The 72,089-nt window shown below is 46.6% G+C and overlaps 2 protein-coding genes across 2 annotated transcripts in view; both read left to right on the top strand.

Annotated features, from left to right (window-relative positions):
* Window positions 1–16,348: 16,348 nt before the first annotated feature.
* Window positions 16,349–47,894, top strand: VPS51 (VPS51 subunit of GARP complex). Its single transcript, XM_069739452.1, has 10 exons — window positions 16,349–16,726; window positions 18,945–19,074; window positions 19,184–19,330; window positions 20,537–20,756; window positions 39,502–40,210; window positions 41,036–41,251; window positions 41,379–41,597; window positions 46,274–46,395; window positions 46,509–46,596; window positions 47,433–47,894. The coding sequence occupies exons 1-10, from the start codon at window positions 16,577–16,579 to the stop codon at window positions 47,691–47,693; spliced, it is 2,262 nt and encodes a 753-aa protein (XP_069595553.1). The 5' UTR covers window positions 16,349–16,576; the 3' UTR covers window positions 47,694–47,894.
* A 21,005-nt stretch (window positions 47,895–68,899) lies between these two features.
* LOC138649827 (toll-like receptor 5) overlaps window positions 68,900–72,089 on the top strand; it is a 6,708-nt gene continuing 3,518 nt past the window's right edge. Inside the window, exon 1 of the mRNA XM_069740537.1 lies at window positions 68,900–68,997. The gene's annotated coding sequence lies outside the window, so the exon portion shown is untranslated. The remainder of the gene's footprint in view (window positions 68,998–72,089) is intronic.

The following is a 72,089-nucleotide window of genomic DNA, read 5'->3' as shown; positions in this document are numbered from 1 at the left end:
GGCCTGAACTCAGCGCTTATAAATACAACTGAAATGCTTTTGTGTGATGTGCAATATGTGAGCATTTTGGGCCCCATTTTAAACTTTGCCTAGGGCCCCACTTAGGCCTAAAACCGGCCCTGCCTACAAGTGTACAAAGATATTATACAGTCACCATGTGACAAGTGGGCCTGTGTAACTTAAAATGCCAGGGCTGAATTTTAGTCCCAGTCCGGCCCTGGCATGCATGCATGCATGCATACATACATACATACATACATACATACATACATACATACATACGGACACACCTTCTCATTTGAAGATTTTTCAGTATTTTCATGACTAGGAAATTTGTAAATTCGCACTGAAGGCATCAAAACTATGAATTAATACATGTGGAATTATATATTTAACAAAAAAGTGTGAAACTGAAAATATGTCTTGTATTCTAGGTTCTTCAAAGTAGCCACCTTTTTGCTTTGATGACTGCTTTGCACACTCTTGGCATTTTCTTGATGAGTTTCAAGAGGTAGTCACCGGGAATAGTCTTCCAACAATCTTGAAGGAGTTCCCAGAGATGCTTAGAACTTGTTGGCCCTTTTGCCTTCACTCTGCGGTCCAGCTCACCCCAAACCATCTCGATTGGGTTCAGGTCTGGTGACTGAGGAGGCCAGGTCATCTGGCGTAGCACCCCATCACTCTCCTTCTTGGTCAAATAGCCCTTACACAGCCTGGAGGTGTGTTTGGGGTCATTGTCCTGTTGAAAAATAAATGATGGTCCAACTAAACTCAAACTGGATGGAATAGCATGCCGCTGGAAGATGCTGTGGTAGCCATGCTGGTTCAGTATGCCTTCAATTTTGAATACGGTAAATTTCCAACAGTGTCACCAGCAAAGCACCCCCACACCATCACACCTCCTCCTCCATGCTTCACGGTGGGAACCAGGCATGTAGAGTCCATCCGCTCACCTTTTCTGCGTCGCACAAAGACACGGTGGTTGGAACCAAATATCTCAAATTTGGACTCATCAGACCAAAGCACAGATTTCCACTGGTCTAATGTCCATTCCTTGTGTTCTTTAGCCTAAACAAGTCTCTTCTGCTTGTTTCCTGTCCTTAGCAGTGGTTTCCTAGCAGCTATTTTACCATGAAGGCCTGCTGCACAAAGTCTCCTCTTCACAGTTGTTGTAGAGATGTGTCTGCTGCTAGAACTCTGTGTGGCATTGACCTGATCTCTAATCTGAGCTGCTGTTAACCTGCGATTTCTGAGGCTGGTAACTCGAATAAACTTATCCTCAGAAGCAGAGGTGACTCTTGGTCTTCCTTTCCTCATGTGAGCCAGTTTCTTTGTAGCGCTTGATGGTTTTTGTCACTGCACTTGGGGACACTTTCAAAGTTTGCCCAATTTTTCGGAGTGATTGACCTTAATTTCTTAAAGTAATGATGACCCCTCGTTTTTCTTTACTTGGCTGCTTTTTTCTTGCCATAATACAAATTCTAACAGTCTATTCAGTAGGACTATCAGCTGTGTATCCACCAGACTTCGGCACAACACAACTGATGGTCCTAACACCATTTATAAGGCAAGAAATCACTTATTAAACCTGACAGGGCACACCTGTGAATTGAAAACCATTTTCGTTGACTACCTCTTGAAGCTCATATAATCAGACATATTTTCAGTTGTTTCACACTTTTTTGTTAAGTATATAATTCCACATGTGTTAATCCATAGTTTTGATGTCTTCAGTGTGAATTTACAATTTTCATAGTCATAAAAATACAGAAAAATCTTTAAGGTGTGTCCAAACTTTCGGTTACTAGTGTGTGTGTGTCTCTCTATCTATCTATATATATGAAAAGCAGCACCAAATAATAAAAATTGTGGACTTTATTGCCTGAACGGCGTGGCAACGTTTCGGATATAAAATCCTTTCTCAAGCCTATATATATATATATATATATATATCTTCTAAGGTCCGCTTCCGTCCGTCTGTCTGTCACAGAAATCCCGCGTCGCTGATTGGTTGTGGCCGGCTGGGCGCGACCAAATCGGCAACAGGCACAGTTTAGCTGTGAATTGGCCCCTCCCTACTCCCCTCCAGTTAGCGCCCACATAGCGTTTTAGCAGTCCATTAAATGGACTGCGTTACACCGCGGCATAACGCGGTGTAACGCAGTCCGATAACGCTGCCATTAACCCTGTAAATGTGACCCAACTTTTTACTATTGATGCTGCCTATGCAGCATCAATAGTAAAAACATATAATGTTAAAAATAATAAAAAAAATCATTATATTCTCACCTCACCTTCTGGCGTCCGCGGCAGCCTTTCCCGCTCCTCGCGACGCTCCGTTCCCAAGAATGCCTTGCGGCAACGACCCATGATGACGTAACGGTCCAGCCTCAAACTGGCGCAGAATTTGAACCACGCTTCGCTAATTGGTCGCGGCCGGCCGAATCCTGTGTATTCATTGCATTATTCTCAAATCTTCATAAATAAACTACATGCATATTCTAGAATACCCGATGCGTTAGAATCGGGCCACCATGTAATATATGTGTACATACTGTGTGTATGTATATATTAATTTTTTTATGCTGTATAGTATATATTAATGCCGTATATTTGATATAGTATTAGTATATATTATATTTGATACAGTATCTAGTATATATTAATATATTTGGTATATTGTATACTCATACACCCATAATACATATAAAGTCCATCTTCTGTGAGGATTCATTTCTTAAGTAACTTAAGAACTTATTTTTTTTATATTTTGTAAATATTTTTTTTTTTTTACACATAGATTTCAGGACGAGCTTGCACCTCACCAGGAAGGACGGGCATCATGGGACGACTACTTTATGCTGAATTCACGCTTTACAGATTTTTTTTTTTTTTTTTAAACTCAAATAGATTTTTATTAAAAATACCATTGCATTTTACATATTATAGTCTTGTTTTCAATACAAAATTTTCCCCTTAACCAAACCCCAGCATTCCCAACTTATCCCTCTCCATCCCAATAAGACAGCTCACCTCTTTTAATAACACAACCATCAATAATGCTGAATGGATATTATCCCCCTTAGGACCGCATACCCCATATTTGATTCTCATCGAGTCAGGCCCTTGACTCTCCCGTCCCCTATATCTAACCTCTATCCCATTTCAAGCCACGAAGACCACAGTTTATCGAACATTTCTGTTTTCCCTCTTTTCTTACAAATCCCTTTTTTTCCAATGTCAGACCCTGTTTCATATATTGGGAGTTCTCTTCTTGTAAGCGGTTCATCATTAATCCAATTTCGTGCTATTACCTTTCGGGCCATATACAACAATCTGGCAATTGCTATCTTCAGGGTGTTATCCACTCCAATCTCATCCACATATCCCAGCAAACACACCGTCGGATCCCTTGGCACCTTGCATCTATACGCTCCTTCCACACGACTCAAAACCACCGACCAAAAAGAGGCGAGGACCCAAAAATTCCAAAAGGTATGTATGCAGTTAATTTTAGAGGGTGGAAATAACCCCCCTCGTAGTACGCACTACAGATTTTGGTTGCAGACAGTTTTGTAACTGTCCAATTTATCTGTAACCAACCTCAATCAGATGGTACTGATCTTTAGGTAAGGTTCACATGTTGCAGATTTTCATGCAGATATGTGTGCAGAAAATCCGCAGCATGATAGAGTACCAGCTAAGTTGATGACATTTCAACAAATCCTATCTGCACACAGCGGACACTTTCTGTGCAGACATTGACCTGCGGTGCTGATTTTTAAATCTGTAAGAGTATGTGCACACGTTGCAGATTTGCATGTGGAATTTTCTGTGCAGATTCTGCATCCCTTGGCAGAAACCGCAGGTAAAAATCAGTCCGGATTTTCATGTGTTTTTTTCCATGCGGATTTGTATGCATTTTTGAAAGCTAAATAAAGATCTATTATTGAACAAAAAAAAAGAAAAGAATTGTGATGTCATTCTTGTCCAACCTCTTAATTTACATACTCCATTGAAGTAAAGACACGGAAAACACAACAAGCAAAGCCGTATATACCCTCTACACATGATGTCACAGGGAAATATACATGAGAGGTGACTAATGCCTGCCTATGGAATAGTGCAGGACACCCCTTACCCCCCCGATACTGCTAAGCAAAAGAACAAAGAAAGCAGGTGCAAAAAAGTCCAAAAGTTATAACTATCTTTATTAAATATAAATATAACAATACAAGGAACCAAATAGAAATAGTGGGTTAAAAACTACAAGCATATTGCATAGAACGCATGGAGACAGAAACTGCTCCCCACATCAGCAGTCAGGCCGAGCACGCTGGGAAGTATATGGCAAATAATGGCCACCACAAATATCTAACAATCATAACACATAGAGGCCGAAGCCCGCAGATGTAAATTGCAAGATAGCAAAAAAATATATTATTGTAATCCCCAGAGAACTACCATGCCAGCTGACAATGAGGAGAGCGTGTCCGCTCCAGGAAAGTGGAGAAAGACAACACAACCCACATCAACAGTCAGGCATAGCACACTGGGAAAGTATATGGCAAAAAGTGGCCACTGCATGTTGTATGTAAATAGTTAACTATCAGCAAATTAAGACCGGAGCCCGCAGATATGGGTAGCAAGGTAGTAAAAGACTATTATAATTACCCAGAGAGCTCGTATGCCAGCTGACGATGAGGGGGGCACGTCCGCTCCAGACCCACCCCGACGCGCGTTTCGGAGATGTCCTTGGACACGCCCCCTGAGGAAGGACATCTCCGAAACGCGCACTTGGCCTCTCTCTTCCCTTTCCCCTGTAGCGGTGGTATATGGGGTAATAGGGGGTTAATTTCACTTTTGATTGTAAGGTGACGTCAAGTCGGCTTAGTAATGGAGAGGCGTCAATAAGACACCTATCCATTACTAATCCTATAGTTTTGAAAGGGTTAAATAAAGACACAGCCTGAATGAAGTATTTTACTGAAATAAAACACAGATTTGCAATCTTTATTATTTCTGCTAATCCATGCAACGCCCTCTATCTCCTGGAAAAAAAAAATAACCAACACATTCTCCCTGGTCCGACACAGTCCATTTAATAACGAGTGTCCCACGATGATCTCCCCTATAGAACAGTCACAGCAGGAGATGTGACGTCTCTACAGGGCCTCCAGTGACACACTGACAGGAGACAGTGGCTTCTGCAGTGCAACACTGAAGAAGTTACCTGAGTTCAGGCTCTCACTTTACGGCAACGCTACGTGAGAATTTTACCAAGCATCGGTGGCTTAAGTGACAGTATGAACTATATTGCACTCACGGCGGAGGGATACAGTGCAGAGGATTATCTCCTGTCATTGTATCACCAGAGCCCCTGGAGAGTGGTCACATCTGCAGATGTGGCAGCTCTCCACGGGAGATCGTCGTTGGACACTTGTTATTAAATGGATTACATCGGATCAGGAAGTATACTGTTGGTTTACTTTTATTTATTTTTTTTTTTACAGGTGATCGAGGGCTTAGCGGTCTAGGTGATTGTTGAGTATGTACTGTATGTTCTATGTACTGTATGTGTTTTCTTTTACAGTTGAACACAGCAGCCAGATGATGGGACTACTACTGTCCCATCATCCGGCTAGCTGTCACTGTAGCACTCATAGCCGGATGGGACTAGTAGTCGCATTGGACGATGCCTACCTACCTACGCACGCACTCACTCTCTTCCCCCTCCTGATCTGCAGCGTTTCTTGCAGGCACATCTGCAGCAAATCCGCAGATCTTCTTTAAACCTGCGGTTTTGCTGCGGATTTGCCTGGCACAATGGAAGCCAATGGGTGCAGAAATGCTGCAGAACCGCAAAAAGAATTGACATGTTGCGAAGAAAAAAACTAATTCCATGCGTTTTTCCACAGTGCACACCAAATGTCAATTTCACATTTACTAACATTGCTTGTGCACTACACTGGGGATTTGATGCAATTCCGCGTGTCCAAAATTGCTGCAGATCCACATCAAAATCTGCAATGTGCAATAAGGGTATGTTTCCACGTTCAGGAAAAGCTGGGTGTTTGACGCTGCTGAGACGCAGCGTCAAACATGCAGCGTCCAGATGTTACAGCATAGTGGAGAGGATTTAATGAAATCCCGTCTCCACTGTCCGTGGTAACACGCACCTGGCGTCCCTGCGATTCTGGACATGCGGCACGGCTTTTTAGATTGCAGCATGTCCGTTTACCTTGCGGCGCCGCTGCGCCGCCGCAAGGTATAACACAGGGCCCTATGTGTGGGGTGCGATGATACCAGATGTGTGCAATGAACACATCCGGCACCATTGCGTCCCCAGAAGGGGGCGGAGCCAGTTTGCCGCTCCATCCAAACCACCGGCCATCCTGAACGTGGACACGTACCCTAATGTTGTGAATTCTGCTCTTGGGCTCCCTCCGGTGGTTATGAGTGGTAGTGCTGCGGTAGTTGGATCGCAGCATTTATCAGGTGTTTCTATTTTTTGCAATTTGGGCTGGACTATTTAGTCCTGCTTTATCCTTTAGTCAGTGCCAGTTGTCCATTGTTTTTGGAGGATTCACATCCATACCTGGTCTCTTCTGTTCTGCTGTTCATTTCAACAAAGATAAGTTCTGGCTTTGCTTTTGCTGTCCACCTGCTGTGGACCTTTATAGTTCTGTGTATTTTCATGTTTGGTCTAGTCCAGCTTTGTCTGTGAAGGATTTTTTGCAGCCAAGCTGTGTCTCTGGAGATGCAGATATACCCTCCGTGTCTTTAGTCAGATGTGGTGTTTTGTATTTTCTGTGGTGGATATTTTCTAGTGTTTTAATACTGACCGCATAGTACTCTGTCCTATTCTTTCTTTTTAGTTAGTATGGCCTCCTATGCTAAATCCTGATTTCATGTCTGCGTATGTTATTTCCCTCTCCTCTCACAGTCAATATTTGTGGGGGGCTGTCTATCCTTTGGGAATTTTCTCTGAGGCAAGATAGGTTTCCTGTTTCTGTCTTTAGGGGAAGTTAGTTATTAGGCTGTGTCGAGGGTTCTAGGGAGTGTTAGGTACCCCCCACGGCTACTTCTAGTTGCGCTGCTAAGTTCAGGGTTTGCGGTCAGTACAGGGACCACCTTCTCCAGAGTACGTCTCATGCTGCTCCTAGGCCACCAGATCATAACAGTACAACTGGCCAACAATGAGTTAATTGCATCTCAGAAGAAGGGAGGAAAGGTTTTGAGCCATTTTTTTTTTTCCTTAGCCTGTTTTGTCTTTTCCTCCCTCTTAATCTCTGGGTGGCTACGGAACCTAGTAATAACATGGATGTTCAGGAGTTAGTTTCTCGGGTGGATCAGCTTGCTGCTAGGGTACAGGGTATTTCAGATTATATTATTCAGACTCCTGCCTTAGAACCTAATATTCCCACTCCTGATTTATTTTTTGGTGACAGATCCAAATTTTTGAGTTTCAAAAATAACTGTAAACTGTTTTTTGCATTGAGACCCCGGTCCTCTGGTGATCCCATTCAGCAGGTTAAAATCATCATATCCCTGCTGCGTGGTGACCCACAGGATTGGGCATTTTCCCTGGAATCTGGCAATCCTGCTTTGCTTAATGTTGATTCTTTCTTTCAAGCATTGGGGTTATTGTATGATGAGCCTAATTCTGTGGATCAAGCTGAGAAGATCTTGTTGGCCCTGTGTCAGGGTCAAGAAGCGGCAGAATCGTATTTCCAGAAATTTAGAAAATGGTCTGTACTGACTAAATGGAATGAGGATGCCTTGGCGGCAATTTTCAGAAAGGGTCTTTCTGAATCCGTTAAAGATGTTATGGTGGGGTTCCCCACGCCTGCTGGTCTGAGTGATTCTATGTCTCTGGCCATTCAGATTGATCGGCGCTTGCGCGAGCGCAGAGTTGTGCACACTGTGGCGTTGTCCTCTGAGCGGAGCCCTGAGCCTATGCAGTGTGATAGGATTTTGTCCAGAGCTGAACGACCAGGATTTAGGCGTCAGAATAGGTTGTGTTTTTTACTGCGGCGATTCAGCTCATGTTATTTCTGATTGCCCTAAGCGTACTAAGAGAATCGCTAGTTCTGTTACCATCAGTACTGTACAACCTAAATTTCTGTTATCTGTGACCTTGATCTGCTCATTATCGTCATTTTCTGTCATGGCATTTGTGGATTCAGGCGCCGCTCTGAATTTAATGGACTTAGAATTTGCCAGACGTTGTGGTTTCCCCATGCAGCCTTTGCAGAATCCTATTCCTTTAAGGGGCATTGATGCTACACCGTTGGCTAAAAATAAACCTCAGTTTTGGACACAGCTGACCATGCGCATGACGCCAGCCCATCAGGAAGATTGTCGTTTTCTGGTGTTGCATAATTTGCATGATGATATTGTGCTGGGTTTTCCATGGTTACAGCTACATAATCCGGTGTTAGATTGGAAATCTATGTCTGTGACTAGTTGGGGTTGTCAGGGGGTTCATGGTCACGTTCCTTTGATGTCAATTTCCTCTTTCCCCTCTTCTGAAATTCCTGAGTTTTTGTCAGATTTCCAGGATGTATTCGATGAGCCCAAATCCAGTTCCCTTCCACCACATAGGGACTATGATTGTGCTATTGACTTGATTCCAGGTTGTAAGTTCCCTAAGGGTCGACTTTTCAACCTGTCTGTGCCAGAACATGCCGCCATGCGGAGCTATATTAAGGAGTCTTTGGAGAAGGGGCATATTCGGCCATCTTCTTCACCATTGGGAGCAGGTTTTTTTTTTTTGTTGCCAAGAAGGATGGCTCCTTGAGACAGTGTATTGATTATCGCCTCTTGAATAAGATCACGGTCAAATTTCAATACCCTTTGCCTTTGCTTACTGATTTGTTTGCTAGGATTAAGGGGGCTAGCTGGTTTACTAAGATTGACCTTCGAGGGGCATATAATCTTATTCGTATTAAACAGGGTGACGAATGAAAAACTGCATTTAATACGCCCGAAGGCCATTTTGAATACCTTGTGATGCCATTGGGACTCTCTAATGCCCCATCTGTGTTCCAGTCCTTCATGAATGATATTTTTCGGAGTTATCTTGATAAATTCATGGTTGTATATTTGGATGATATTTTGATTTTTTTCCGATGATTGGGAGTCTCATGTGAAACAGGTCAGGATGGTATTTCAGATCCTCCGTAATAATGCTTTGTTTTTGAAGGGGTCGAAGTGCCTCTTTGGAGTGCAGAAGGTTTCTTTTTTGGGCTTCATTTTTTCTCCCTCATCTATAGAGATGGATCCGGTTAAGGTTTAGGCCATTCATGATTGGATTCAGCCCACATCTGTGAAGAGCCTTCAGAAATTCTTGGGCTTTGCTAATTTTTATCGTCGTTTCATTGCCAACTTCTCCAGTGTGGTTAAACCTCTGACCGATTTGACGAAGAAAGGCGCTGATGTGACGAATTGGTCCCCTGCGGCTGTTTCTGCCTTTCAGGAGCTTAAACGCCGATTTACTTCTGCCCCTGTGTTGCGTCAGCCGGATATTTCTCTTCCATTTCAGGTTGAGGTTGACGCGTCTGAGATTGGGGCAGGGGCCGTTTTGTCTCAGAGGAATTCTGATGGTTCCTTGATGAAACCGTGTGCCTTCTTTTCTCGGAAGTTTTCACCTGCGGAACGTAATTATGATGTCGGCAATCGGGAGTTGTTGGCTATGAAGTGGGCATTTGAGGAGTGGCGACATTGGCTTGAGGGGGCCAAGCACCGTATTGTGGTCCTGACCGATCATAAGAATCTGATTTACCTCGAGTCTGCCAAACGATTGAATCCTAGACAGGCTCGATGGTCTCTGTTTTTCTCCCGTTTTGATTTTGTGGTCTCATACCTTCCTGGTACTAAGAATGTTAAGGCGGATGCCCTCTCTAGGAGTTTTTTACCTGATTCCCCTGGGGTTCTTGAGCCGGTCGGCATTCTGAAGGAAGGGGTGGTTCTTTCTGCCATCTCCCCTGATTTACGACGGGTTCTTCAGGAATTTCAGGCTAATAAACCTGACCGTTGTCCAGTGGGGAAACTGTTTGTTCCTGATAGATGGACTAGTAAAGTGATTTCTGAGGTTCATTGTTCTGTGTTGGCTGGCCATCCTGGGATTTTTGGTACCAGAGATTTGGTTGGTAGGTCCTTTTGGTGGCCTTCTTTGTCGTGGGATGTGCGTTCTTTTGTGCAGTCCTGTGGGATTTGCGCGCGGGCTAAGCCTTGCTGTTCCCGCGCTAGTGGGTTGCTTCTGCCTTTGCCGGTCCCTGAGAGACCTTGGACGCATATTTCTATGGATTTTATTTCAGATCTTCCGGTTTCCCAGAGGATGCCGGTTATCTGGGTGGTTTGTGACCGGTTTTCTAAGATGGTTCATTTGGTACTTTTGCCTAAATTGCCTTCCTCTTCTGATTTGGTTCCGTTGTTTTTTCAGCATGTGGTTGGTTTGCATGGCATTCCGGAGAATATTGTGTCCGATAGAGGTTCCCAGTTTGTTTCTAGGTTTTGGCGGGCCTTTTGTGCTAGGCTGGGCATTGATTTGTCTTTTTCTTCCGCATTTCATCCTCAGACAAATGGCCAGACCGAGCGAACTAATCAGACTTTGGAAACTTATTTGAGATGCTTTGTGTCTGCTGATCAGGATGATTGGGTGGCTTTCTTGCCATTGGCCGAGTTTGCCCTTAATAATCGGGCTAGTTCTGCTACCTTGGTTTCGCCTTTTTTTTGTAATTTTGGTTTCCATCCTCGTTTTTCTTCAGGGCAGGTTGAGCCTTCTGATTTGTCCTGGTGTGGATTCTGTGGTTGACACTCAGGCTGCAGCAGATTTGGGCTCATGTGGTGGACAATTTGGTGTTGTCTCAGGAGGAGGCTCAGCGTTTTGCTAACCGTCGTCTGTGTGTTGGTTCCCGGCTTCGGGTTGGGGATTTGGTCTGGTTGTCTTCCCGTCATGTTCCTATGAAGGTTTCTTCCCCTAAGTTCAAGCCTCGGTTTATTGATCCTTATAGGATTTCTGAGATTATCAATCCAGTGTCTTTTCGTTTGGCCCTTCCAACCTCTTTTTCCATCCATAATGTTTTCCATAGATCTTTGTTGCGGAAGTGTGTGGTGCCCGTTGTTCCCTCTGTTGATCCTCCGGCCCCGGTGTTGATTGATGGGGAGTTGGAGTATGTGGTTGAGAAGATTTTGGATTCTCGTTTTTCGAGGCGGAAGTTTCAGTATCTGGTCAAATGGAAGGGTTATGGCAAGGAGGATAATTCTTGGGTTGTTGCCTCCGATGTTCATGCTGACAATTTGGTTCGTGCCTTTCATTTGGCTCGTCCTGATCGGCCTCGGGGCTCTGGTGAGGGTTCGGTGACCCCTCCTCAAGGGGGGGGGGGTACTGTTGTGAATTCTGCTCTTGGGCTCCCTCCGGTGGTTATGAGTAATAGTGCTGCGGTAGTTGGATCACAGCATTTATCAGGTGTTTCTATTTTTTGCAATTTGGGCTGGGCTATTTAGTCCTGCTTTATTCTTTAGTCAGTGCCAGTTGTCCATTGTTTTTGGAGGATTCACATCCATACCTGGTCTCTTCTGTTCTGCTGTTCATTTCAACAAAGATAAGTTCTGGCTTTGCTTTTGCTGTCCACCTGCTGTGGACCTTATAGTTCTGTGCATTTTCATGTTTGGTCTAGTCCAGCTTTGTCTGTGAAGGATTTTTTGCAGCCAAGCTGTGTCTCTGGAGATGCAGATATACCCTCCATGTCTTTAGTCAGATGTGGTGTTTTGTATTTTCTGTGGTGGATATTTTCTAGTGTTTTAATACTGACCGCATAGTGCTCTGTTCTATTATTTCTTTTTAGTTAGTATCGCCTCCTATGCTAAATCCTGATTTCATGTCTGCGTATGTTATATTCCTCTCCTCTCACAGTCAATATTTGTGGGGGGGCTGTCTATCCTTTGGGAATTTTCTCTGAGGCAAGATAGGTTTCCTGTTTCTGTCTTTAGGGGTAGTTAGTTCTTAGGCTGTGTCGAGGGGTCTAGGGAGTGTTAGGTACCCCCCACGGCTACTTCTATTTGCGCTGCTAAGTTCAGGGTTTGCGGTCAGTACAGGTACCACCTTCTCCAGAGTACGTCTCATGCTGCTCCTAGGCCACCAGATCATAACACCCCACACGTCAATTCTCTGAGCGGATTTTGCTTCTTGGGCTGAGTTCACAACTGAAAGTTTCTTTATGTAAAATCCGTACATGTTTTCTGTGCTTATTTACAAATGCCTTTGTGTTTTTTTTTTTTTGTTTTGTTTTTTTTTGTTATTGCAGAAATGCACCAGAAAAAATAAATGGTAGAAATAATATATCCTGTGGGTTCAGGTATTGAAATGCATGGGAAAATCAGCACCAAAAAGATGCATTTCAGCAACAGAAATGGACACGCACAGGATTTAAAAATGGAAAACTGCAATAAAAGACAATTTTTTTTTTTATTGTGATGATTCAAAATAAAATCTGGAATACGCAACATGTTAACCCAGCCTCACAATGGAAAGAGTAAAATCTGCTTGTACTACTTGCTACTTTACTGTAGGAATGCTGCAAAAAAAAAAAAAATCCACAACAATTCTGTAATGTGTGAATTCAGCTGCATGTCAATGTTTAAAGTCCCCCCCCCCCCCCTCCCTCCTCCCCGAAACAGCACTACTCTAGGGCAGATGTTGTTCTGGTATTTTTGGTTCAGGGGGGCGAAGCTTCTAAGTGGGCCCCTAACCAGGTAACCTTGATTACAACTCAGTGACGCACCCTAATAGTGGAGGAGAACCTCAGCAGATGACCGCGCTGTTACTGAAGATAATCTCTATATAATGACCAACATGGATATTACCACCATGTGCTCAGTGGTAGATACCAGTCCTACAGAACATATAACAGATCACATCACAGTTACAGATAATCTCTTCCGGCTGACGTTCTTTCTGATGGAATCGTTCACTTTTCCCATCTTTTCCATCTGGCCCAGACCGACATGACAACTTCTTCCAGCCACGACTCACCTGCAGAGAATACAACAAAGACACATTTCACTTCTCACATTCCAGCCCCATCACCATCTATTCCCAACCTGCACAAACTCCTCATCCTGCTGATACCCCAATACTGAGCCGCTGCAGCCGTATGTGTCCCTATTACTGCACCTGATACCCCAATACTGAGCCGCTGCTGCCGTATGTGTCCCTATTACTGCACCTGATACCCCAATACTGAGCCGCTGCTGCCGTATGTGTCCCTATTACTGCCCCTGATCCCCCAATACTGAGCCGCTGCTGCTGTATGTGACTCTATTACTGCACCTGATACCCCAATACTGAGCAGCTGCTGCCGTATGTGTCCCTATTACTGCACCTGATACCCCAATACTGAGCTGCTGCTGCCGTGTCAATATTACTGCACCTGATACCCCAATACTGAGCCGCTGCTGCCGTATGTGTCCCTATTACTGCACCTGATACCCCAATACTGAGCAGCTGCTGCCGTATGTGTCCCTATTACTGCACCTGATACCCCAATACTGAGCCGCTGCTGCCGTATGCGTCCCTATTACTGCACCTGATACCCCAATACTGAGCAGCTGCTGCCGTGTCAATATTACTGCACCTGATACCCCAATACTGAGCCGCTGCTGCCGTATGCGTCCCTATTACTGCACCTGATACCCCAATACTGAGCTGCTGCTGCCGTGTCAATATTACTGCACCTGATACCCCAATACTGAGCCGCTGCTGCCGTATGTGACCCTATTACTGCACCTGATACCCCAATACTGAGCAGCTGCTGCCGTATGTGTCCCTATTACTGCACCTGATACCCCAATACTGAGCCGCTGCTGCCGTATGTGTCCCTATTACTGCACCTGATACCCCAATACTGAGCCGCTGCTGCCGTATGTGTCCCTATTACTGCACCTGATACCCCAATACTGAGCAGCTGCTGCCGTATGTGTCCCTATTACTGCCCCTGATCCCCCAATACTGAGCCGCTGCTGCCGTATGTGACCCTATTACTGCACCTGATACCCCAATACTGAGCAGCTGCTGCCGTATGTGTCCCTATTACTGCCCCTGATACCCCAATACTGAGCCGCTGCTGCTGTATGTGTCCCTATTACTGCACCTGATCCCCCAATACTGAGCCGCTGCTGCCGTATGTGTCCCTATTACTGCACCTGATACCCCAATACTGAGCCGCTGCTGTCGTATGTGTCCCTATTACTGCACCTGATACCCCAATACTGAGCCGCTGCTGCCGTATGTGTCCCTATTACTGCTCCTGATACCCCAATACTGAGCCGCTGCTGCCGTATGTACCCCTATTATTGCACCTGATACCCCAATACTGAGCCGCTGCTGCCGTATGTATCCCTATTACTGCACCTGATGCCTCAATACTGAGCCGCTGCTGCCGTATGTGTCCCTATTACTGCACCTGCTGTGTGGTTCTCTGTGACTTCTAAAGCAACCCTCTATAATATAGTGATAACGGGTGCAGGTGCCCTAGAAAAGTGCCCATATTTTGCACTAGAAAGTAATATTGCCCTCTGTGTGCCCCTTTGATAGTCACAGTAACCTGAGATCTCCTATAACAAGAAGTGCCCACTTTACATTTAATAATGTCCCGAGTCTGCCCCCCTGTACAGCTCCCCTATACAGTATAATGCCCACTCGCTGTATAGTACCATCCACACAGTATACTGACCCCTTAGTAGCCCCCAAACTGTTTGATGGCTCCAACACTGTATGATGGCCCCTTCACTGTAATCTCCACACTGTGTGATGGCCTCCATATAGTATAATGCACCAGATAATCCTAAATATAGTATAATGCACTCCCCATAGGTCTCCATATAGTATAATGCACTCCCCCTAAGCCTCCATATAGTATAATGCACTCCCCATAGGACTCCATATAGTATAATGAACTCCCTAGGACTCCATATAGTATAATGCACTCCCCATAGGCAGACTCTATAGCACAAGGCAGCACCCATAGGCAGACCCTGTAGTATAAGGCAGCACCCATATAGGCATACCCTGTAGTATAAGGCAGACCCCCATATGTAGACTCTAGTAAAAGGCAGCACCCCTTAGGCAGACCCTGTAGTAAAAGGCAGCACCCTTATAGGCAGATCCTGAAGTAAAAGGCAGCCCCCCCATAGGCAGATCGTGAAGTAAAAGGCCACCCCCCCCTATAGGCAGATCCTGAAGCTTAAGGCAGCACCCTGATAGGCAGATCCTGAAGTATAAGGCAGCCCCCATAAAAAAACAATAAATACTCACCTCTAGGGTTGAGCGACTTTTACTTTTTTAGGGTCGAGTCAGGTTTCGCGAAACTCGACTATCTCTAAAGTCGAGTCGAGTGAAATCGGCCGATTATGGCGAAAAGTCGGGGATCGACCGAAACACGAAACCCAATGCAAAGTCAATGGGATTTTTTTTTTTTTTTCTCTCTCTCTCTCTCTCCAGAAAAGCTGGTGTTACACATTTCAAATCGCTACAGCGCACAAGCGACAAGATGGCGATAGGCGTCCACGCCCCTAAGACCTATGTCATCACTCTGCCCACGCTCCTTCATTGGCTGAAAAAATGGCGCCAAGCGCGTCATACGAAACGCGACTTTAGCACAAAAGTCGCGTACCGCATGGCCGACCCCACACAGGGGTCGGGTTTCATGAAACCCGACTTTGCCAAAAGTCAGCGACTTTTGAAAAATGAACGATCCGTTTCGCTCAACCCTAGTCACCTCTCTTCCTCCTTGTTCCAGCGGTGCCCCGACCTCCAGCTCATCTTCTGACAGGGGGCTGGTCAGTGCGGTGACGGGCGTGGGGGCCCAGTGCTGGCATCGGGCCCCCCGCCTGCTCAGGGGCCCCATAGCGGGTGGCAGAGCAGGGAGATCGATTCTACAGTTACAGTAGCGTAGCTTTGGGTGGGCCGTGGCCCCCAACCTCCCCCAGTAGCTACGCTACTGGAGAAATGTATTCCAGAGCGGGGCACGTGTATACCTGTACGGGGTCCAGGCTAGGGGGACATTACTATGTAATGAAGGTATGTCTTTATAGGATTTATAACGCTCCCCAACATGGGGGAGGGGCCATAGTACTTCAGTTATGCTACAGGTTAGCTGCAATACCTGATGCTGCCCATAGACAACAGGGGCGCTGTTTTTGGTAAAAAAAAAAAGTCTCATATAAACACGATCTCCCAAAGTGGCTGTAATAATTTCGGGCCATCAGCCCACAAGTGTTATGTGAGCTTATTGGTGCTAGAGGTGTCTGTACTCCTGACACGTGTCGGTATCTGTATTAGTACATTCCCTCCCAGTGCAGCAGAGCCGCCGGATGAGAGGCAGCACTAGTGCAGGGCGTCGTGTGTGTTTGTCACCGCTTCGGAAACTAGGCCGCGCGTGCGCAAGCTCGCTCACCAGCCGGGCGCTCCGCTTTCACTGCGCACGCGCAGACATCGGCTGTTTCCGCGCTTGCGTAATTCCAGTTGAGTTTTGCGTTCGTTGCTGTTTGAGATTCGGCGACTTCCGCTGCGATGGAGGAAGAGGAGGGGAAGAGACGGAAGGCTCACGGGATGCTGAAGCTGTACTATGGCATAAACGACGAAGGGAAAAGCAGCGAGAAGTCCCTGGACCCCACTGATATCGATGGCGTGCATTTCCAGCCGGAGCTGTACCTCACCAAGGTGACGTCACCTGAGCTCCGCGGATGTGTGACGTCAGCGGATGTGTGACGTCAGGTTGCTATACAGCTGGCCTCTTATGCGACTTAAAGGGGTTGTCCACTTTTGGGGACAGTTTTTTACTCAGATATATGTATTTTGGGCTACAAAATGATCGATTCCCTTCTATAACCTCTGTGTAATGTCGGCTGCAGAAAGAGTTAACTGAGAAGTGATCAGTGAGTTCATTCTTTGGCTTCTGTATCGCCACAGACCACCACGTCCTCAGGAAACAAGGAGCCTGTAATCGCAAACTGGGGCAACATTGTTATTATTATTATTATTTATTATTATAGCGCCATTTATTCCATGGCGCTTTACATGTGAGGAGGGGTATACATAATAAAACAAGTACAATAATCTTGAAAAATACAAGTCACAACTGGTACAGGAGGAGAGAGGACCCTGCCCGCGAGGGCTCACAATCTACAAGGGATGGGTGAGGATACAGTAGGTGAGGGTAGAGCTGGCCGTGCAGCGGTTTGGTCAATCGGTGGTTACTGCAGGTTGTAATGAATTACAATTGTTAATGAAATCCAAGTGCAAAAATGATTTTAAGTAAAAAATGCAATGACGCTACCTGGGGAATGTTATCGCAACGTAACCAGTGAAAAAAAAAAATATTTTCCTTTATTTTTAACATGGTAAAGGCCTGGCCGTGTGCAGAGTAGCGGTTCTGGCGTTGTACAGATCTGACTGAGGCTCAGTAATGTGCGCAGAGCGTAAAGGGGTTCTCCAACCTTAAAGGCAAAAGGACTCAAGGCCAAGATGGTGATAAAATGCTAGAAGTTATAACCTCCAGCCCAGGCGACTCCTGTGGTCTCTGGTCGAACAGGCAGTGATGACTTCCTATTCTTCAGGCTGGTGACTGGCTGCAGCGGTTAGATGACTGCAGCATAATCTTGTGTTGTTGTTGATGCTTGATGTCCTGCTGGAGACCATCAGAGTGGGCCGCACTAGAGCTGCCTTTTGAAAAGTCGGACAACCTCCTTAAAGGGAATCTGTCATCGGGTTTTTGCCCCATAATTTGAGAGTAGCATGGTGTAGGGACAGAGACCCTGATTCCAGTGTTGTCACTTACTGGGCTGCTTGCTGAAGGTATGTTATTGTTTTATCGGCAGTAGACTATCACTACAGGACTAGTAAACCTGCTGCTTGTAGTCCTCTGTATTCGTGAGCTATGTATAACTCTCTTCCCACCACTGATTAGCAGCTTTCTGCCTATGCACAGTGTACACAGAAAGCTGCCAATCAGGGCTGTGGGTGGGGTTATACAGAGCTCCGCATTCAGGGTATGTGCACACGTCAGGATTTTGTCAGGATTTTTCCTCAGGATTTGTAGCCAAAACCAGGAGTGGAACAATTAGAGGAAAAGTATAATAGAAACATATGCACCACTTCTGTATTTATCACCAACTCCTGGTTTTGGCTACAAATCCTGAGGAAAAATCCTGACGTGTGCACATACCCTCAAAGAATTGCTAGAACTGCAGCAGAGAATACTGGATTTTATCTAGACTGCAGCAAGCAGGCCAGTAAGTGACACATTGCTGGAATCAGGGTCTCTTCCCCTATTAGGTGTCAAAAAAGCTGGTGACTGATTCCCTTTAAGTTTTCACTAAGTCTATCATTTAGGCTGTATTGATTCCAATTCTCGTGCCTAATATATATATATATTATACAATTGGCTGAGTCACTTCCGTCTGTCTGTCTTTCTTTCTGTCACGGATATTCATTGGTCGCGGCCTCTGTCTGTCATGGAATCCAAGTCGCTGATTGGTCTCGCCAGCTGCCTGTCATGGCTGCCGCGATCAATCAGCGACGGCCACAGTCCGATTAGTCCCTCCCTACTCCCCTGCAATCAGTGCCCGGCGCCCGCTCCATACTCCCCGCAGTCACCGCTCACCGCGTTATGCCGCGGGTAACTCACTCCGTTACCGGCGCTATTAACCCTGTGTGACCAAGTTTTTACTATTGATGCTGCCTATGCAGTGTCAATAGTAAAAACATCTAATGTTAAAAATAATAAAAAAAATATCAAATCATTATATACTCACCTTTCGCGACGCTCCGGTGCCAAGGATGGTATGGGAGAAGGACCTGCCATGACGGCGACGTCATCACAGGTCCTACGCGCCTATATATACAATTTTTTTATGGTATTTTCATCATTTTTTTGCAGCTGAGGAAAGAAAAATCTCTGACGGAGCTGATGGACATCGAGGCTGACATGGTCCATCAGATCCGAGCTTTGGACAGTGACATGCAGACTCTGGTGTATGAGAACTATAACAAGTTCATCTCGGCTACAGGTAGGCCCCCCGGAGCAGATACGCGGCCCCTGCGCTGCTGCAGACGTATAGACCTGCTGGAACAGCACCCACGTGATAAATCGCTAACCGGCAGTTTCTAAATCCTCAGACACCATCCGGAAAATGAAAAATGACTTCAAAAAGATGGAAGATGAAATGGATGCACTGGCCACCAACATGACAGTGATCACGGACTTTAGTGCCTCTATCAGTAGCACCCTGCAGGAGAGACATCAGCACATCACAAAGCTCAGTGGTGAGTGGCGGCATTTTTATGGGACGTGTTTCCTACAATCCAGCTTTAACGCATGATTTATATCTGTTTGTAATTTTGTTATGGATTCTAGGTTGTAATATCGCCAAAACTACAATTAAGAATATGATATAAAGGACGGACAGGTCTTCAAGGGGCCTCCTCAGTAGTCCGTGGCTGCAATGAGAGGGCCCTGCGAGCCTCCTTTTACCTGTCACCATCCTCGGAGCCTCCTCTGATTAGTAGGTGGACACCATGTTTGTGTCATGCCGCAACCACGACGTGGCACCGGGGATTCCAGGCTGGCTTGCAGGGCTCCTTCTACTGAAGATGCATTTCATGAATTTGTAAAGTGTCTTCTTGAATAGCCTGTATCTGAGCATGCTCGTGTGCTAACCTAGCGTGTTTGGCGTGCTCGAGAAATACGTTGAAGTCCCCGCGGCTGCATGTCTCACGGCATATTCGACAGCCACAATACTTGCAGGGATTGTCTAACAGCCGAGGGGACTCCAACATATTTTTTGAGCACTCCAGAGACACTCGGTTAGCCCCCGAGCATGATCTGATGACTCTTTATTCGAGGTTATTTGCTCATCACTAGTCGCTATCATGGATCTCTAGCAGAAGAAAACTTTTATAATATTTGCTCGACATCTTACATGGCTAAGACGCAAAGCCACAACATATAGCAGAATTCTGCCCTGTTTTAGGCTATGTGCACACGGTGCGGATTTAGTCTGGATCCGCAGCGGATTTTTCCGCGCAGATCCGCACTGTGATTTACAGTACAATGTCAATCAATGGGGGGAAAAAAAAAGCTGTGCAGATGGTGCGCAAAAATCCGCTCGGAAACGCTGCGGATTTAAAAGAAGTGCATGTCACTTCTTTTGTGCGGATCTGCAGCGTTTCTGCACCCTTTCATTATAGAAATCCGCAGGGGTAAAAACCGCAGGAAATCCGCAGAAAATCCACATCAATTCCGCATAAAAACTGCATAAAATCCACAGCAAATCCTCACCTGCGGTTTCTGCCAGGAGATACGGATTTTGGGCAGAAAATTCTGCACCCCATTCCACAACGTGTGCACATAGCCTTATGGAGGATGCATATAATAATGCAGATGTGGTTATAATAAAAGATGGGGTAACTGTTGAGTGGAACATTAAATATAAAGAGTCTCCTCTGCCGCCACTTTGTCTACCATTCCAGGTGTCCACACTTTGCTTCGAAAGTTGCAGTTCTTGTTCGAACTTCCAGCTCGTCTGAAAAAATGCATCGAGCTCGGGGCTTACGTCCAGGCGGTGTCCTATCATGCTAAAGCCCGCAGTGTGCTCCATCAATACCAGCACATGCCCTCCTTCCATGGAATCCAGACTGACTGCCAAGCCATCATGGCAGGCTTAGCAGAAACACTTCGCCAAAGATTCAGGTATTTGCATGAGGTTGAGGATGTTGCCTAAGCCAGACACATTATCTATCTATCTATCTATCTATCTATCTATCTATCTATCTATCTATCTATCTATCTATCTATATCTTCTCTGAGAAGATTGTTGGAAGACCATTCCCGGTGACTACCTCTTGAAGCTCATCAAGAGAATGCCAAGAGTGTGCAAAGCAGTCATCAAAGCAAAAGGTGGCTACTTTGAAGAACCTAGAATATAAGACATAATTTCAGTTGTTTCACACTTTTTTGTTAAGTATATAATTCCACATGTGTTAATTCATAGTTTTGATGCCTTCAGTGTGAATTTACAATTTTCATAGTCATGAAAATACAGAAAAATCTTTAAATGAGAAGGTGTGCCCAAACTTTTGGTCTGTACTGTAGGTCCACCTTTTGCGGCGATTACAGCCTCAGTTCTCGGAGGTATGGATTCATACAAGGTGTGAATTGTTTCCAAAGAAATTTCTTTATCGCCTCTCATTGGGGGACACAGGAACCATGGGTGTATGCTGCTGCCACTAGGAGGCTGACACTATGCAAATAAAAAAATTAGCTCCTCCTCTGCAGTGTACACCCCACCGACTGGCATTAAACTCTTCAGTTTAGCTTAGTGTCAGTAGGAGGTGGACACGGGTCTTTCATTAGACCCTTATCTACCTCAATGTGCGTCGTTTTTTTTTTTTTTTCAGGTTTTCTTCCAGAGGGATACAGGGTGAGCAGTCACACCTGTAGTCCCACAATACGGACTATGAGTACGGCGTGTACTGCCACCCCGTATCCTCATAGATCCCTCTCCAGGACCAAGATCCTAGCACAGAAGCGTGCTCAGAAGTCCGGTCCTGGCTCCGTCCCCCACCCACTCGCCTACCAGAGCCTGTCGGTCGGAGGAGACGAGGACGTCCATCACAGCTCCGTGGACGTCTCATTCCCCTCAGGTTAGTAACGGCGTGGGATGTTTAGGTGAGTATTTCCCCTCCATTCCCCCGGGATCTTTTCTCCAGATGTCCCCCGGTCCTCCCTCATGGCGTTTATTTTAGAGGGATCCCAGGGACAGCCACAAGGGCTGTAACTCATTTTCCTCCTAAGCTCTCCTTCATTGGCGGCCGCACAGCCACAATGTCTCCCTTATAGAGTCTCAGCCTAGCAGGCTGCCGCGCCGCTCCCCCCTGCGGTCTCACTTCTCGGCGGCCACAATGTGTCCTGTGTCTGCACGGCGTCCTGTGTCTGCACGGCGTCCTTGGCAGGATGCCGTGCCACTTACTTTCTGCGGCGCTCCGACGCCGCCACTCTCCAGCGGCGCTCCGGCGCCGCTATTCTCAGGCGGCGCTCCGGCACCGCGATTCTCTGGCGACGCTCCGGCGCCGCGATTCTCCGGCGCCGCGATTTTCCGGCGGCGCCGGCCTCTAATTTAGGTCCCGGCTTCTGCCGGGGCCTACCTCTGGCGCCGCGACCCCGCCAGTTCCGTTCGGACAGCCTTGGCAGACTGCCGCTCTTCTCAGACTCTGCGGCGCACTGCTCCGGCGCCGCTGTTCCCTTCTCCGGCGGCGCCGGTCTCTAATTTATGTCCCGGCTTAGGCCGGGGCCTACTTCCGGTTTCTCGGCTCCTCACTTCCGGTTCTGCGGGCGGGCTTCTTTCCCGCCCGACATACTGCGCCCTGCCCACCGGCGCCTCTGCGTCTGGCTCCACCCCCTTCCTCGTGGGTCCCTCGGCCGGTGTGCACCGCTTCTCACAGCAGCAGCACTCGCATCTTCTGTGGCTCAGCATCGCAGAATCAGCACCTCAGGGAAGTTCTCCGCCGAGGACAAGTGGGACATCTTCCAGGACCGGGTCCGTGAGTAGCTGCACTGCAGACTGACACCCCCCTCTGCCCACTGTCCCCTAACCCACTGGCATCTTCAGGGTCCCTAAAAATGTCTACCTCTAAAGGGGGCCGCTCTCGTCCCCCTACCTCTTCATCCTCTGCCTTAGTCACGTACTTTGCATGTTCGTCCTGTAACAGCAAACTTCCCTCAGGTCAGTCCTCCCCGCTGTGTCAGTCCTGCAGCAACCCGATTGTTCCCACCGCCCAGGATCCCCCGGCTGTTCCGCCCGAGAGTGATCCCCCCATCCCAGGCTGGGCCGCTTCTCTGTCACAATCGGTGGCCGATTTAACACGGGTGTCTCAAACCCTGGTGTCCGCGCTGGATCGGTTACCCCTGCAGACCCCTGCAGTGGCCAGCGGGTCGCAGGAACCGCCGCCCGAGCCCTCCTTGATTAGCCACAAAAGGTCCAGACAGGAACGTCGGTCTGAGTCCTCTTCGCGTTCCATCTCGCCGCACGGCCCTCCCCCGCGGTTGGTGTCGCACCGTTCCTCCTCCCCTGAGTCAGGCGAGGCTTTATCTGATGCGCCCTCAGAGGAGATGTCGGAGTTGGATCCTAGCCAAATCGCCACCATGAGTGAGTCGGTCCAGAACCTCATTCGGGCTATAAACCAAACCTGTGGCATTAAGGATCCCTCTACGTAACCCGCAGATCAGGCGGTTTCGTTTAGACGGGCCAAACCACCTTCAAGATTTTTTGCCCCTCATCCTGAATTCGAGGAAATCCTGACCAGAGAGAGAGAGAATCCGACCAGACGTTTTCAGAGGGGAAAACGCCTGGGGGTGTTATATCCTTTTTCACCAGATCTTACCGCCAATTGGACGGTCTCTCCCTCGGTGGATCCACCTGTGTCCAGGCTGTCCACCAACACGGTGCTCCCACTGTCCGGCGGAGCGTCTCTGAAGGATTCTAACGACAGAGTTATAGAATCCTTCGCAAAATCTGCCTTCGAAGCGGCTTCAGCAGCGCTATGCCCGGCCTTTGCTTCCACTTGGGCCTCAAAATCCATCTCAAAATGGGCCAAGGATCTGCGGCGAGGTATCCTGGACGGGGCTCCTCCCGCGCAATTAGCGGAACTTGCCAACCAGATTTCCCACGCTGGTGAATACCTGGTTTCCGCCTCCCTGGATGTCGCGTCTTGTGCGGCTCAGGCTTCCAGCAATGCCGTTGCCATCCGCCGGACCGTTTGGCTCAAGGCCTGGCAGGCGGACTTGTCCTCCAAAAAGTCCCTCACTAGTCTGCCCTTCCAGGGCTCTCGTCTCTTTGGTTCCCAGCTGGACCAGATCATTAAGGACGCCACTGGGGGCACAAGTTCCCTTCTCCCCCAGGCTAAACCTCGTCGCCCTCCTCCTAGACGGCAGTTTCGCTCGTTCCGGCCTTTTCGTCGCTTCGCTGCGTCAAACTCCTTTTCCCAGCAGCAACAGAGGCCACAGGCACGTCAAGAGAAGAAGGCGGTGTCCTTCAGGCCCACTCCGTCCTGGCGTCCTCGCTATTCCCAGGGTAGATCGTCCAGGCCCAGGACTGGAAGATCCACTTCCGCATGACTCTCGGCAAGACTCCAGCCCAACTCCCAGGTTGGGGGGCCGTCTTCTCCGTTTCAGGGACGTCTGGATTTCCGCAGTAGAGGATGCATGGGTCAGGGAAGTTGTGTCTTCGGGATACAAAATAGAGTTCGCCTCCCGACCCAGAGATCGTTTCTTCCAATCTCGTCCTCCAAAAGATCCCGCTTTGGTTCCGGGCTTCTTCGCAGCCATCGCTTCTCTGCTCAAATCCGGGGTAATCGTTCCCGTCCCAGAAAAGGAACGGTACACGGGTTTCTACTCGAACCTCTTTGTGGTACCGAAAAAAGACGGCAAGGTTCGTCCCATTCTGGACCTCAAATTGTTGAACAGGAGGGTTCGCCTGAGACACTTCAGGATGGAATCCCTTCGTTCAGTAATTGCTTCCATGGAGGCTCAGGAATTTCTATGCTCTATAGATATCCAGGACGCCTACCTACATGTTCCAATATTTCCCGGACATCACCGTTTCCTGCGCTTCGCAGTGCAACAAGATCATTTTCAGTTCGTCGCCCTGCCGTTCGGTCTCGCAACCGCGCCAAGGGTGTTCACGAAAATCATGGCGGCGCTGATGGCCATTTTGAGAGTCAGAGGCTTGGTTCTGTTTCCATACCTCGACGACATCCTCATCAAGGCTCCGTCCTTTGCTCAGGCCCACGAAAGCTTGTCCATTGTTCTCGACACCTTATCCCGTTTCGGATGGCTGGTCAACCGGAAGAAGTCCTGCCTTATTCCTTCTCAGCGCATCATCTTTCTGGGCATGCTCTTCGACACTCGTCAGTCCAGAGTCTTCCTTCCCAAGGACAAGAGATCCACCCTTTGTCGGGACATTCTCTTGCTCCAGGGTCCTCGGCCTCCCTCCCTCCGATCGGCCATGAAGGTTCTGGGGAGGATGGTAGCTACCTTGGAAGCGATTCCCTTCGCCCAATTCCATTCTCGACCCCTTCAGCAAGCCATTCTGTCTCAGTGGGACAGGTCGGTCTTCTTCCTGGATCGGCCGATCAGACTCTCCTTTCGGGTCAAGCGGTCTCTCAACTGGTGGCTGACGTCTCCTCTCATCTCCCAGGGCAGGTCCTTCCTTCCGGTTCACTGGCAGGTGGTGACAACGGATGCCAGCCTGATCGGCTGGGGTGCGGTTTTTCGCCACCTGACGGTTCAGGGCCGTTGGTCGCTGCAGGAGTCCGCGCTGCCGATCAACGTCCTCGAAATTCGGGCCATCTTTCTGTCCCTCCGCCATTGGGAAAGGATTCTCAGGGGCCTTCCAGTCCGGATCCAGACGGACAATGCCACGGCTGTGGCATATGTCAACCATCAGGGGGGGACTCGGAGCTCCTTGGCCCTTGCCAAGGTGTCCAAGATCCTCCTTTGGGCAGAGGCAACGGTTCCGGTGATATCCGCGGTGCATATCCCCGGCGTAGAAAACTGGGCCGCCGACTTCCTCAGCCGCGAGGGTCTCGCGGCAGGGGAATGGTCCCTGCATCCGGAGGTCTTCCATCAGATTTGTCTTCGATGGGGAACTCCGGATGTGGATCTCACGGCGTCTCGGATCAACAGGAAGGTTCCACAATTCGTCTCCAGGTCACGCGACCCTCTCGCAGTGGGCGTCGATGCTCTGGCCATTCCTTGGTCACAGTTCGAGATGCCCTATCTGTTCCCACCCCTTCCATTACTTCCCAAACTGTTGAAGAAGATCAAAGCGGAAGGGGTGCCGGTCATCCTGATCGCCCCGGATTGGCCCAGGAGAGCTTGGTTCGCGGAGCTCGTCAACCTTCTCGCGGACGCTCCCTGGTGCCTTCCAGACAGGCCCGATCTGCTGTCCCAGGGTCCGATCTGCCACCCGAATTCTCGGTCGCTCAGTTTAACGGCGTGGCTGTTGAGACCGCGGTTCTAAGAGCGTCCGGCCTTTCGGACCGGGTCATTCACACCATGATTCAGGCTCGGAAGCCTTCGTCTTCCAGGATCTACTACCGCACCTGGAAGGCCTACTTCCGTTGGTGCGAGTCCAACCGCGTGCCGCCTATGGTTTTTTCCCTGCCTTCTCTTTTGGCCTTCCTTCAGGCAGGACTGGATTCGGGCCTGGCTCTTAGTTCCCTGAAGGGTCAGGTCTCTGCGCTTTCCATCCTCTTTCAGAAGACCTTGGCCTCTCGGCCACAGATTAAGACCTTCTTTCAGGGGGTAGCCCACGCCGTCCCGCCGTACAGGGCCCCTGTGGAGGCATGGGACCTAAACCTGGTACTGGACGTTTTGAAGGTTTCTCCCTTTGAACCTCTTAGGGAGATTCCTCTATCAGTTTTATCTTGGAAGGTGGCCTTTCTTGTGGCCATCACGTCCATTCGCCGCGTTTCCGAGCTGGCGGCACTGTCTTGCCGCCCTCCGTTTTTGGTCATTCACCAGGACAAGGTGGTCTTCCGACCTCCACCTTCTTTTCTTCCTAAGGTGGTTTCCACCTTCCACCTCAACGAGGACATCGTTCTACCTTCCTTTTGTCCAGCTCCGACTCATCCTCTGGAGCGATCGTTGAACAAGCTGGACCTAGTCAGGGCAGTGAGGATTTATCTGGATAGAACATCCTCTTTCCGGAAGACGGATTCATTTTTCGTCATTCCTGATGGCACGCGCAGAGGCCAGCCGGCTTCTAAAGCGACTATTGCTCGCTGGATCAGAACGGCAATTTTGGAGGCTTACCGGGTCAAGAACAGAGTGCCCCCTCCTGGGATTAAGGCTCACTCTACCCGGGCAGTCGGCGCCTCCTGGGCGGTGCACCACAGGGCTTCCGCCCTACAGCTTTGCAAAGCGGCAACTTGGTCTTCCATCCACACGTTCGCCAAATTTTACAAGGTCCATACCTACGCATCGGCGGACGCCAGCCTAGGCAGAAGGATCCTGCAGGCGGCAGTGGTGAGTCCTCTGACCTGATGGAAGTCTGTTTTCCCGCCCTTGGGACTGCTTTGGGACGTCCCATGGTTCCTGTGTCCCCCAATGAGAGGCGATAAAGAAAACAGGATTTTTGGTTGCTTACCGTAAAATCTGTTTCTTGAAGCCTCCATTGGGGGACACAGCACCCTCCCAATGTTTTTGTTATATGTTCTCTGACTGTTCTCACGTTTACAGTTCTCAAGTTTGTGGTTATGGTTTTTCAACCTTGTTCTTTCTCCTACTGCTTTCTCACTAACTGAAGAGTTTAATGCCAGTCGGTGGGGTGTACACTGCAGAGGAGGAGCTAATTTTTTTATTTGCATAGTGTCAGCCTCCTAGTGGCAGCAGCATACACCCATGGTTCCTGTGTCCCCCAATGGAGGCTTCAAGAAACAGATTTTACGGTAAGCAACCAAAAATCCTGTTTTTAGCCCATTCTGCAGTTAAAACACCCTCCAGTTCTTTGAGCGACGATGGCGGCGGAAATCAACGTCTAACTTGAATCTCTAAAATCGACCATAAATGCTCAATAATGTTGAGGTCTGGGGATTGTGGGGGCCAGATGAGATGCTCAACTTCATTAGAATGTTCCTCATGCCATGCTTTAACCCCTTCCCGACCTGTGACACAGCGTATGCGTCATGAAAGTCGGTGCCAATCCGACCTGTGACGCATATGCTGTGTCACAGAATGATCGCGTCCCTGAAGATCCGGTGAAAGGGTTAACTCCCATTTCACCCGATCTGCAGGGACAGGGGGAGTGGTAGTTTAGCCCAGGGGGGGTGGCTTCACCCCCTCGTGGCTACGATCGCTCTGATTGGCTGTTGAAAGTGAAACTGCCAATCAGAGCGATTTGTAATATTTCACCTAAAAAAATGGTGAAATATTACAATCCAGCCATGGCCGATGCTGCAATATCATCGGCCATGGCTGGAAATACTAATGTGCCCCCACCCCACCCCTCCGATCGCCCCCCCAGCCCCCCGATCTGTGGCCCGCTCCCCTCCGTCCTGTGCTCCGCTCCCCCGTCCTCCTGTCCGCTCCCCCCGTGCTCCAATCACACCCCCCCGTGCTCCAATCAAACCCCCCCCGCACTCCGATCCCCCCCCCGTGCTCCGATCCACCCCCCTTGCACACCGATCCACCCCCCCTGCACACAGATCCACCCGCCCGCACACCGATCACTCTCCCCCATGCTCCGATCCCTCCCCCCCCGTGCTCCGACGCCCCCCCGTGCCCTGATCTCCCCCCCTTATACTTACTGATCCTGGCGGGGTCCGTCCGTCTTCTTCCCCGGGCGCCGCCATGTTCCAAAATGGCGGGCGCATGCGCAGTGCGCCCGCCGAATCTGCCGGCCGGCAGATTCGTTCCAATGTGAATTTTGATCACTGTGATATAATCTATCACAGTGGTCAAAATAAAAAAACAGTAAATGACCCCCCCCATTTGTCCCCCATAGATAGGGACAATAATAAAATAAAGATTTTTTTTTTTTTTCACTAAGGTTGGAGTTAGAACTAGGGTTAGGGTTAGGGGTAGGGGTAGGGTTAGGGGTAGGGGTAGGGTTAGGGTTTCGGTATGTGCACACGTATTCTGGTCCTCTGCGGATTTTTCCGCAGCGGATTTGATAAATCCGCAGTGCTAAACCGCTGCGGATTTATGGCAGATTTACCGCGGTTTTTCTGCGCATTTCACTGCGATTTTACAACTGCGATTTTCTATTGGAGCAGTTGTAAAACCGCTGTGGAATCCGCAGAAAGAAGTGACATGCTGCGGAATGTAAACCGCTGCGTTTCCGTGCAGTTTTTCCGCAGCATGTGTACAGCGATTTTTGTTTCCCATAGGTTTACATTGAACTGTAAACTCATGGGAAACTGCGGCGGATCCACAGCGTTTTCCGCAGCGTGTGCACATACCTTTAGAATTAGGCTATGTGCACACGGTGCGGATTTGGCTGCGGATCCGCAGCGGATTGGCCGCTGCGGATCCGCAGCAGTGTTCCATCAGGTTTACAGTACCATGTAAACATATGGAAAACCAAATCCGCTGTGCCCATGGTGCGGAAAATACCGCGCGGAAACGCTGCATTGTATTTTCCGCAGCATGTCAATTCTTTGTGCGGATTCCGCAGCGTTTTACACCTGATCCTCAATAGGAATCCGCAGGTGAAATCCGCACAAAAAACACTGGAAATCCGCGGTAAATCCGCAGGTAAAACGCAGTGCCTTTTGCCTGCGGATTTTTCAAAAATGGTGCAGAAAAATCTCACACGAATCCGCAACGTGGGCACATAGCTTTAGGGTTAGGGGTGTGTTGGGGTTAGGGTTGTGGTTAGGGTTACGGCTACAGTTGGGATTAGGGTTAGGGGTGTTGGGGGGTTAGTGTTGGCGTTAGAATTGAGGGGTTTCCACTGTTTAGGCACATCAGGGGGTTTCCAAACGCAACATGGCGCCACCATTGATTCCAGCCAATCTTTTATTCAAAAAGTCAAATGGTGCTCCCTCCCTTCCGAGCCCCGACGTGTGCCCAAACAGTGGTTTACCCCAACATATGGGGTACCAGCATAGTCAGGACAAACTGCGCAACAATTACTGGGGTCCAATTTCTCCTGTTACCCTTGAGAAAATAAAAAATTGCTTGCTAAAACATCATTTTTGAGGAAAGAAAAATGATTTTTTATTTTCACGGCTCTGCGTTGTAAACGTCTGTGAAGCACTTGGTGGTTCAAAGTGCTCACCACATATCTAGATAAGTTCCTTGGGGGGTCTAGTTTCCAAAATGGGGTCACTTGTGGGGGGTTTCTACTGTTTAGCCACATCAGGGGCTCTCCAAACGCGACATGGCGTCCGCAGACCATTCCATCAAAGTCTGCATTTCTAAAGTCACTACTTCCCTTCTGAGCCCCGACGTGTGCCCAAACAGTGGTTTACCTCCACACATGGGGTATCAGCGTACTCAGGAGAAACTGGGCAACAATTACTGGGGTCCAATTTCTCCTGTTACCCTTGAGAAAATAAAAAAATTGCGTGCTAAAAAATCATTTTTGAGGAAAGAAAAATGATTTTTTATTTTCACGGCTCTGCGTTGTAAACGTCTGTGAAGCACTTGGGGGTTCAAAGTGCTCACCACATATCTAGATAAGTTCCTTGGGGGGTCTAGTTTCCAAAATGGGGTCACTTGTGGGGGGTTTCTACTGTTTAGGCACACCAGGGGCTCTGCAAACGCAACGTGACGCCCGCAGACCATTCCATCAAAGTCTGCATTTCAAAACGTCACTACTTGACTTCCGAGCCCCGACATGTGCCCAAACAGTGGTTTACCCCCACATATGGGGTATCAGCGTACTCAGGACAAACTGGGCAACAATTACTGGGGTCCAATTTCTCCTGTTACCCTTGAGAAAATAATAAATTGCTTGCTAAAACATCATTTTTGAGGAAAGAAAAATGATTTTTTATTTTCACGGCTCTGCGTTGTAAACGTCTGTGAAGCACTTGGGGGTTCAAAGTGCTCACCACATATCTAGATAAGTTCCTTGGGGGGTCTAGTTTCCAAAATGGGGTCACTTGTGGGGGGTTTCTACTGTTTAGGCACACCAGGGGCTCTGCAAACGCAACGTGACGCCCGCAGACCATTCCATCAAAGTCTGCATTTCAAAACGTCACTACTTGACTTCCGAGCCCCGACATGTGCCCAAACAGTGGTTTACCCCCACATATGGGGTATCAGCGTACTCAGGACAAACTGGGCAACAATTACTGGGGTCCAATTTCTCCTGTTACCCTTGAGAAAATAAAAAATTGCTTGCTAAAACATCATTTTTGAGGAAAGAAAAATGATTTTTTATTTTCACGGCTCTGCGTTGTAAACGTCTGTGAAGCACTTGGGGGTTCAAAGTGCTCACCACATATCTAGATAAGTTCCTTGGGGGGTCTAGTTTCCAAAATGGGGTCACTTGTGGGGGGTTTCTACTGATTAGGCACACCAGGGGCTCTGCAAACGCAACGTGACGCCCGCAGACCATTCCATCAAAGTCTGCATTTCAAAACGTCACTACTTGACTTCCGAGCCCCGACATGTGCCCAAACAGTGGTTTACCCCCACATATGGGGTATCAGCGTACTCAGGACAAACTGGGCAACAATTACTGGGGTCCAATTTCTCCTGTTACCCTTGAGAAAATAATAAATTGCTTGCTAAAACATCATTTTTGAGGAAAGAAAAATGATTTTTTATTTTCACGGCTCTGCGTTGTAAACGTCTGTGAAGCACTTGGGGGTTCAAAGTGCTCACCTCACATCTAGATAAGTTCCTTTCGGGGTCTAGTTTCTAAAATGGGGTCACTTGTGGGGGGTTTCTACTGTTTAGCCACATCAGGGGCTCTGCAAACGCAACGTAACGCCCGCAGAGCATTCCATCAAAGTCTGCATTTCAAAATGTCACTACTTGACTTCCGAGCCCCGACATGTGCCCAAACTGTGGTTTACCCCCACATATGGGGTATCAGCGTACTCAGGAGAAACTGTACAACAACTTTTGGGGTCAAATTTCTCCTGTTACCCTTGGGAAAATAATAAATTGCAGGCTAAAAAATCATTTTAGAGAAAATAAAATTTTTATTTTATTTTCATGGCTCTGCGTTATAAACTTCTGTGAAGCACTTGGAAGTTCAAAGTCCTCACCACACATCTAGATTAGTTCCTTTGGGGGTCTAGTTTCCAAAATGGGGTCATATGTGGGGGATCTCCAATGTTTAGGCACACAGGGGCTCTCCAAACGTGACATGGTGTCCGCTAATGATTGGAGCTAATTTTCCATTTAAAAAGCCAATTGGCGTGCCTTCCCTTCCGAGCCCTGCCGTGCGCCCAAACAGTGGTTTACCCCCACATATGGGGTATCAGCGTACTCAGGACAAACTGGACAACAACATTTGCGGTCCAATTTCTCCTATTACCCTTGGCAAAATAGGAAATTCCAGGCTAAAAATCATTTTTGAGGAAAGAAAAATTATTTTTTATTTTCATGGCTCTGCATTATAAACTTCTGTGAAGCACCTGGGGGTTTAAAGTGCTCAATATGCATCTAGATAAGTTCCTTGGGGGGTCTAGTTTCCAAAATGGGGTCACTTGTGGGGGAGCTCCAATGCATAGGCACACAGGGGCTCTCTAAACGCGACATGGTGTCCGCCAACAATTGGAGCTAATTTTCCATTCAAAAAGTCAAATGGCGCGCCTTCCCTTCCGAGCCCTGCCGTGTGCCCAAACAGTGGTTTACCCCCACATATGAGGTATCGGCGTACTCGGGAGAAATTGCCCAACAAATTTTAGGATTCATTTTATCCTATTGCCCATGTGAAAATGAAAAACTGAGGCGAAAAGAATTTTTTTGTGAATTAAAAAGTACTTTTTCATTTTTACAGATCAATTTGTGAAGCACCTGAGGGTTTAAAGTGCTCAATATGCATCTAGATAAGTTCCTTGGGGGGTCTAGTTTCCAAAATGGGGTCATTTGTGGGGGAGCTCCAATGTTTAGGCACACGGGGGCTCTCCAAACACGACATGGTGTCCGCTAACGATGGAGATAATTTTTCATTCAAAAAGTCAAATGGCGCTCCTTCCCTTCCGAACCTTACCATGTGCCCAAACAGTGGTTTACCCCCACATGTGAGGTATCGGTGTACTCATGAGAAATTGCCCAACAAATTTTAGGATCCATTTTATCCTGTTGCCCATGTGAAAATGAAAAAAATTGAGGCTAAAAGAATTTTTTTGTGAAAAAAAAGTACTTTTTCATTTTTACAGATCAATTTGTGAAGCCCCCGGGGGTTCAAAGTTCTCACTATGCATCTAGATAAGTTCCTTGGGGCGTCTAGTTTCCAAAATGGGGTCACGTGTGGGGGAGCTCCAATTTTTAGGCACACGGGGGCTCTCCAAACGTGACATGGTGTCCGCTAAAGAGTGGAGCCAATTTTTCATTCAAAAAGTCAAATGGCGCTCCTTCCCTTCCAAGCCCTGCCGTGCGCCCAAACAGTGGTTTACCCCCACATATGAGGTATCAGCGTACTCAGGACAAATTGGACAACAACTTTCGTGGTTGTTTCTCCTTGTACCATTGGGAAAATAAAAAAAATGTTGCTAAAAGATAATTTTTGTGACTAAAAAGTTAAATGTTCATTTTTTCCTTCCATGTTGCTTCTGCTGCTGTGAAGCACCTGAAGGGTTAAAAAACTTCTTGAATGTGGTTTTGAGCACCTTGAGGGGTGCATTTTTTAGAATGGTGTCACTTTTGGGTATTTTCAGCCATATAGACCCCTCAAACTGACTTCAAATGTGAGGTGGTCCCTAAAAAAAATGGTTTTGTAAATTTCGTTGTAAAAATGAGAAATCGCTGGTCAAATTTTAACTCTTATAACTTCCTAGCAAAAAAAAATTTTGTTTCCAAAATTGTGCTGGTGTAAAGTAGACATGTGGGAAATGTTATTTATTAACTATTTTGTGTCACATAACTCTCTGGTTTAACAGAATAAAAATTCAAAATGTGAAAATTGCGAAATTTTCAAAATTTTCGCCAAATTTCCGTTTTTATCACAAATAAACGCAGAATTTATTGACCTAAATTTACCACTAACATGAAGCCCAATATGTCACGAAAAAACAATCTCAGAACCGCTAGGATCCGTTGAAGCGTTCCTGAGTTATTACCTCATAAAGGGACACTGGTCAGAATTGCAAAAAACGGCCAGGTCATTAAGGTCAAAATAGGCTGGGTCATGAAGGGGTTAACAGAATAAAAATTCAAAATGTGAAAATTGCGAAATTTTCGCCAAATTTCCGTTTTTATCACAAATAAGCACAGAATATATTGACCTAAATTTACCACTAACATGAAGCCCAATATGTCACGAAAAAACAATCTCAGAACCGCTAGGATCCATTGAAGCGTTCCTGAGTTATTACCTCATAAATGGACACTGGTCAGAATTGCAAAAAACGGCAAGGTCTTTAAGGTCAAAATAGGCTGGGTCATGAAGGGGTTAACAATTCTAGCTGTATGAATTGGTGCATTATCATCCTGAAAGATGGCGTTCTCCTCCGGGAACAGTGCTTGAACCATTGGATGCACTTGTTCGCCCAAAATGCCTAAATAATCTCGGCTGTTAATTCTTCCATGAAGGGATATACTTGGCCCGGCGGATCTCCACGAAATAGCACCCCAGATTTCACAGAACCTCCGCCATGCTTTACGGTTGGGAGAAGGCAGTCTGGATGGAATGCTTATTTCAGCTGTCTCCAAACGTACACTCGGCCGGAGGTCGGAAACAGGGTAAACGATGAATCATCTGAGAATATCACAGGTTTCCACTGCTCGAGGGACCAATTCTGGAGGTTTCTACACCACTCTAAACGCTTGGAAACATTTGTCATTGAGAGCGGCGGTTTTCTAATTGCAGCTCTTCCGTGGAATCCAGATTTGTGCAGCTCCCAACGAACAGTTTTTGTGGAAACTGGGTTCTGTAGGTGTTCATTGAGCTCAGCAGTGATTTTCGGAGCAGTGGTCTTGCGATCCTCTCTCACAATTCGCTTTAGAGTCCAACACTCTTTCTCAGTCAACTTTGACTTTCGACCGGACCTCTGCTTTGCTGCGGACGTTTTTCCTTCTCTTTCAAACACAGTCAGTACTTTGGAGACAGTACCTATTGACACGCCAAACATTCAAGCACTTTCTGTTACACCAGCGCCTGCCATACGAGCACCAACAATTTGGCCACTTTGAAAATCCGAGAGGTCTGCCATTGGTATCAGGTTCTTACAATTCTGCAAAATAAACAGTTAATTTACATACACATATCACATAACACAAATAATCAACTACAAAACATCTATAATATAACGCTGGGAGCGTCACTCTGTCCGAAGCCTCTATAGACTGCGCAAGCGCAAGCGCCGGCGCAGTCTGGGCCTCACAGAGCGACGCTCCCGGGAGATCGCGGTATGCGTAAGCACTGAACGCATACCGCGATCTCCACCGGAGAGTCAGGGACCGCCAGGAGGGAGGGTAAGTATACTCACCTTTCCCGGTTCCAGCGCTGCTTGCGGCTCCGTCTCCCGGCTCTGGAGGGCGCGGACTGCGCAGGCGCCGATTCCTGCTGCCGGAATCGGCGCCTGCGCAGTCCGCGCTTTCCGGCGCCATTTTCTTGAAGACACACTCCGGCTCCACTGCAGGTGTGTCTTCAAGAAAATGGCGCCGGAAAGCGCGGACTGCGCAGGCGCCGATTCCTGCTGCCGGAATCGGCGCCTGCGCAGTCCCCGCTTTCCGGCGCCATTTTCTTGAAGACATACCTGCAGTGGAGCCGGACGATAGGTGAGTATGGTATTTTTTTTTTTTTTTTATATGGCAGCAGCATTCGGGGGCATACACACTGGAGCGGGGGGCATATAATACAATGGTGGCGCAGGATGGGAGCAGCACATGACAGAACGGGCGCAGGATGGCAGCAGCACATGACAGAACGGGCGCAGGATGGCCGCAGCACATGACAGAACGGGCGCAGGATGGCCGCAGCACATGACAGAACGGGCGCAGGATGGCCGCAGCACATGACAGAACGGGCGCAGGATGGCAGCAGCACATGACAGAACGGGCGCAGGATGGCCGCAGCACATGACAGAACGGGCGCAGGATGGCAGCAGCACATGACAGAACGGGCGCAGGATGGCAGCAGCACATGACAGAACGGGCTCAGGATGGCCGCAGCACATGACAGAACGGCCGCAGGATGGCCGCAGCACATGACAGAACGGGCGCAGGATGGAGCAGCACATGACAGAACGGGCGCAGGATGGCCGCAGCACAAGACAGAACAGGCGCAGGATGGCCTCAGCACATGACAGAACGGGCGCAGGATGGCAGCAGCACATGACAGAACGGGCGCAGGATGGCCGCAGCACATGACAGAACGGGCGCAGGATGGCAGCAGCACATGACAGAACGGGCGCAGGATGGCAGCAGCACATGACAGAACGGGCGCAGGATGGCAGCAGCACAAGACAGAACAGGCGCAGGATGGCCTCAGCACAAGACAGAACAGGCGCAGGATGGCCTCAGCACATGACAGAACGGGCGCAGGATGGCAGCAGCACATGTCAGAACAGGCGCAGGATGGCCGCAGCACATGACAGAACGGGCGCAGGATGGCAGCAGCACATGACAGAACGGGCGCAGGATGGCAGCAGCACATGACAGAACGGGCGCAGGATGGCAGCAGCACATGACAGAACGGGCGCAGGATGGCAGCAGCACATGACAGAACGGGCGCAGGATGGCAGCAGCACATGACAGAACGGGCGCAGGATGGCAGCAGCACATGACAGAACGGGCGCAGGATGGCAGCAGCACATGACAGAACGGGCGCAGGATGGCAGCAGCACATGACAGAACGGGCGCAGGATGGCAGCAGCACATGACAGAACGGGCGCAGGATGGCAGCAGCAAATGACAGAACGGGGACGCAGGATGGCCGCAGCACATGACAGAACGGGCGCAGGATGGCAGCAGCACATGACAGAACGGGCGCAGGATGGCAGCAGCACATGACAGAACGGGCGCAGGATGGCAGCAGCACATGACAGAACGGGCGCAGGATGGCAGCAGCACATGACAGAACGGGCGCAGGATGGCAGCAGCACATGACAGAACGGGCGCAGGATGGCAGCAGCAAATGACAGAACGGGGACGCAGGATGGGAGCAGCAAATGACAGAACGGGCGCAGGATGGGAGCAGCAAATGACAGGATGGGAGCAGCAAATGACAGAATGGAGGCGCAGGATGGGAGCAGCACATGACAGAATGGAGGCGCAGGATGGGAGCAGCACATGACAGAACGGGGGCGCAGGATGGGAGCAGCACATGACAGGATGGGGGCGCAGGATGGAGCAGCACATACCAGGATGGAGACCATATACCAATATAAATGCTCGCCACCCGGGCGTAGAACGGGTTCAATAGCTAGTTACCATATATCACGGCTGCATGTTTATAACATGTTCGAAGATTATGATGACAAAACGTTGTGTTTCCAATATTTAGTCCAACACACACGCACGTTGGACAAGATAATGGAAACACCTAACATTTTGTCACATGTGATAAACATGCAAGCCGTGACATATGGCAATGTTTTGTAGTTGATCATTTCATTGACAATGAAATTAGATAAAAAATTTACATATATATATATATATATATATATATATATATATATATATATATATATATATATATATATATATATATATATATATATATAATTTTTAATCTGATTTCATTGTCAATCCTTATATTTATATACGATCATGCTGCACTAAGAATAACGTCACTCTCATCAAAGCAGAAGTGTGTAATATGTGAGGAAACCATTGAATCAGTGATTCCTGACTTACATGCCCTTATCACAAAGTATATATCCGGCCTTTCCCAGAATATATTTTAGGCTATGTGCACACGTTCAGGAAAGTATGCAGAATTTTCCTGAACAAAACCGGACTTTTTCTGCAGGAAATCTGCATGCGTTTTTTTTCTCGCATTTTTATTGCATTTTTGCACTTTTTTTTGCGAATTTTTTGTGCATTTTCCGGAGCTTCCCAATGCAATAAATAGCGGCAAAAACGCAAAATGAATGAACATGGTGCACTTTTTACCGCAATGCGTTTTTTTTGTCGCGGAAAAAAAAGCAGCATGTGCACAAAAATTGCGGAATGCATTAAAAATGATGGGATGCTTATATATGCGGTTTTTATCGGAAAACGGCTGAAAAAACGCGACAAATGCAAAAAATCCTGAACGTGTTCACATAGCCTTAATTCTTCCATAGGCTGCAATCTGCTAGACGGAGGCCACAAGTTTAGTTCTTTTGGCTTCTGCCTGGCCAGTCTCCTGTTGCATACCCTTTACTTAACTGTATGGCTATGTGCACACTTTGCAGATTCCACTGCGGATTTCTCCGCAGCGGAATTGCAAAATCCGCAGTGAAAACCCATCGCGGTTTTTACTGCGGATTTATCGCGGTTTTTACTGCGTTTTCTTCTGCGGATTTTCAACTGCAGTTTTCTATTGGAGCAGCTGAAAATCCGCAGAAAAGAAGTGACATGCTGCGGAATGTAATCCGCAGCGTTTCCGCGCGGATTTTTCTGCAGCATGTGCACAGCGTTTTTTGTTTCCCATAGGTTTACATTGAAATGTAAACTCATGGGAAACTGCTGCGGATCCGCAGCGGTCAAATCCGCTGCGGATCCGCAGCAAAATCCGCAAAGTGTGAATATAGCCTATAAGTGAGCACAACAGACTGCACTCTCCTATATGGAGTGCCATAGCAAGAAAAAAAATTTCCTTACAGTATACTTATTTTTTTTCAGTGGTTTTCTATATTGGACAGATGCCTAAATATCCAGAGTGTGGCCACTATGAAGCATATAGGTCCTGGGCGTATGTGCCTGACAGTGGCCTCTAAGGCAGTCTGCACCAGGCCTTGGTTGCTTTTTCTTTCCTCATGTGAAATAATAGAAACTGAACCTATTGACCTTTTAGATGTGAGTTTAATCTGCAGGTAAATGGCATTAGAATCTTTTTAGACCGCCTTACTGGGGCAGCTGCTACAGGTAGAAAATGAACTTCTATTTTCCCTGCAGCCACTCGCTTCCAATTGTTGGGGCGATGTTGGGAGAGGTTACAGTCACCGATCACTACACAGTGAGTGTGGCTGTAATTACTCCCCGACACGTTGATTGACAGCCTGCTCTGCAAACATATGAGCAACTTGTCAATCGGACCTTGTTTCACAGGTGTCTGGACGACGCTTTAGTCTGTTAAAGCAGATCTGTCACCAGATTTCACAATACAAACTGCATATATTACTAAATGGTCTCCTAAACCTGCTAAGGTTGCTGCATTTACTGGGAAAATGATTGTCAGAATAGCTGTATAAGCCTTTATAAAAGTTTACCTCTGTGTTGCCCACTTACTCTGATTGACCCTCCTCCCTGCTGAGATCTCTCACTGCTCACTACAAGCTGCAGCGGACAGTCAGGCTGAATACACTTGGACTCTTGAATTCTCACTTTTTCAGTTGCACTCCTGAAATCACTCTAATATCTAGATTATGCAGCCATTGTGATGGTTTGCAATGTAAATACTCCAGTGTCCTTGGGTTTAATAGATCTATTTAATAATGTGTGCAACTTTGATTGTGAAATCTTGTGAGAGCCACCTGTGACGTGTAGGACTACTTGTGTGGTTGGATCATCTTCATACCTGTGCATGGTACATTACTTTATATTTTGGTTCAATTCTGTAGTATGTGATCGGTCATCTAACTTCTTGTTTTGTATTCTGTAGGGATCCCTCATCTTCCCCCCAGGACCTTTCTGAATGTGTGGAGCTCCTCTTGAGCTTGGAGGAACCAGCTCATCTCCTATGTGACGAATTTCTTGCCCACGGACGTGGACGGTTGGCTTCCCACCTCTCCGAGTTACAAGAGGCTAGTGATATTCTGGAGTTTGTTGACCGGGGCTGCGGTGGATTTATAAGTGACGCCTGTCTCCTGGCAGCTTCTTACCAAAGCCTTTTCTGCAAGGAGCCAGGAGGCACCGCTCAAATGGCTGAGGAAAAGCTGACCCGGTTCTTAGATGAACTGAGCGAGGGTTACTTTGAATTGGTAGAGAAACGCCTGCGAGAAGAGAAGAATCCTGGGGACAACTCTCTCCTAGTAAGAGCCTTGGACCGATTCCACCGACGTCTTCAGGCACCGTCTAAGTTAGTTCCAGGATGCAGCTTTAATAGAAGGGGCACTGAGATTGTAGTAAGGGCAGCACAGGAGCGCTTATCTCAATACCTGCAAGCCTTGAAAGACTTCTTCCAGGGTTGCATTACTGATGTTAGACAAGCCCTTGCTGCTCCAAGGATTCCCGGGAAAGAATCGCCAGCACTGGGTGACTTATTATCGGTGCTTTCCGGATCCGTTCTCAACCAAATTAAATCGGTTTTGGCTTCTGTACATCTCTTCACAGCTAAAGACGTGGCTTTCTCAGACAAGCAATACTTCAAGGTGAGCAGAAGATGAAATCTAGGGGTGGATGGTTGTCCTGTTTCTCACCTCTTACTCTAAGGCCATGTTCACACGTTGAGTCGGGTCCCTGCGGATTCTCCCACAGCGGATTTGATAAATCTGCAGGGCAAAACCGCTTTATCACGTTTTGTCCTGCGGTTTCCGCTGCGGGATTTCCTACTATTGATGCTGCATATGCAGCATCAATAGTAATGTTAAAAATAAAAAAAATCATGATATACTCACCCTCTGACGTCCCGATCTCCTCGGCGCTGCAGGCGGCGGTCCGGTTCCAAAGATCCTGTGCGAGAAGGACCTTCGTGACGTCACGGTCATGTGACCGCGACGTCACCGCAGGCCCTGCTCGCACAACAACCCAGACCGGACGGCCGCGTGCAGCTCTGAGAGGTGAGTATAACATTATTTTTTATTTTAATTCTTTTTTTAACCACAAATATGGTTCCCGGAGATGAGTCTCCTCTCCTCCACCCCGGGTATAACCCGCACATTATCCGCTTACTTCCCGCATGGTGGGCACAGCCCCATGCGGGAAGTAAGCGGATCAATGCATTTCTATGGGTGCAGAATCGCTGCAATTCTGCACAAAGAAGTGACATGCTGCGGGTTGTAAACCGCTGCATTTCTGTGTGTTTTTTCCCGCAGCATGTGCACAGCGGTTTGCGGTTTCCATAGGGTTTACAGGTTACTGTAAACGCAATGGAAACTGCTGCGGACCCGCAGCATCAAAATCGCCGCGGTTCCGCGGTAAAAACCGCAAAGTGTGCACATAGCCTAATAGACCTTTCATTTATATTTTCTTCCCAGGGTGAGTTCTGCAGTCAGGGCGTCAGAGAAGGATTGATCGTAGCTTTTATCAAGTCCTTGTGCCAGACAGCTCGACAGTTCTGTGATTCCCCAGGGGAGAAAGGAGCTAATACTCCTCCACTGCTCCTGTTGCTTCTTTCTCGCCTCTGCCTGGACTATGAGACATCAACCATTAGCTACATACTGACTCTAACAGATGAACAGTTTCTGGGACAGGTAAAAAAAATATGCTGAATTTCCAGCGTATATGCTCGTGTGAATAAGCCTCAGCTTTTCAATATTCCTTTTTTTTTTTTTTTTTTAAATCGTAGAAATCAACTTTGTTCATTTCTCATTTGTTTAGGACCGCTCTCCGGTTACCCCCGTCAGCACTCTCTGTTCCTTAGCTCGATCCACAGCCCAGACCCTCCTCAATCAATATGTAAAGTCTCAAGGGCTGGTCATTTCTCAGATGTTACGCAAGAGTGTCGAGACCAGGGACTGGGTGACCACCATTGAACCCCGAAATGTCCGAGCTGTCATGAAGCGAGTAGTGGAGGACATCACTGGCGTAGATGTGCAGGTGCGTTTCGGCTTTCTTGCAGATTTTTTTTACTTTTTTTTGCCTACTTTTGAACCATTCTTATTTTTCTCCTTAGCAGACTGCCAAATCTCTGCTGCCAGGTCTCTTCTTATATAATTCACTCACTTTGCAAAATAAAAAAATATGGCAAGTTATTAATTAATGGAAAGAAGGGTCGGGGTTGTGGATGATGGGCGCTGGGCACGCCTGGTTATTGTACTAGTCCATGTGATATAATACACTCAAAGAACAGAAGGAGGAAGGTCCCTTCAGCTCATTCCCAGCATAGCGGCACTCCCAGACTCCACTGTGCAGATGATTGCGCACCACCCCATTTAAGGGCCCAGGTCTGTGGTGTAGGTTTCTGCACACCGGGTGGTCAGGAGTGTTGCTGTGGAGGAAGATACTGTGAAGGAGCATTAGGATTACTGCTCCTTTATTCCGAAGATTGGTATGAACGTCGCATTTACACCTTTCTGAGGATTGGTGTGAACATGGCGTTTGCACCCTCACCATTGACCCCATGTGATGGCATATCTTAGTTCGTTATTGCTTATTTTTATGTCGAACATTCTTTTTTTTTTTTATCTTTTTTTTTTTTAACTGTAAATTTTTATTGAAGTTTTAACAATTTTGACAAAAAGAAAAAAGGAGAGTCAAGCCTTTACAGAAAAAAGCAGAGAAAATAAGGATAATGTCAATAACTCCCCAATCAGACTACAAAGTACAACCTAAACAGATTATCAAGCAATTAACCCAATTTTAAACAGACAATAAGACCGGACATACAACATACGGAGAGAGGGGGAAGGGGAGAGAGTAAGTGTCAGAGAAAGGGAGGATCCAGCAATCCCATAACAAGTTAAGGTACCTTCACACTGAACAACGATAACGATAGCGATCCGTGACATTGCAGCGTCCTGGATAGCGATATCATTGTGTTTGACACGCAGCAGCGATCAGGATCCTGCTGTGAGATCGCTGGTCGGAGCTAGAAGGCCAGAACTTTATTTCGTCGCTGGATCACCCGCTGACATCGCTGAATCGGCGTGTGTGACACCGATCCAGCGATGTGTTCACTGGTAACCAGGGTAAACATCGGGTTACTAAGCACAGGGCTGCGCTTAGTAACCCGATGTTTACCCTGGTTACCATTGTAAAAGTAAAAAAAAAAAAAACAGTACATACTTACATTCCGGTGTCTGTCCCCCCGGCGTCAGCTTCCCGCACTGACTGTGTCAGCGCCGGCCGTAAAGCAGAGCACAGCGGTGACGTCACCGCTGTGCTCTGCTTTACGGCCGGCCGGCGCTGACACAGTGCAGGGAAGCTGACGCCAAGGGACAGACACCGGAATGTAAGTATGTACTGTTTGTTTGTTTTTTTTTACTTTTACAATGGTAACCAGGGTAAACATCCGGTTACTAAGCGCGGCCCTGCGCTTAGTAACCCGATGTTTACCCTGGTTACCCGGGGACTTTGGCATCGTTGGTCGCTGGAGAGCTGTCTGTGTGACAGCTCTCCAGCGACCACACAACAACCTAAACAGCGACGCTGCAGCGATCGGCATCGTTGTCTATATCGCTGCAGCGTCGCTAAATGTGACAGTACCTTTAGTCACTTCTTTGTGCCCAAAAGTAATCGCATGGGGCCCATACCGAGTCAAAACTCTCCACACTCGCGTTCAAAATCGCCGTCATATGTTCCATCCTTCGGATGTCGTTGATTCTATAAAGCAAATGAAGGTGTGACGGCGGAGAAACCTGTCTCCAGTTGAGTGCGATCAAACATCTAGCCGTGGTAAGAATATGTAATGGCAGTTTAGCTGACTTTTTCCCATCCCCTTAAGAGTGAGACCTACTAGATATATAGATGGATCCAAATCCACATCAGTAAAGAGAACCTTGAAGATCTGCGAACCCACCTCCCTCCAAAAATTCCCAATCCCCGGACACGACCAGAAAATATGATACAGCGAGTCCACATCCGAGCCGCCAACACACATCTGGAATTGAGGGGTTCAGTCTGTGAAGTAAGTCAGGAGTGTGATACCAGAACAAAAATATCTTACACTGATTTTCCTTGTAACGGGTGCAGATGGAAGACTTAGCCGCCCTTTCCCAGATGATATGCCAATTTAGGGGCGAGAGTTCCCTTCTCAGAATTATTATTTATTATTGTAGCGCCATTTATTCCATGGCGCTTTACATGTGAGGAGGGGTATACATAATAAAAACAAGTACAATAATCTTAATATAAGTCATGACTGCTACAGGAGGAGAGAGGACCCTGCCCGCGAGGGCTCACAATCTACAAGGGATGGGTGAGGGCAGAACTGGTTGTGCAGTGGTTTGGTTGATCGGTGGTTACTGCAGGTTGTAGGCTTGTCGGAAGAGGCGGGTCTTCAGGTTCTATTTGAAGGTTTCGATGGTAGGTGAGAGTCTGATATGTTGTGGTAGAGAGTTCCAGAGTAGGGGGGATGCGTGGGAGAAATCTTGTTTCCTCTTGTGGGAAGAGGAGATGGGAGTAGAGAAGGAGATCTTGTGAGGATTAGAGGTTGCGTGTAGGTAAGTACCGGGAGACGAGGTCACAGATATATAGAGGAGACAGGTTGTGGATGGCTTTGTATGTCATGGTTAGGGTTTTGTAGTGGAGTCTCTGGGCAATGGGGAGCCAGTGAAGGGATTAACAGCGGGGAGAGGCCAGGGAATAGCGGGGGGACAGGTGGATTAGTGGGGCAGTAGAGTTTAGAATAGATTGGAGGGGTTCGAGAGTGTTCGAGGGGAGGCCACAGAGCAGGAGGTTACAGTAGTCTAGGCGAGAGATGATGAGGGCATGGACTAGGGTTTTTGCAGATTCTTGGTTTAGAAATGTACAGATCCGTGAAATATTTTTGAGTTGAAGGCGGCAGGAAGTGGAAAGGGCTTGGATATGTGGTTTGAAGGAGAGATCAATGTCAAGGATTACCCCGAGGCAGCGAGCTTGTGGGACTGGGGAGAGTGGGCAGCCATTTACTGTAATGATTAGGTTCGTTGGGGGGGTCACGTGAGATGGGGGGAAAGATGATGAATTCTGTTTTGTCCATATTACGTTTTAGATATCTAGTGGAGAAGGAGGACATTGAGGGATTCTGGTTAGTAGGGTGGTGATATCTGGTCCAGAAATGTAGATCTGTGGGTCATCAGCATAGAGGTGATACTGAAAGCCATGAGATTCTATGAGCTGTCCCAGGCCAAAAGTGTAAATGGAGAAGAGCAGGGGCCCTAGGACTGAACCTTGTGGGACTCCGACAGATAGGGGGCGAGGTGAGGAGGTGGTGTGTGAATGGGAGACACTGAATGTCCGGTCTGTTAGGTATGACGAGATCCAGGATAGGGCCAAGTCTGTGATGCCAAGGGATGAGAGGGTCTGTAATAATAGGGAATGGTCCACTGAGTCAAAGGCAGAGGACAGGTCCAGGAGGAGGAGGATAGAGAAGTGTTGCTTGCTCTTGGCGGTTAATAGGTCATTGGTGACCTTAGGGCAGTTTCGGTGGAATAGTGTGACCGGAAGCCAGATTGTAAGCGGTCGAAGAGGGAGCAGGAAGAGCGATGGGAGGACAGTTCAAGATGGACGTGTTGTTCTAGTAGTTTTGAGGCATGGGGGAGAAGTGATATAGGGCGATAGCTCGATACAGAGGAAGGGTCAAGAGAGGGCTTTTTGAGGATAGGTGTGATGGAGGCATGTTTAAACCTTAAGGGGAGAAAACGGCAGTTGTTAGTGATAGGTTGAAGAGATGGGATAGGGTTGGGATGAAGACTGTGGCGAGGTTTGGGATCAGGTGGGAAGGGATCGGGTCAAGTGAACAGGGATCGGGTCAAGTGCACAGGTGGTGAGATGCGATCTTGAGAAAATCGAACTTCTGTAATGGTGAAGAAGTTGGTTTTGGAGGTGGAGGGCTGGGCAGTTGAGAATAGATTCCCATTTGCATATGTAGGGGTGTTTTGGTTGCCGACCATCTTGGGGAGAGCTCAAAATTCTATAAATCTCTGAGATCAAATACTTGGTCGATGTCCCTCTTCTGCAAATCCTTTCAAAGTCAGTCAGCAGGGAAACTCCCGACGAGCTGAAAAGGGAAAGGGCAAAATGCCTGATCTACAGGAATTGATAAAATTATTTAATGGCAATAAAGAACTTGGATTGGACGTCATCAAATGAAAGCAGGTCCAACGTGTCCCCGTCTACTACATCTGCAAATCTAAACAAGCCCGCAGAGGACCAAGGGTGGGCCATCGCATATTTAAGACTAATTGGCAGCAGAGGTTGACATATAAATGAAACCATAGGCGAGTTGGGAGAGGCCAGACCAAACTTTCTCATACAGGAGAGCCAAATGTCTCTTGTGAAACGAACGGGGCCTAGTAGGGGCTCCGGGACTACACCGGTCCTCTTTAGCCATAGCAGCGAGTTTGGATGCACTGGCGCCAACCACAATTTCTCTATTTCTGCCCTCTTACTATATGCCCTAAAGGAAGCCCATGATGGGATTCTAAAAAAGTGAGCTGCCCAATAGTATTTAGTAATATCAGGGACCGAAAAACCTTGAACACTCGTTTTCAGTTGCATCATGACTGCTACGTGTGAACGCAGTCTTATAGTACTCCCAAAAGTACAAGCCATCCATCTGTTTATTTTCTCAGGTGGGGCTTTTATATGAGGAAGGGGTCCGGAAAGCTCACAGCAGCGATTCTAGTAAACGCACCTTCTCTGTGTATAGCAGCTCTCGGCTGCAGGGGCGATACGCTCAGAGCTACACTCCAAGGTATGTATATCGTCAGTACGAGTCTCTTACAGATTCTTATGACACGTGGGGCTTACATTTGGGTCCGCACGTCAACAAGTGGGCTATTAATTCTCTTCCGTTTCTACTACAAGTGCTCCTCTAGATACCAACCTTCTCAGCAACATCCAGAAGTTGTTCTCCGAGAGAATCGATATCTTCAGCACCGTCCAGTTTAACAAGGTAAAATTATTGTATCGCTTTTACCAATACCTACATATTAAAGGACTTTTTAGGATAGACCATCAGAATACGATTGGTGGGGATTCAACGCCATCAGAACTTATTCTTAAGGACTATTCCCACATTAAATGGTTAAAATAGTAAAAACACAACAGACGTTACAATTTACTTGATATTAAAAATACTCTCGATTCTGAAGAGTGCAGGGATTTTTTTATTATATTTTTTTGGTCATCGCTTACTTTGCCAGCCAACGCTGCAACCACTGAGTGGTGGCTGGCTTCGTAGGCATGGAGTCCAGCGCTTACAAGCTCTTTACTATAGAGCTTGTAAGTGCTGATCTAAAGTTGGCCTAAATTTCTGAATCTGACCAGCTTCAAGGCCCCGGCGCTCCTTTAATGCTGCAGAAGCAAGCCGCCTCATATAGCAGATTCAGAAGGCACACACCTCTGGTCAGCGTATCCACCGATAAACTGTCAATCAAGCAAAAGCTGCTTCAACCACCAGCAGCAAGCAAAAGGCTTGGGAGCGGTGCACTCCTGATTGATAGATAATAATTGTAGGACTCGGCAAAAGTAGCAAGCCAAGTGGCCTCTTTATAAACCCCCCTAAATTCTAATTGATCCAGTCTATTGTTGTAAGTTACTGATGAATGCTCCATAGATTATTTACAGGTCCAGCTGTTGCTTTATGTGAAAATGTGAGAATATAGATCATATACAGTATGTCAGATAATATTATGATCTGTTCTTAAGATGTTCATATTTAATTTTGATTTTCACGTTTTTCTTTCTCATTTTCTTCGTAACACTGTGGATCTGTTTCTCGCGTTTCAGGTGTCTATTCTTACAGGAATTATAAAGATCAGCCTTAAGACGTTCCTGGAGTGCGTCCGCCTGAGGACATTTGGCCGCTTCGGTCTCCAACAGATCCAGGTAGATTGTCACTACCTGCAGCTCTACCTGTGGCGCTTTGTCAGTGACGAGAATCTAGTCCATTGCCTTTTGGATGAGGTTGTCGGCAGCGCTGCTCACCGGTGTTTGGATCCGTCGCCCATGGAGCAGAGTGTGATAGAGGTGATCTGCGAGAGGGGCTGAATACCGGACACATCAAGATCTGTATATAACAAGAACGTATATAACAATAATTTAATAATAACTCGACCTGTGGCATGGCGTAAAAGCAGGAAGAGCACCCAACAAGGCGCACCACTGGGGGGCTGTATATATCTGAAACGCACATTTGTGGGAGCTATATGTACATTGCAAATAAAGTCTTGGTATGGCCAAATACTAAAAGGCAGAATGTTGCATGAAAACTTGCTGCAATATTAAAGGCACAATACTAAAGAAATGTCACAAATGCATAATGTGCTTGGCCGTACCATGGTACGTGAGGTTGCATGTTTGTGCGCTGGCCGTCCCTTGGTACGTGAGGTTATATGGTCGCGCTGTCCGTACCGTGGTACGTGGTTATATGGACGCGCTGCCCGTACCGTGGTACGTGAGGTTATATGGACGCGTTGTCTGTACCTTAGTACGTGAGGTTATATGGATGCGCTGTCCATACCGTGGTACGTGAGGTTGTATGGAAGCGTGCTGGCCGTACTATGGTACATGAAGTTTTATGGAAGTGTGCTGGCCGTACCATGGCACGTGTGGTTATATGGACGTGCGCTGGCCGTACCGTGGTACGTGAGGTTATAGGGACGAGCTGTCAGCACCGTGGTACGTGAGGTTATATGGACATGCGCTGGCCGTACCGTTGTATGTGAGGTTATATGGACGCGCTGTCAGCACCATGGTATGTGAGGTTATATGGACGTGCGCTGGCCGTACCGTGGTACGTGAGGTTATATGGACGCGCTGTCAGCACCGTGGTATGTGAGGTTATATGGAAGTGCGCTGGCCGTACCATGGTACGTGAGGTTGTATGGAAGTGTGCTGGCCATACCATGGTACGTGCCATGGAAAGCTAAACCTCCGACTCCTCAATTCCCATGACTCCGACTCCCTCATACATGGCTCATGTTTGTGATAAATTTACTGTGGTAAAATGGTAACATCAGGCTTTTAATCTTTATTATGATACAATAATCAAGCCATTTAGATAGAACATAAAATATATTTATTGGAATACAACTTTAGAACAAAATACCTGCATATTTACAATTTATTATACAGTAAGTGGGAAAAAACCAGTTTTCAACAAAAACGTACTGAACAGCATTTGTGCAGTCTATGAATTTGTTTTGAGAAATAGTATTGCCTCCATCAGATGCTCCTTTACAGATAATCTCAATTCTGAGATTGAATTCTGACCTAATTATTTTAAGGCTAGAGAACAACCTCTCTACACTAACTTGGGTTGGTGGCAAAGCAGTAACCACATGGGCGACATCTCTAACAATTTCAGGGTATAAAGGAATTGCCTCCTGCACAGTCAGTTTTGATGAACGATTGAACTCTTCTACTTCTTTGAGAGCAAGTGAAAAATTTTGCTGAAATATGGTCACTGTTTTCTATGGGAGTGGAATCTTTTTCCCTGCGGCAACGCTTTGCCTGCTTCTTGTCATCCAAATACTTGTCGAAATCAAACTCCTCATCAGATGAGGATGAAGGAACGGCAGCAGCAGCACTGGCAGGACCCGGGTCCTCTTGCTCTTGGCCGTCCTGTAGCCACTCATCCTAACTGCTACCTCAATCAGAGCTTCTTTTCCTTTAGTAAGCTGTTGATCATCCAGCAATATATGATGACTCGGGTCCACATAAACAGCTGCCAGAAGAATTTTATTTTCTAATAGCAGTGTCTCACTCCGTTTCATTGAAGCAGCAATGCCATCTGCGATTAAACCTCCTCTTTGGGACAGGCAAAACAACGAGTTCTTCCACTCCTTTATAAAAATGCCAGGAGTTAAATCCTCAGCTTGTAACTTATTAGTCACTGTAAATGGGTGATGAAGCAATTCCACAGCCCTGCTGACCGTACCGTGGTACGTGAGGTTGTATGGACGTGTGCTGACCGTACCGTGGTATGTGAGGTTGTATGGATGTGTGCTGGCCGTACCGTGGTATGTGAGGTTGTATGGACGTGTGCTGGCCGTACCGTGGTATGTGAGGTTATGCAGTTATCATTTATATAAACTTGTTTATAGACAACAATTTTGTCCAGCCCATATTTTGGGTTTTGTATGAAATTATGTCCAATTTGCTTTTTTCTTTTGTTTTTTTTCTTTTTCTGTTGTTCCAATACACACAAAGCAAAAAACCCATGACACAAACAAAATGAAAAATACCCTGCTGTCAGTAAACAAGTAAAGCAATAGTGCATATAAATAACATACGGTACTTAGTAAACACTGTTTTTTAGTGTAAAAAAAAAAAAAAAGCCATTCCACCAGCGTCAAGGTGTACTCAAATTCATGAGGGTCCTAACCTCTAGAATTAAAATGTTACCGTGCATCATAGTGATGTCCTGTGTGAATAAGGGCCGAGCAGGACAGGGGCCCGAGCATGGACACACAGCAAATGGGGAGCTATTTAAATGTAGTGTTCAGCTCAAAGGAAGGAAGGCCGCACCGTTACCTGCACTAAATACACAAAGGAAATAAAGGTGTATAACAAAACGTGTAATTGCAATAACTTTCTAGGAGAAATACCTCATTTTCTGGAACAATTTCAAGGGCACAAACACTTTCAGCCATGACTGTATGTTCACAGACAACGATTTCTGGAAGTGTTCCTTTAATGCATTGCCCCGTTAGGCCCATAAATCACGAGCCTCTGATCATCGGCCTAGTCTCTTGTGCGTATTGAATTATTCAAAGATATTCAAATCCTTGGCAATTGTATGTGGAATATTTTTCTGAAATTGTTGCACAATTTTTATATGCAGTTGTTCAGAGATCGGCGACCTCCGACCATCTTTGCTTCTGTGAGACTCTGCCTCTCATCTTCTTCGGATACAGTCATTTGACCCGCCAGCTGTTTTCTTTAGCACCATTGAATTTTCTAGCATTTTGTTAACCCTGCTTTTCCTTTCTTGAGGTGTTACTGGCATTAATTTCTAAGTGAATTAATTAAAAAAAATGGAAAATGTCCAACATTAGCTTTCAGATCTGTGTCCTATGTTCTGTTGTATATGGCTGTAAGATTTCCAGATCCTTACATTCTTGTTTTTTTCTTATGCATTTAGCACAGTATCCCAACTTTTTGGTTATTGTGGTTGTAGCTGAATACTGTCTGTATTGTGGTCTTTCCTGGCTGTAGGTTTTTCCGTTCTCATGCAGCATGTATATGACATTATTAGCTATTTTTTTTGTTTGTCCCCTAGATGGATTTTAACATTTTGATTTGTGACAGGATTTTCATCATTTTAGCAATGTATTGCCACACCTTCCCATAGTACATGATTGACAAACGCGCAGTCATCGCCAAGCTTTGTGTAGCAATATCCACATGTTCGTTTATTACATAAGGCTTTGTTCCCGTCAGTCTCATTAGCGCCCTCTATCATACATCCTGGTAAAAAGGCCAGGCAACCTATTGTTTTCCTTCAATTAATCCCTTCTCAACCTTTGACATATATTTACGTCCCTGCCTTTTAATGTGAGCTTGCACGCTACGTGAACATTTTTCCCAGCACATGATGACTGATTTAATCAGCCATCATGTGCCTTCAACAGCGGTGCTCAACCCACAGCTGTTAAACCAGTGAAATCCCGCTGTCAATCACTGATTTAACATGCGCCGTCTTGAAGCGCATCGTTCATCGCTCCCATCGTGGCCCGTCACGTGATCGTGGGGTGCTGATGGATGGTTATGACATTCGGGGGTCTGCTGATGACCCCCGTTGCCCATCATCACAATCCTGTGAATTGTGATTCCTGCTATACATAGCGGTGCTGATGCTCTGTTATGTCATATAGCACAAGTGATCAGACAGTCGTAACTTCAGTTCCCCTATGGGGACTATTAAATAAAGTAAAAAGTTAAACAATAAATAAAGTTTTTAAAAATGTGAAAGAAAAACGCAAAAGTTTGAATCGCCCCTCTTTTTCCCCATTAAAAAATAAAACAAAAAAATATACGTTTGGTATCTGTTCGTTCATGAAAGTTCGATCTATCAAAATATAAGTTAATCTGATCGGTAAACGGCGTAATGAGAAAGAAAATCAAAACACCAGAATTATGCTTATTGCAATGTTGAGGTGGCCAAATAAGAGGCGATCAAAACATCATATCTACCCCAAAATGTTATCAACAAAAATGTCAGCTCAGCCCCAGATCCCTAAAAATAGAAACTCTACGGGTTTCTGAAAATGGCGACAAGCAACTTTTTTTTTTTTATCAATTTCCGAATTTGTTGTCTCTGTTAAATAAACGAGCTGCTGTCATTTAAATAAAAACTGTCATCGGGCTTTTGCCACTGAATCTGAGTCCATGTGTCCCTTACTGGGCAGCTTGTAGATTTTATAAATCCATTGTTTTATCAGCAGGAGATTATCACCAGTGAACAAGAAAACCTGCTGCCAAGCAGTCCACAACCACCACTACTGATTGCAACTTTCTGCCTACACACAGTGTACACAGCAAAAGCTGCCAGTCAGTGGTGTGGGTGGGTTATACAGCGCTCAGCATTCAGAGCACTGCTCGATCTCTAGCAGAGAAAATGGTTTTTAACAAAAACTGCAGCAAATACCTGTAGTAAAGTAACATCACTGGAATCAGGGTCTCTGCCCCTACATCACTCTGCTCTCAGATGTGGTAGCCAAAGCCTGTTCACAGATTCCCTTTAATTTACACCCTTCTCGCCTCTACGTGACATCCATGTTGCAACCAACCAGTGATCTCAGCAGCGATTAATAGACTGGCTCATAACCCCACATACTATATTTGTAAGGCCATAGAGCATAAAGTTAGAAAAAATGTCCATGTAGGCCAGGCATCTTTATCTTAAAATAAAAAAATAACAGAGGAACATTACAAAACTGAGTTCTAAAAAGTAATATTTTATAAGTAATGTCAATATTTATTGTAACAGACAAGTCATCAAAGTTCCACTATCTATCCAGTGACTCGCAGATGACTGCTCTGATGATAGATGTTCTCTGTCTGACCCAGACCGCCATGATGACTTCTCCTGACCAATGCAACACAATGAAATTCTGACCCCAGAGACCAGACTACCCATCTGGTTGTCTCTTCTTCCTCCTATATGAGATGTTTCGGGCTGCCTGTGCTATGGGAATATTGAGAGGCAAAGTGCTAAAAGGAAAAGGCGCATCAGTCGCATATAGGCTATGACATGAGTCGCCCCGCTCGTGGTACAACTTTATGGGTCATTGCTGTAGATTGACAGTGTGTAGGGCATTATGACGAGCATGTATGAAAACCTCGCGGTGTCACGTGGCTTTTTCCATCTCTTTAATCTCCAGAATTTGCAGCCATACACTACTCAGTTTGGGTATGTGGCAGATAGTCCTAGAGTGTGTTGTTCAGTCGAGTCCATATTGCCTAAAAATGAGATATGGACATTAATTCTGCATGTGCAGCCCCCGTCTTGGCTCCAGAAGAGGACTTTGTATGTGCTGGGGCTGCCAGGCCCAGCATATTGTAAAAGAATTGAAATCGATTTGAGAATTTTAAAGTGGGCGGATGGGCGGCCCACCGGGAATCTGCCCTGCAAGTCCAGACTTGGAAGGGAGCACAGCATCTGAGGACAGTGATTGGCTGCAGTGGTTACATGACCGTAGACCACATATCAGGACTGAAGGAAACCACCAGTGCTATGGTGCTGGAGCAGAGGGGGATTCAATGAGTAAGTGATGCTGATGTCTTTTCTTTATCTTGTAACATTCCCTACTTGTTCCTGGAGAACCTAGCTAGCTGCGATCTAGGCCGTGTCCTCAGATTCCCTGTAGCAGAGCTCAGTTATGCAAACAAATTAAGTTCTACTGTGAATCTGAGATTAATTCTATTGTTCAAAACCATCACAAAGCGCAAACAAATACTTCTGTGTCTTCTGCCCTGCAGCTTCTACAATACCTTCCTGTATTTGCACAGTCCTCAGCTCTTCTGCAGGCGAGGTGGCCCAATCCTACCACCCGTATACCTGTATGGTTACACACAGCGTCGGACTGGGGTGTCTGGGGCCCTCAGGAGGAATTGACCCTAGGGGCCCACTCTACAGCTAGATCCAAATACCTATATGGTTAGAGATACAAAAAATGTCCTAGGGATCTATGACTGGCACTACCTGGTCATCACGGCAGATAACTCATCACGTATGTCGTTTTATGGGGTTGGCATCAGTTATGGAGCTGGTGTGATATCACAGCCCATTGTGGTCAGGGGAGATGCTGTGATATTTCGGGTGAGTGACATTACAAGGGGAGTCATTGAGGCAAACCGCTTCTGACAGTGCAACCTTTCCAAACATGTAAAACGCTGTATAATCACAATTATTATATTAATCATAATTATGTATCACTCAGTTGAGGAATGCCCATGGGATTGCCCATGACCAAAGCCGCCCATCAGTGCTCATAACAATGAGATCCAGCCCCAACATCACTGGAACGCTGCCAGTGCGGGAGGTGAATATATTTTTATTTTACACTAGGCACTATAGTATTTATGGAAGGGTTGTCCAAGTAGTGCTCAGCCCCTTTACGGATAGGTGATCAATATCCAACTGGCTGCGGACCCTCACTGATCAGCTGCTAGCAGCCCCCACTACCACCGGAAGTACTCCTGTACATGCTTTGTACACTGTGTATTCACCTTTTCCAGCTATTGTAGCGCTGCTCCCAATCACTTTAATAAGAGCTGAGCTACAATACTCGAGAATGGCCGCTACGTGTACGGAGCGGTGTTGTTCCCGCTCCGCAGGGACCTGGTAAAAGCTGACAGGTGGGTCATCAATATTGTAGCCTTAGAAAAATCCTTTAATCTGCTTCTGATCATGGCAGCAATCTGGTTGTCTGTGCCTTTAACCATGTCCTGGCCTTGTGCTAATGACATTTCAACTAAATACAATTCTATTTTTTTTTATTAAATGGCTACATGGCCATTTTTATGGTCACAAGACTGTAGATTTTCTTTGACATGATGAGCACCTATTTTACCAGTCTTACCGTCTATTGATGTCACAAGACCTTACATATCGCCCTCGGCATTCGTCTTCTCTGCAAACATCCTGCCCATCCCCTGTACTTAAATAAAGGAAGCCCTTCTGCAAACACCCGCGTGACATCATTACTGGGAGAACAGGACATCCAACGCGCAATCTATTTCCCTTTTTAATCATTGCATAAATTAGTCAATGCAACTATTATGAAAATAAATAACTAAGAATATGTTACTGTATACTTACATAAGTGTTATTTATTTCAGAGACTGTCTCTTTAAAGCAAAACAATAAAAAATACATAAATTACAAACTGGTATTTTCATTATCTTGATCCTATAAATATGATTATAGGAAACATACGTATGGTTACAACTCGAAGGTTTATTTAATCAAGATAGTGTAAACAGGGGAAATCCAAGGTTTGGATACAATCTGCTCTTTTTGGGTTTGGTGTGTTTTCTGGCTGTTACATTTTGTGACCATATCATAGGGTCCAAGTAGGGTCCGCAGTGTCCAGACCAACAGCTCCAGCTTCATAGATATATCCCCAAAAAATGGGAGCAGCACACCATAATAGAGGCAATTCACGCGCAGTTTAATTGCCCATCTGGTGACGTTTCGGTCCCCCAAAAATTGACCTTTTTCAAGTCCTTTTTTTTTTTTGGGTGGGGGGGAGCAAAATGTCGCCAGATGGGCAATTAAACTGCGCGCGAATTGCCTCTATTATGGTGTGCTGCTCCCATTTTTTGTGGATACATTTACTAGGATTGGTACATACCATTTGAACTCTATGACTATTATTATGTATTCATGTAAACGTAGCCTAACTGTATGGGAAATGGAATTGTAACATGGTTTTTCAATATTTTTTCTGCTTTGTACCTTTATTGCAAAATCACATATTGCTAGGCATCGCTAAAGAGATTGTTTAGGATCAGAAGAAAAAAAATATTTTTTTTTCTTCCCCAGAAATAGCACCATGTCTGTCCATGGGCTGGGAGTAGTGTTGATTAGGGTTGAGCGACCTTGAGTTTTTTAGGGTCGAGCCGGGTTTCGCGAAACCCGACTATCTCAAAAGTCGAGTCGAGTGAAATCGGCCGATTATGGCGAAAAGTCGAGGATCGACCGAAACCCAATGCAAAGCCAATGGGATTTTTTTTTTTTTTCTCTCTCTCTCTCTCTCTCCCCCTCCCTCCCTCTCCCTCCCCTCCGTCCGTCCCTGAACTGAAAAGCTGGTGTTACACATTGCAAATCGCTACAGCGCACAAGCGACAACATGGCGATAGGTCTTAGGGGCGTGGACGCCTATGTCATCACTCTGCCCACGCCCCTTCATTGGCTGAAAAAAATGGCGCCAAGCGCGTCATACGAAACGCGACTTTGGCGCGAAAGTCGCGTACCGCATGGCCGACCCCACACAGGGATCGGGTTGGGTTTCATGAAACCCGACTTTGCCAAAAGTCGGCGACTTTTGAAAATGAACGATCCGTTTCGCTCAACCCTAGTGTTGATCGAATGTGCTTGGATAAGGTGTTATCTGAGCATGCTCGGGGTCCTAACCAAGCGTGTTCAGCGTGCTCGAATACTAAGTTCGACAGCCGCAGTGATTGTTTATTAGGCTATCACTGCATGTGTTGTGGCTGTCGAACAGCAGCGAGACATGCAGCTACGGGAACTCGAACATATTAGTCGAGCACGCCGAAGATACTCTATTTGGATCCAAGCATGCTCAGATAACACCTTATCCCAGCACGATCGCTCATCACTAGCTAGGAGCTCTGAATGAGCTGTAATACCAGATCTTGTGCGGGGAGATATTTGGCACTGGAAACAGAAACAGCTCCATTTTTATTTAGAATGGTGGACACGTTTTTAGAGAGAGCTAGACTTTGTAATTGAAGGAAATAAACCAATATAAAGAAAAAAATATTGGTGCAATGAAGCACTAATTTACAGCAGACACAAAAAGTTGATACCTAAAAATTGAATAAGCAATGAAAATTGTTAATAAAAAATAAGGTAACTATTGACAGATCACCAACTGACAAACAAAGACACAATAAAAAAAACATGCAAAGACAAGAATAAAAACACGGACTAAAGAGGGAGGCGGAGGATAGTGATTAATGTGAACAATAAGATGATGGAACGGGTCAAAAATATAAACAAAAGTGTAAATAATGTGTCGGGGTATCTGAAGCCAAATATTAAGAGCAGAAAAGAAACTACAAATAATAGTGTAAGTAGCATGTAACATACACCCCAAAGGAAATGAGTAGTGTTAATGGCCAGAAAGTAATAACAAACGTATATAAAAAAAGGGTAGAATAACGTGAAAATACTGACCTGGGTTCACAGTGAATGCACCGCTACTGCCTCTCACTGTTTTTTGTATTGGTTTGTCATTAGCTGATTTGGAGTATATGTGTTATCTCATGGAAATGTAAATAAATAAGAGATATAGATAAATCATAGATACTCCTCTAAAATCTAAGTGATCTCCCCCATTACCTGTTAGTATGGTGGGAAGTTGCATCTCCCTTTTTCATTCTCCACAGTATCGAAATAATTTGGGTCTCAGCTCATCCTAAGATAAACCACACTACGAGGCAGCTAGGAAATAATGGACACGGCTCCTCAATAATCCTACATGTGCAAAACAAAAGTTCTGTCCCTGTAAGATAGTTTGCCAAAAAAGCTTTTGTTAACCAAACCATGAAGCCTTATTTTAGGATCATCACACAGAGGAGGATTCCAGCTCCGACTCTTTTGTCCTTTACTGGAAATTACTGTTGTTTGGAAGCCCTGGGATCAAATACAACCAAGGATAAAATCTGCATGGAGTTTGTTCTCCCCGTATTTGCATTGGTTTTGTCTCGGTTTTCTTAATTCCTCCCACACTCCAAAACTACACTGGTGATAGGTTTCTTAACTTTATATGAATTTGATCCTAACGTGTGTTTTGAGAGACAAATTGGATAGTGAGACCTCAATGACACATCTGTATATAATACGTACGTGAAAAACTGGTACCGGGGTCATCAGTGTTTTCCATCTGTGTGCCCTCCGCGTGACCATTTTTATCATACATATGTCATCGATGTTTTGCATCCATGTGTCCGTTTTTACCATCATTGTGTCCTTAGTGTTTTACATCAGTGTGTCCATTTGTACCATCAGTGTGTCCTTAGTGATTTACATCAATGTGTCCGTTTTTACCATCAGTGTGTCCTCAGTGATTTACATCAGTGTGTCCATTTTTGCCATCATGGTGTGCTTAGTGATTTTCATCAGTGTTTCTATTTTTTGCCATCAGTGTGTCCATATTTTGCCATCATTGTGTCCTTAGTGTCCTTTTTTTTTTTAAAAAAAAGAGTGCCATCACAGCCCCCTTGCCCAAAATGCACCGTACAGAGCACGTTCACCCTGGTGATCTAGTAGCAGTTAAAGGACACATTGCAAGAGACAGAATGAAGAAGTAGGCCCAATGTACTGTAATGTCATGCCCAATTCCCCAATGTGGGTTCCTATTTTAAAAAAATAAAAGAGTGCCATCACAGCCCCCTTGCCCAAAATGCACCGTACAGAGCACGTTCACCTTGGTGATCTAGTGGCGGTTAAATGACACATTGCAGGAGACAGAATGAAGAAGTAGGCCCAATGTACTGTAATGTCATGCCCAATTCCTCAATGTGGGGTCCTGTTTTTACAAAATAAAACAATGCCTTCACAGCCCCCGCGCCCAAAAATCACTGGCCTATAACAGTACAGAGCACGTTCACCCTGGTCATCTAGTGGTTCTGGATGATGAGGATGAGGGTAAGGAGAAGGATACAACAAACAGACCAAATGTGGAAGAGTATACCCATGTGTGGTTGTGAAGAGGTGCATGAGAATACTCCTCCCCAAAAGAGAGAATGTATGTGAGGTTATGTTTCGCTGTTTTCACTTGGTGGTGTACAGAAGTCTTTCCCAATCCAGCCCTTGTTCATTTTTATAAGAGTCAGCCTGTCAGCATTTTCAGTTGACAGGCGAATGCACTTATCTGTTATAATTCCACCAGCGGCACTAAAAACCTGCTCTGAGAGAACGCTAGCAGCAGGGCAGGCAAGGACCTCCAAGGCATAGAGAGCCAGTTCATGCCACGTGTCCAGCTTGGATACCCAATAATTAAAAGGCACAGAGGAATCCCGGAGGACGTTTGTACGACCTGCAAGGTACTCCCTCACCATCTTCCCAAACATTGCACTTCTTTGTGACAGCACCCCTTGCCTCTGTACCAGCACGATGGGACGGTCTAAGAAACTGTCCCAGAACTTTGCTATTGTTCCCCTGCCTGAGCTGGATTGTACTCCTGTCTCTCTCGCTTGGACTCCTTGGTTGTACAACAAACTCTGACATCTGCTGCCAGCGTTCTCACATGGGAATTTTCTAAGTAATTCCGCTACAAGGGCCCTCTGGTACTGCAACATTTTAGTACACCTCTCTGCCTCTGGTAGAAGAGATTTAAAGTTCTCCTTGCAGCGTGGGTCTAGAAGTGTCACCAGCCAGTAATGTGTCACCCAAAATTTTTATAATGCCAGGGTCACATGAAACGCAGCACAACATAATGTCAGCCATGCGTCCCAGACTGCTAACAGGCAAGACATCCGTGTCCTCAGCAACAGGACGACTGACCATGCTGTCCTCCTCATCCTCCCTGTCCTCAGGCCATCCCCGCTGAACAGACGGTATGACAGCTGTGTTTGTAGTTCCATCTATAGCGCATGAAAGTAGCTCCTGTTCTTAATAATAATAATAATCTTTATATAGCGCCAACATATTCCGCAGCGCTTTACAGTTTAACAGTTTCAAACACAAAAGTCATAAGTAACAACGTTAACAATACAATAATTAAAGCAAAATAAGACGACCCTGCTTGTGAGAGCTTACAATCTACAATGAGGTGGGGGAGATACAAAGTACAGGTGTGTATTTACAATGATGTATTTACAATGATGGTCCAGCCATCTTCAGGGGTTGGGGAATAGATGGGGATAGTGAATGGGCTACACACACACAAACATAACATAACTTTCATTAGTGAACGTGATAGGCCGCTCTGAACAAATGTGTTTTGAGCGAGCGCCTAAAACTATGCAAATTGTGGATGGTCCTAATATCTTGGGGTAGAGCATTCCAGAGGATTGGCGCAGCACGGGAGAAGTCTTGGAGTCGGGAGTGGGAGGTACGGATTAGTGCAGAGGTTAGCCGAAAGTCATTTGCAGAGCGCAGTGGTCTGTTAGGCTGATACAGAAATGAGGGAGGAGATGTAAGGGGGTGCCGCACTGTGGAGAGCTTTGTGGGTGAGAACAAGTACTTTGAATTGTATCCTGTAATGAATGGGTAGCCAGTGTAACGACTGGCGAAGAGCGGACGCGTCCGAGTAACGATTAGCCAGATGGACGACCCTGGCTGCTGCATTAAGGATGGACTGGAGAGGGGAAAGTCGAGTGAGGGGGAGGCCAATTAATAGAGCGTTACAGTAGTCCAGGCGGGAGTGGATCAGGGCGACAGTGAGGGTTTTAGCTGTCTCCATGGTGAGAAAAGGGCGGATTCTAGAGATGTTCTTTAGGTGTAAGCGGCACGAGCGGGCAAGAGATTGTATATTGGCTACCAATCCATGATGAGAAGACATGAGGCTGGGCTGAGTGTAATCCCCTTGTATGGTTTCTTGTTCCAAGCCCTCCTGCTCTGCCTGTAATGCATCCTTTTTAATTGTGAGCAGAGAGGTTTTCAGAATGCTAAGAAGCGGGATGGTGACGCTAATTATGGTGTCATCGCTGCTCACCATCTTGGTGCAGTCCTCAAAGTTTTGGAGGATGGTACATATGTCGGACATCCATGTCCACTCCTGAGGTCTTAGGTGTGGAGTCTGAACTGAATATCGACGGCCTTGTTTATGTTGGTAGTCAGCAACTGCCCTCTTCTGCTCACAAAGCCTTTCCAACATAAGCAGCATAGAGTTCCAGCACGTGGGGACATCACACACCGGCCGGTGAGCTGGAAGCTGCAAACGCTGCTGAGGCATGGCAAGGATGACTGAAGCTGTAGCTGACTTTCTAAAATGGGCAGACAGACGGCATACTTTCACTAGCAGGTCCAGCAGCTCTGGGTAGATTTTCAGAAAACTTTGAACTGCGAGGTTAAGCACATGGGCCAAGCAAGGTGCGTGTGTGAGCTAACCTTGCCTCAGAGCCACCTCCAGGTTATGGCCATTGTCACACACGACCATGCCTGGCTGTAGGTTCAGCAGTGTCATCCAAACATCTGACTGCTCTTTCAGCGCTGTCCCCACCTTTTCTGCATTGTGCGGTTTGTCACCTATACAGATTAGCTTCAGCACAACCTGTTGCCGCTTGGCTGAGGCAGTGCTGCAGTTCTTCCAGCTTCTGACTGATGTGTTGATTTCAGAGATGGAGGATGAAGAGGAGGAGGTGCTGGAGCTGTAGATTGCGGGGGCAACCCTGATTGACGTAGTGCCAGTAATCCTCAGCGTGGGAAGCATGTGTTCCATCCCAAGGTCCGACCGGGTCCCGGCTTCCACTATGTTAACCCAGTGTGCCGTCAGTGAGATGTACCGTCCCTGCCCACAAGCACTTGTCAATGTGTCCGTGGTTAGGTGGACTTTCCCGGTAACAGCATTGTTGAGGGCACGGGTAATGTTGTGGGACACATGCTAGGTGTAATGCCGGTATGGCACACCGGGAGAAATAGTGGCGACTGGGGACCGAGTACCTTGGGACCGCCGCCACCATCAGGTTGCAGAAAGCTTCTTTCTCAACAAGCCTAAAAGGCAGCATTTCTAGAGCAAGCAGAAGAGAAATATTAGAATGTGGCCTGTGGGGCGTTGGTTGGGTATTTCTGCTTGCGTTCCAAAGACTGGGCTATAGACAACTGAAGGCTGTGTTGGGACAAGTACGTGGACGGGCTTGCTGATGGTGCTGCTTGACTGCGGACCCAACAGGTGCAGGGCTAGAGGCATATTCACATGCACGGTGTACTGGGGATTGGCTTCTACTTAAAACAGTGGAAGAAGCAGTGGTGTGACCAGCAGGCGGTGGTCCTGGAGCCTGGGGTTTGGCCCACAAAGTCGGGTGCTTTGCTGCCATGTGCCTGATCATGCTGGTGGTGGTCAGGCTGGTTGTTTTGCTACCCCTGCTGATGCGGGCATGGCAGGTGCTGCAAATGGCCTGTTTGGGGTTATCAGCAGAGTCTTTAAAAAATAACCAGATTCAGGAAGATCTAACAGTTGCAATGGCTACTTCCCTCATGTTGGTGTTACGAGGAACGGATGCACACCTTCTGTCTGTGGCCACCATACTGCTTCTTCCTGCCTGTTGGGGTGATATGCCTCCTTCCCCATGTGTGCTGCTGCCCTCGCTGCATGCCCTTCTGCCAGGTTGAGTCAGTCACAGTCATAAACTGCCTCGTCTTCCACATCCGCACCCTGCTCCTCCTCCTGACTTTCTGGCAATTGTGTCTCATCATCGTCCACCTCTTCTGACACTTTCCCACCATCGCCTTCGTGTGACCGGGACTGGTCAAAGCTTTGGGCATCTCTACATGCGATCTCAGCTGTCACCAAGTTGACCGGCCGAGAGTTCAGAATCTTGAAATGGAAAATGAACAGCTCTTCAGAGTGTCCAAGTGTGGGATCAGTTGTCTCAGGGCACTCGGCATGGCTGGAGGAAGGAGGATCAGGGTGAGGAATATCCGGGCCACACTCATGGCTACTCAGACTTGATCGTGTGGAAGACATGGTGGTGGTGGCTAAGTGACTGGAAGCATAATTTGCTATCCAACCAACAACTGTTTCGCACTGCTCTGGCTTCAATAGTGGTGTGCTGCGGTCCCTTAGAAACTGGGACAGGAAGGTCAAGCGAGAAGATGTGGGTCTTTGTTGTGGCCCACTTTCACCTTGGCCACAGCCTCGTCCTCTGCGTGCACCATCATCTCCCCATCCCTTGCCTTGCCCATTTTAAATGGACTATAGCACTATTTCAAATGCTCAACACAAATATATTTATTAGCCCCTTACCTACCTCTACCGTACTATTACTGCGGAGGTCGGTACCCCCACTTTGATGCGGGCTGCGACGGTGAGCCGGCATCAAAGCCGGAACATGTCAGCTGTTTTGAACAGCTGATATGTGCCCGCAATAGCGGTGGGTGAAATCGCGATTCACCCGCCGCTATTAACTAGTTAAATGCCGCTGTCAAACGCTGGCAGCGGCATTTAACCGGCGCTTCCGGCCATCGGGCCGGAAATGAGCGCATCGCCAACCCCCGTCACATTATCGGGGGTCAGAGATGCGTCGGCCTAGCAACCAGAATGATGCCGGCTTGCTGTGAGCGCCACCCTGTGGTTGGTACTCATAGCAAGCCTGTAATTCAGCTACATAATAATAATAATAATAATAATAATAATTTTTATTTATATAGCGCCAACATATTCCGCAGCGCTTTACAAATTATAGAGGGGACTTGTACAGACAATAGACATTACAGCATAACAGAAATACAGTTCAAAACAGATACCAGGAGGAGTGAGGGCCCTGCTCGCAAGCTTACAAACTATGGGGAAAAGGGGAGACACGAGAGGTGGAAGGAGAGATCTGATGATCGCTGCTATGTAGCAGAACCGATCAGGCTATGCCAGCTTCTAGCCTCCCATGGAGGCTATTGAAGCATGGCAAAAGTAAAAAAAAAAAAAAACAGTTTTAAAAAATATGAAAAAAATAAAAAAATATATAAAAATTTAAATTACCCCCCTTTCGCCTCATTGAAAATAAAAGAATAAAAAAAAATCAAATCTACACATATTTGGTATCGCCGCGTTCAGAATCGCCCGATCTATCAATAACAAAAAGCATTAACCTGATCGTTAAACAGCGTAGCGAGAAAAAATTCAAAACGCCAGAATTACATTTTTTGGTCACCGCAACATTGCATTAAAATGCAATAATGGGCGATTAAAAGAACGTATCTGCACCAAAATGGTATCATTAAAAACGTCAGCCCGGCACGCAAAAAATAAGCCCTCACCTGACCCCAGATCACGTAAAATGGAGACGCTACGGTGTTGTGAATTCAGCTTTTGGGCTCCCTCCGGTGGTTGTAGAGGGTAATGCAGTTGTGCCTGGATTACCCTGGAGTGGACAGGTGTATCTACTAATTGCAAAACTGACTGGGGTATATAGCTTTGCAGGATCCTTTAGTCAGTGCCAGTTGTCCATTGTTCTGGAAGGATTCACTTCCCTGCTGGTCTCTCCAGTTTGCTGTGCTTTTCTACAAAGATAAGCCCTGGCTTTGTTTTTGCTGTCCACCTGCTGTGGACCTTCAGTTCTGTGCATTTTCATGTTTTTGTCTTGTCCAGCTTGGTCTGTGAAGGATTTTTTGCAGCCTAGCTATTTCTCTGGAGATGCAGATATACCCCCCATGTCTTTAGTCAGATGTGGTGATCCGTATTTTCTGCGGTGGATATTTTCTAGTGTTTTCATACTGACCGCATAGTACTCTGTTCTATTCTTTCTTTTTAGCTAGTATGGCCTCCTATGCTAAAATCTGATTTCATATCTGCGTATGTTATGTCCCTCTCCTCTCACAGTCAATATTTGTGGGGGGCTATCTATCCTTTGGGGATTTTCTCTGAGGCAAGATAGGTTTCCTGTTTCTGTCTTTAGGGGTAGTTATGCTCCTAGGCCACCAGATCATAACACTACGGGTATTGCAAAATTGCCCAATTTTTTTTTACCTGTGTTGCTCTCCCCATGCAGGGCATTCCAGTAACTTAGGTATCCATGTATATGATCAGTAACAACTGTCACTATATAGTGGTTGTAACCATTGATAGCTAAGCTGTGAGCACAACCCCCATTTGTGGACGTCGGGCCATCAGACCATCCTCATGGAGTTGTTTTCTAACTGTTTGTGCAGACACATGCGCATTTGTGGCCTGTTGGAGGTAATTTTGCAGGGCTCTGGCAGTGCTCCTCCTGTTCCTCCTTGCACAAAGGTGGAGGTAGCGGTCCTGCTGCTGGGTTGTTGCCCTCCTACAGCCCCCTCCACATCTCCTGGTGTACTGGCCTGTCTCCTGGTAGCGCCTCAAGCCTCTAGACACTATGCTGACAGACACAGCAAACCTTCTTGCCACAGCTCGCATTGATGTGCCATCCTGGATGAGCTGCACTACCTGAGCCACTTGTGTGGGTTGTAGAGTCCGTCTCATGCTACCACGAGTGTGAAAGCACAACCAACATTCAAAAGTGAGCAAAACATCAGCCAGAAAGCATTGGTACTAAGATGTGGTCTGTGGTCCCCACCTGCAGAACCACTCCTTTATTGTGTCTTGATAATTTCCAATAATTTCCATCTGTTGTCTATTCCATTTGCACAACAGCATGTGAAATTGATCATCAATCAGTGTTGCTTCCTAAGTGGACGGTTAGATTTCACAGAAGTTTGATTTACTTGGAGTTATATTCTGTTGTTTAAGTGTTCCCTTTATTTTTTTGAGCAGTGTACATATAATTTAGTCGAGCTTTCCTGATCATCTGCATTGCTTGTTATATGGACTGCCGAAATTTGCAGATTTCTGGATCAATGACCCAAAGGTTAGGTGCAGACGAGCATATATTTTCTCATCTGAGAGAATCGAGCCGATTATAGAAATCACACTCTGATCAGATTCTCTCGGATGAGAATAAGACAGAGAAAAATAATTCTCCACCTTCTCCATTCTGTCAGTCCGTGGAAATCGGACTGCACTCAGAAGTCATCCGAGTGCAGTCCAATGATGTCCAGTGACTCATTGACTTACATGGCTGAGTGCAATCTGAATTTCTGATCAAACTAGGACATGCTGGGATTTTGTTACTCGTATTGACACGGTCTAAGGAAAAAATCAGATGTGCATGGCCTCATAATATCATTGGTCCAATGGTTTTTGGGGGGGAAATTGAGGAAAATTGGACAAATTTTCTGTGTGCAAATGTATTGATTTATAGTAATGTGTGGCGTTACTGGTCATTCGTCGTGCTACAATTGTATCTGACAAACTTGTAAAATAACTTCTGCACACAGTAGCTCATGAAATTTTGTATCTACATCCAGTTTCGGACTGGGGTGCCAAGGGCCCACCAGTAACAACTCCAGGGCCCCTGTTTTCTGCTACCTGCAAATGTGACATTATCCTCAATCACAAATGTATATAAAACTGATCGGGGTAGATTGGTAAATGAATAAGATGCCGCCACTGTCTGTACATAGTGACAAGTACTGGTCATATAAGAGGGTGGTGGCCCATCGGAGGATTGACCTGCTCTCCTGTGGGCCAGTCCTAGTCTGTCTACATCCAACATAAATGGTAAAGGCCCCTTCACATTTAGCGACGCTGCAGCGATACCGACAACGATCCGAATCGCTGCAGCGTCGCTGTTTGGTCGCTGGAGAGCTGTCACACAGACCGCTCTCCAGCGACCAACAATGCCGGTAACCAGGGTAAACATCGGGTAACTAAGCGCAGGGCCGCGCTTAGTAACCCGATGTTTACCCTGGTTACCATGCTAAAAGTAAAAAAAAACAAACACTAGATACTTACCTACAGCCGTCTGTCCTCCAGCGCTGCGCTCTGCTTCTCTGCTCTCCTCCTGTACTGTCTGTGAGCCGAAAAGCAGAGCGGTGACGTCACCGCTCTGCTTTCCGGCTCACAGCCAGTACAGGAGGAGTGCAGAGCACAGCGCTGGAGGACAGACTTCGTTAGGTAAGTATCTAGTGTTTTTTTTTTTTTACTTTTAGCATGGTAACCAGGGTAAACATCGGGTTACGTAAGCGCGGCCCTGCGCTTAGTTACCCGATGTTTACCCTGGTTACCAGTGAAGACATCGCTGGATCGGTGTCACACACGCCGATCCAGCGATGTCTCCAGGGAGTCCAGCGACGAAATAAAGTTCTGGACTTTATTCAGCGACCAACGATCTCCCAGCAGGGGCCTGATCGTTGGTCGCTGTCACACATAACGATTTCATTAACGATATCGTTGCTACGTCACAAATAGCAACGATATCGTTAACAATATCGTTATGTGTGAAGGTACCTTAACGCCTTGAAAATTATGGAGATTTGTCAGAGGACAATGGAAAAGTAAAGTAATTACCCAGATAAGCTAGCCAGAGTCCACTGCATTCGCTGGGAATCACGACAATGGCTGTTTTGGTTCTTTTCTCTCCCCTCAAGTTCTAGAAAACCTTGGCATTTATGGAGGCATCTTCACTATCTGAGCAATGCTGCTGGGCGTTTTGGGAATTTTTAAGATGATGAAATACTAGAGCCGCATGGTGCTGCCAGTCATTAACCACCCGAGTGACATGCATGATATGTAGGTCAGGTCAGGCCAGGTTATAGCTTTACATTTTTTATTAAAAAATGCCATTTATGACCCCATATATTTGACCATAATAGGGCTCTGCTTTGTATAGGACTCCCACTAATCAGTAGCGGGTGTAGTACATGCCAACAATGCACATTATGGTGGGAAAATCTGAGCAAAACTAAACCAAAAAAATGAAATGGAGGATGTATGCAAAATAGGCACCTGTTCACACTGGCCATCAAACAGGCAAGACCTAAGACAGGAGCAAAATAAAGACCGCCGGCTGTCAACTAGTTAAATGCCACTGTCAAACTCTGACAGCGGCATTTAATGCATGCTTCCGACCAGCGTGCCGGAAATTCCGCCCATTGGTGACCCCGTCACGTAATCGCGGGTCACCGATGGGTCGGCATGACAGCCAGAGGTCTCCAGCAGACCTCTATGGTTGTCATTGCTGGATTGCTATGAGCGTTGCCCGATGGTCGGTGATCATAGCAAGTGAGCAATTTTGCTACATACAGGCGATCCGAACAGCTCCTGCATGTAGCAGAGCTGATCGGATTATGGCAGCTTCTAATCTCCAATGGAGACTATTGAAGCATGCCAAAAGTAAAAAAAAAAAATGTTTTTAAAAAATATAAAAAAAAGTTCAAATCACCCCCATTTTCACCCCATTCAAAATAAAACAATAAAAAGATCAAACCTGCACATATTTCGTATCGCCGCGTTCAGAATCGCCCGATCTAGTAAACTTTGGATTTTTTTTCACCACTTAGATAAAAAATAACCTATACATGTTTGGTGTCTATGAACTCGTAATGACCTGGAGAATCATATTGGCAGGTCAGTTTTAGCATTTGTTGAACATGATAAAAACCAGAAAGGCAAAAACGAAAAAGGGCTCCGGCATGAAGGGGTTAAAAAAAGCGTAAAAGCCATCCTAACAGATTCAAGGTGCACCCAAATTCTAACTAGTGATGAGCGAACGTGCTCAGATAAGGTGTAATCCCTTCATGCTCGGGTGCTAACTGAGTATCTTCGGCGTTCTCAAAAAATATGCTAGAGTCCCCGCGGCTGCTCGACAGACACAACACATTCAGGGATTGCCTAACAAACAGAAAATCCCCGAGTGTGTTGCAGCTGTCGAACAGCCAGAAAACATGCAGCTGCAAGGACTCGGACATATTTTCCAGCATGCCGAAGATACCCAGTTAGCACCCGAGCATGCTCATATAACACCTTATCTGAGTATATTCACTCAGAACTAGTCCTGATCAAGGGGGTAATTATAATATGTTTCATGGGGTGCAACTGCACCCAGACCCTGGAGCCTAGGGGTCCCAAAGCTATAATTAGGGGCCCCGTTGTATGTTTTGTATTGGGGCCATAAGCTTCAAGTTACGCCACTGGTTCTGACATTCCAGGAAAGTGACTGCGGACGTGTGACCAATTCCTTGTGGGTCAGAGACCAGGACCATGCTGATTCTTGGCACTATGTGTTATGCCAGAAAAAAAGTTTGTGGGTAAAACCCCTTTAAGTGTTATCAGTCCTTTTGTAGCTGGTATAATAAGACATATGTGCCCCCCAGTGCTTTGTAGCAGGAAGACGTATGGACCGTGTGCATCCTGATTTGGGGTAGTATTGGGGGTATAGTCAGGATGTTGTCTCTGATGTAGAATAATACGGGAATCTCCATGAAAACTCCCTTCTCATTGTTACCAAACATTGTCTGATGTCGTCCGAGTGTTTCCTCATCGAGAAGTTTCACGCGTCAGAGACTTAAATACGGGAGCAGCAGAGAATGACAGGAGGAGACTGCAGTCATCGTTCCTGTAAGACAGCGCTCCGGGGACTGGTGAGTACTGAGCTCTAATATCAGGGCATTCTGTATGACATATATATTATTATATTATATATATATATTATACTGTATAAGCATTACACAGATCTCAAGAGTCTCTGTGCCTGTGGAAATCCCTTTAAATGGCCTTAGGTATATATATCAAAAGAACACATAAATAAAATATAGAAATATATTTTTTTACCTATATGCATGTACTTTGGACCATAAATCATTTTTGTAATTGGGTTTCATTCAAAATTTTGCATGAGAAAGGCTCATTTGTAGCCGAAACGTCGCCCAGACGTGTGGGTTGATTAAAATCCTGCACATTTTGCCACTGAAACAATGGAGTGCTGCCTCTTTTTTGGAATTCTATGAAGTTTGGATAATCAATGGAGGGATTGTCTAGGGGCCTTGCACCCGAAGATAAGTATTTATACTGGGCTGTTCCTTTTTTTGTTTATATATATATATATATATATATATATATATATATATATAAATTTGCTGTTGAAACGTTGTAGTGCACCATTCTTCAGCTTTTCTTGTACGCTGTATTCCAAGCTTTGAATGGGGTTTCTGTTTTTAAAAATTAAAAAAAGGAAAAGATCTCTGCTTGCAGTCAGTGAATAATTGCAAGACTTGTGGATCCTCATAGCTCGCACATTGCGCGCTATGAGGACCCTACGGTGCTGACGCATGGAGCGGGCGGTCATGTGACTGCAAGTATGTGATATACTCCCGGCCACAATCCGACTAGACTGTGTTCAATACATTTGCATTGAGAAAGGCTGCGCCCATCTAGTCGGATTGTGGCCGGGAATATGTGTATAGCATACTTGCAGTCACATTACCCCCTGCTCCCTGCGTCGGCCCCTGAGAATCCTCACAGTGCGCGCTGTAAGGAATCAGAAGTCTTCAGTCCCATAGAGAGACTGTAGACTTGTAGTTTCAGACTGGACAGCCCCTTTAATGTATTGATAGTTTCTATAATCCTGGTAAGGCTACGTTCAGACTAGCGTTGTGCGCCGCTGCGTCGGCGACGCAACGCACGACGCACGCAAAAACGCGGCAAAACGCACGCAAAAACGCTGCGTTTTGCGACGCGTGCGTCGTTTTTTGCCGAAAATCGGACGCAAGAAAAATGCAACTTGTTGCGTTTTCTTGGTCCGACGCTTGCGGCAAAAAAGACGCAAGTGTCGCAAAACGCAACAAACAAAAACGCATGCGTCCCCCATGTTAAACATAGGGGCGCATGACGCGTGCGTCGCCGCTGCGTCGCCCGACGCTAACCCGACGCACACTAGCACATCGCTAGTCTGAACGTAGCCTTAATCACTATGAGACTCTATAGGCTCCCATACACACTAGACTAAAGGTGTCCAAACCAGCCGATATCAAATGTGTGACTAGAAGGTAGGGTGCACTACACAAAATTCTATGGGAAATATAGAAAGCCGGGTGCCTAGAAAATATATATCAATGTGCGGAAAGAAAAAGACCTATGCATAAAAGGCGCACACCTCAATATAGGAAAAATATGCAAAATATCTTTACTGACCACAAAAAGCACACAGCGAGTAAAAACATTTAAAAGTCAAAAAAGTGACAATACTACAACCCTGGTACCCGAAAAGTCCATAAGACTATAGAAAATATATGAGATACAATCCAAAAGGAATAAATGCAATATATAAATAACAATGACTCAAGCCCCAGTATATGTATCACATGAGAGGATTGTCCCCAATGCCGTGAATCACAATCAAATTGAATGGGAAAGTATAAGCAGGTTGCGGGATGCAGTGACGGACAGGAGGCAGACCAAGGGTTAACAAGGAGTTTAATAATAGTTACTCCTCGCAGGGAGATATGTACACAAGGAGCAAGGTTATACCTAATATAGAGAGAACTAATAGGGGGAACAGGGGAGAATAATACAAATTATACTCTCAACACTTTGGGCATCCGCCACGGGTGTGCTCCTGCCCGTCACTGAGGACATTTAGATTACGTGACAAAAAAAAGGATCTGTTACAGTTCTGTGAAAACAATGGGGGGAACTAAGCTGGCGTTAACGGTGTCCTCCTGTGGTCCTGATGATGGCGGTGTCCTCTGGTGGTCCTGGCGGTGGCGGTGATAGTCTGTGGTATTATCATGGGCACTGGCCCCAACGGATGAAGGGAGGAATGGTCTCTTCCCTCAGCGGTGAGGGTCCCTACAGTGCCGGACCCTGTGACATGTTCCAACACACTCTATAATGGCCAGCTCGGTCCGCTGTGCCGTACCAATGAGCGTCTGTATCCCGTAGACCGAATTTGCCTCTCCCGGTCAGTACTCCTGGCCGGGGCGGTCTTGTCAGCGTCGTCGGCTGAGTCAGTAGTCTCTTAAAGGTCCGCGATTTTATCGAGGACAGCGTTATCAGTGGTGTCTCAGCAGGACCCCGTCGGTCGTTTCCTGTCAGCGCGTCCTCTCATCCCCGGCTCCAGTCAGCGCCACCCCGTCGCCTCACAGCTGATCTACTCTGACAGGACCCTTGCACCCGTGCAGTTCCCGCCTGAACTGCTTGAACTTCTGCATGGGCATTAACGGTCTGCTTAGCCACGCCCCCTTCTCTCAAGCACAGGGACACCCCAAGCTCTCCCCCCTGTATCCTAGGAGACAGACCCGACGGTTACGGACCCATTACGGATGAGGCAAACCTGGTTAGTTTCTCCCCCTTACAAATATACAGCTCAAAAAATACACACAATGTGAAAATCTACGTGGCCAAAGTTGGGCGTCCCCAAAATTGGCAGACAATAATATACAAAAAGACTCAGCAAGGTGTAAGCCCTAAAATGGCACTAAATAAGGCAATGAACCCCACAAGTAATGTAGTGACCTGTAATATCACAATAATAACACCAAATAAATAATGACACCAAAAGATATGATAGTCTAAGGTGAAAGAAATATATAGCACTATATATTTCTTTCACCTTAAACTATCATATCTTTTGGTGTCATTTATCTCATTATGACCCCCATTCCTTATATGATATTACAGGTCACTACATTACCTGTGGAGTCTATTGCCTTACTTAGTACCATTATAGGGCTTA

The sequence above is a fragment of the Ranitomeya imitator genome, chromosome 9 (assembly GCF_032444005.1).
Source record: "Ranitomeya imitator isolate aRanImi1 chromosome 9, aRanImi1.pri, whole genome shotgun sequence".
NCBI lineage: Eukaryota > Metazoa > Chordata > Amphibia > Anura > Dendrobatidae > Ranitomeya > Ranitomeya imitator.
This window is presented reverse-complemented; position numbering and strand designations above follow the sequence as displayed.

Coding starts and splice junctions, on each gene's coding strand:
- VPS51 (XM_069739452.1), top strand. CDS start 16,577: ATGGAGGAAGAGGAGGGGAAGAGACGGAAGGCTCACGGGATGCTGAAG. Junction 16,727..18,944: donor CGGAGCTGTACCTCACCAAG/GTGACGTCACCT, acceptor ATTTTTTTGCAG/CTGAGGAAAGAAAAATCTCT. Junction 46,597..47,432: donor GCACCGTCCAGTTTAACAAG/GTAAAATTATTG, acceptor CTCGCGTTTCAG/GTGTCTATTCTTACAGGAAT.